This window comes from Bufo gargarizans, chromosome 9, assembly GCF_014858855.1.
Source record: "Bufo gargarizans isolate SCDJY-AF-19 chromosome 9, ASM1485885v1, whole genome shotgun sequence".
NCBI classification, from domain to species: Eukaryota; Metazoa; Chordata; class Amphibia; order Anura; family Bufonidae; genus Bufo; species Bufo gargarizans.
In genome coordinates this window covers 50,127,198-50,199,286 of record NC_058088.1, presented here as the reverse complement: position 1 = coordinate 50,199,286, position 72,089 = coordinate 50,127,198, and positions in this window count along the sequence as shown.

The window sequence follows — 72,089 nt, the reverse complement described above, 5'->3', positions numbered from 1 at the left end:
CTCAGTGATAGAAAACAGGGTGGTTATTAATGGTACACACTCAGATTGGGTCACTGTCACTAGTGGGGTACCTCAGGGGTCAATATTGGGCCCTATTCTCTTCAATATATTTATTAATGATCTTTTGGAAGGCTTGCATAGTAAAATATCACTTTTTGCAGATGACACTAAACTGTGTAAAGTAGTTAACACTGAAGAGGACAGTATACTACTGCAGAGGAATCTGGATAGATTGATGGCTTGGCCAGAGAAGTGACAGAAGAGATTAAACACTGACAAATGTAAGGTTATTCACATGGGAAGGAATAATGCAAGTCACCAGTACCTACTAAATGGTAAAACACTGGGTAACACTGACATGGAAAAGGACCTAGGAATTTTAGTGAACAGCAAACTAAGCTGTAAAAACCAGTGTCAGGCAGCTGCTGCCCAAGCCATTAAGATAATGGGGGCATCAAAAGGGGCAAAGATGCCGGTGATGAGAACATAATCCTACCACTTTATAAATCGCTAGTCAGACCACACATGGAGGACTGTGTACGATTCTGGGCTCCTGTGAACAAGGCAGACATAGCAGAGCTGGTGAGGGTACAGATGAGGGCAACTAAAGTAATAACTGGAATGGGGCAACTACAGTACCCTGATAGATTATCAAAATGTGGGTTATTCACTTTAGAAAAAAGATGACTGAGGGGAGACCTAATTACTATGTATAAATATGTCAGGGGTCAGTACAGAGATCTCTCCCATCATCTATTCATCCCCAGGACTGTGACTGTGATGAGGGGACATCCTCTGCGTCTGGAGGAAAGAAGGTTTGTACACAAACATAGAAAAGGATTCTTTACGGTAAGAGCAGTGAGACTATGGAAATCTCTGCCTGAGGAGGTGGTGATGGTGAATTTACTAAAAGAGTTCAAGAGGGGCCTGATTGGAGTAGGGGAAAATTGCCTTCTACCTCACAGTTTTTTTTTTTTGCCTTCCTCTGGATCAACTTGCAGGATAAAAGGCCGAACTAGATGGACAGATGTCTTTTTTCGGCTTTATAAACTATGTTACTATGTATGTTATTATCATTCTGCAGCATGGGGGCCCCGTGTGGCTTCTAAACACTTTCAAAATAATCCTTCAGCAGGGTGAATAGATGCCGAATGACTGGGACGCTCCATGACCTTCCCAGGAGCTTCTGTCGGGAGCAGCGGTTCATTTCTGAGATGTCCGTATAGTGCAGGGGGAATCCAAAGATCCTCTGCAGCACAGGATGTCCTCCTTCCCATCCATGATGACTGGGAACTTGTGATGTTTTCCCTGATAAAGAGACCAGGGGCTGGTAATTATGGTTTGAATCTTTATGAACTTCGCAACTCTTCCGGCCTCCAAGCAATCTTGAAGCTTTGTCTTCTCATTGTCTGAGGCTACTAGAGGCCTGTTCATGCCAGGCAGGTTCCCCAGAAGTATCTGGCTTGATGAGCAGCCGATACCACACTTGCATCAATCTTGATAGGATTAATTTCCAGATGGAAAGAAATAGTTTTTGGGAATGCTTTCTCCATCGCAACCACGTTCTCGAATAACCAGAAGACTGGCCGATTCTCTCCTGTCTTAGGCAGCACTTTATTGAGTAATCATGGAAACTCGAAAAACTGATGTCCACTGCCCCCATAAAGGCCTTTCCGGTGCGGGTTAACCTCAGATAAGTCATTACAAGGACTGCCGCCAACTATCAGATTGTCCCCATTCTTCAATCTGTTTCCTGGTTATATTTCTGTATGTTGCCCACATATACATTCTGCCCTGGATAACGTACCCGTTCTATCGTGATTGCGTCCTCACACACCTCTGATGCTATATATTTTTTACGATGATTTTAAGATGAATCAACCAGTGGCACGCAGCCGATTTCAGGCAGTCAAGGCTCCACCACGTCAGCCTAAGGGAGCTGTCTGTCTATCCCAACATCTACCGGTACTGATGCTCTTGCTCCTCGTCCTCCTACTCCTCGTCACTCATTCCGTCAGCAATTAATCACTGAAGAAATTGCCAAGAGACAACAGTATGAGTGCACTCCAATGGCGCAGAAGCTGAACGTGCTCCTGACCAAGCTGCTGGTGGTGCAGCCCCTTCCTTTCCAGGTGGTGGACTCTGCATCTTTCAGAGTAATGATGGCTTGTGCAGAGCCAAGGTGGAGATTACCAAGCCGTAATTTCTTGCCAAAAAAGGCAGTACCAGCCCTGCACACACGTATAGACGGTGGGCCAGTCCTTGAGCCTGTCGGTGTCTGCCAAAGTGCATGGCAGCACCGACGTGTAGAGCTGTAACTATGGTCAGGGACAATACATGTCATTTATGGCCCACTGGGTGAATGTGGTACCTTCAGAGCCACACCAGCAACTTGGTCAGGTGGCCCCACTTCTGCCTCCACGTTGTCATGCCGTTGGTCCTGCCTCCTCATCCTCCACCATGTCCTCAGCTTCCACTGCAGGGACAATTCACAGTGCCCCTCCAGCATACCACATGTGCAGGGCACGGTGGTGTCACGCTGTTCTGCACCTCCTTTGATCCACAGACATGATCCGTTTTTTGTGGGTTATTGTTCTGACGGATCAAAGGAAGGGCAAAATGATCAGTGACGTTAACACAAACTTACTTCTGAGACCCTCTCCACTCTGTCAGAGGGGCTCTACTTTATAAGCTTTTAATAGAACAGGTTCTGTAGACATCTATGTGGAATCAGCTGATGATGGTGTAAAAGGAGTGCGCTTCTTCTTGACGCTAACATTGACCTGTAAGGCCTAGTTCACACGAACGTTTTTTTGGGCGAGTGTACGGGCCGTTTTTTTGTGTTCCGTATACGGTCCATATACAGAACCATTCATTTCAATGGTTCCGCAAAAAAAACGGAATGTACTCTGCATGCATTCCATTTCCGCATTTCCGTTTTTCCGTTCCGTTGATAGATAGTACATGTCCTATATTTGGCCGCAAATCACGTTCCGTGGCTTCATTCAAGTGAATGGGTCCGCAAAAAAAACGGAACACATACGGAAATGCATCCGTATGTCTTCCGTATCCGTTCCGTTTTTTCTGAACCATCTATTGAAAATGTTATGCCCAGTCCAATTTTTTCTATATAATTACTGTATACTGTACATGGCATACGGAAAAACGGAACAGAAAAATGGAAAGGAAATGGAAACACAACGGAACTCAAAAACGGAACAACGGATCAGTGAAAAACGGACCGGAAAAAACTATAAAGGCCATACGTTCATGTGAACTAGGCCTAAGGCTGAGTTCACACTTGAGTTATTTGGTCAGTTTTGGCCCCGTCTCTGCCCAAATAAGTGAAGTGTGCAGTGATTCTAAAAGTGATGCATGTCATATGGACTCACAGTATTATTTCACTACCACAGCAGACTCCCTATGCGTGTTACTGCAAGGAACAGTTTTCTAAAACCAGTATAAAAGCTCTCTGGAGCCAGGAAATAGCAGTTTTTTAACGTAATTCGCCACAAATAAATTTGGATCAAACCAATTTTTTTCTAAAAATTTGGGGAACCAGCCGAATCAATTTTTTTTTATTTCATCTCTACTAGTTAGCAGTACTAGTAAGTAGTAGGAATATTATAGTATGTAATGGTAGTAGTAGTAGTAAGTAGTAGTATTAGTAGTAGCAGTAGAAGTAAGTAGCAGTATTAGAAGTAGTAGCAGTAGTATAATAGTAGAAGTGGTAATACTAATGTCCTTTACTACAAACCGGATTCCAAAAAAGTTGGGACACTATACAAATCGTAAATAGATACTGAATGCAATGATGTGGAGGAGCCAACTTCTAATATTTTATTCAGAATAGAACATAAATAACGGAACAAAAGTTTAAACTGAGAAAATGTACCATTTTAAGGGAAAAATATGTTGAATCAGAATTTCATGGTGTCAACAAATCCACAAAAAGTTGGGACAAGGCCATTTTCACCACTGTGTGGCATCTCCCCTTCTTCTTACAACACTCAACAGACGTCTGGGGACCGAGGAGACCAGTTTCTCAGGGTTAGAAATAGGAATGCTCTCCCATTCTTGTCTAATACAGGCCTCTAACTGTTCCATCGTCTTGGGCCTTCTTTGTTGCACCTTCCTCTTTATGATGCGCCAAATGTTCTCTATAGGTGAAAGATCTGGACAGCAGACCGGCCATTTCAGTACCTGGATCCTTCTCCTACGCAGCCATGATGTTGTGATTGATGCAGAATGTGGTCTGGCATTATCTTGTTGAAAAATGCAGGGTCTTCCCTGAAAGAGATGACGTCTGGATGGGAGCAGATGTTGTTCTAGAACCTGAATATATTTTTCTGCATTGATGGTGCCTTTCCAGACATGCAAGCTGCCCATGCCACATGCACTCATGCAACCCCATACCATCAGAGATGCAGGCTTCTGAACTGAGCGTTGATAACAACTTGGGTTGTCCTTGTCCACTTTGGTCCGGATGACATGGCGTCCCAGATTTCCAAAAAGAACTTCGAATCGTGACTCGTCTGACCACAGAACAGTCTTCCATTTTGCCGCACTCCATTGTAAATGATCCCTGGCCCAGTGAAAACGCCTGAGCTTGTGGATCTTGCTTAGAAATGGCTTCTTCTTTGCACTGTAGAGTTTCAGCTGGCAACGGCGGATGGCACGGTGGATTGTGTGCACTGACAATGGTTTCTGGAAGTATTCCTGAGCCCATTCTGGGATCTCCTTTACAGTAGCATTCCTGTTTGTGGCGCAGTGTCGTTTAAGGGCCCGGAGATCACGGGCATCCAGTATGGTTTTACGGCCTTGACCCTTACGCACAGAGATTGTTCCAGATTCTCTGAATCTTCGGATGATGTTATGCACAGTTGATGATGATAGATGCAAAGTCTTTGCAATCTTTCGATGGGTAACACCTTTCTGATATTGCTCCACTATCTTTCTGCGCAACATTGTGGGAATTGGTGATCCTCTACCCATCTTGGCTTCTGAGAGACACTGCCCCTCTGAGAAGCTCTTTTTATACCCAATCATGTTGCCAATTGACCTAATTAGTGTTAATTGGTCTTCCAGCTCTTCGTTATGCTCAAATTTACTTTTTCCAGCCTCTTATTGCTACTTGTCCCAACTTTTTTGGAATTTGTTGACACCGTAAAAAATTTTAATCAACGTATTTTTCCTTTAAAATGATACATTTACTCGGATTAAACATTTGATCCGTCATCTACGTTCTATTACAAATAACATATTGACATTTGCCATCTCCACATAATTGCATTCAGTTTTTATTCACAATTTGTTTAGTGTCCCAACTTTTTTGGAATCCGGTTTGTACTCCCAGTCACCACATGAATCATGCTCCTCTTGGCCGGCATGGTGGTTTTATTCTTCTCATTGTTGTTGTCACACTTTGCACTTGGAGACTTCAAGACAATAATTAAAACCTGTGGAAGGAACTCTATGTCGGACACACCTGATCATTGGCCGCCTGTCAGGCCCTATAGATTAGTGGATTCTTCTATAGATGAAATATGCTCCTTTATTGGAAACTTCATTTATCTGTACATCTATGGACGCGGTAAGATAAACGAAAAGACAGATAAATGGAAAAAGAGCAGAAAATAGATAAATACCATTAATTAAACTGAATCAATTATCTTCTTTCACCTGAAGAAAATCTGTTTTTCATGTTTACCAACTGTACAGAGATTATGGGAGGAGACATGGTGTAAACTATCCTGATGAGTAGTAATCACTGCTACTGTTGAAGTTCAGTCCATGGAGTTATGTCCTAGACAGAGATGACCTCCTCGAGGACCGACCACGTTAAATGAGCTTTAATTTTTTTCTCTTGTTTTTGTGTAGAATGAAATTGTCCAAGTCCTTGTGCAGGTGCCTCTCAAATGTCTTTCTTTTTAGTTAGTTGTTTATTTCTATCAATGGCTTGGCTGGAAAGAACACAGAGGAAAAAGAAAAAGAAATCATTTCAGAGAATTTCTACTGTGCTTCCTAATATTCAGCCACATATCAGTGGCAGTCTATATACAGTTTAGTATATACGGTATGTTAATACAATATATATTTTTTTAAACTAGTTTCAAATGGTTGCAATTTTGGGGAGAAAATTAATTTAACGGGAAATTTTGCTCTATTCCCCTGCAGATTAGGAATGGGAATGAACTGGAGTACCACACACAACCTGTAGACGGTTGTGGAGCTCCTTTTAGAAGAAAGCAGCCATGTTTTTCTTATTCTAGACAGTTCCTTTAATGGAAACATAGACAACTGTGGTCACTTCAGATTCATATTCTTTTTCCTAATTTTCTTTCTGGTTATGAAATGTAAAGACACTTCATTTATTGCCCTTAATTACCCTGACACCGCTAAATACAAAACCTTTCACAATAATAATTCCAAAAGGAGCCCTGGGGCAATTAGAGATGATTCAGTCAGATTAATCGGATGCAATGTTCACCTTTTGAACTTTTAATTAATGTTTAGCAACAGTATCATTAGACAACAATATCATTATCTAGAAACAAAGTAGCACATCCCTCTCATTAATGTTTGATGGTCATTGACGAGCGTGCGGGACGAGCCTTTCACATAGTAGACCAAATTTATTACATAAGAAAGGCAGTGAGGCCATTCCGGAGGATGCAACGGTCAATTGTCCTCTCGATGAACAATGAGCGGACACTAGAATGGGATTAAGAGAGATAAAAGAGGAATATGTTGAATGTTCTCGCAATCGTTGAGATTAATTGAATCAGGCTTCATTCATTGAGAATATACATCCTAGTTGTGCCATCAATTATTTAATTTTTTTGTCACATCACGGTCGACTGGAAACACTTGCATTTGCTAAAATGTACACCGTTGCATAGACAAAAAGATTGATACAAGTAAACGAGTCAAACCCATTATACCATATACAAGAGTGTATAGAGGTAAGTTAAAAGTATAGATGACTGAATTTCTCAAAAAATTCTATTCGGTCGGTTCACAAAATTTTCCAAAAAGATTTGATTAGATCTTAAAAAATTTGTGGCAAATCGCATTAAAAAACAGCCATTTAATGTCTGCAGAGAGTCTTTATGGTGGTGTAGAACACTGTGCCTTGCAGTAACACGCATAATGAGTCTGCTTTGGTAGTGAAATAATACTGCAAGTCAGTATGACATGCACAAGAAAGGCATCGCTCTTAGAACCACTGCACGCTTCACTTATTTGGGCAGTTATGGGGTGAAAACTGACAAAATAACTCAAGTGTGAACTCAACCTTACAGGTCGATGAGTGTGGAGGTGGCAGCAGCAGCAGCATGAGGACGCCATAGAGTGGCAAGATGACATAGTGTTGAGGTAGTAGCAGCACCAGGAGACCACAGAAGTGGCAAGGTGACAAAGTGTGGAGGTGGCAGCACCATTAGGAGACCACAGAGTGGCAATGTGACATAGTGTGGAAGGAGCAGCAGCATGAGGAGGCAACAGAGTGGCACAATGACAGAGTGTGGAAGTGGCAGCACAGCACAAAGAGGCCATAGAGTGGCAAGGTGACATAGTGTTGAGGTAGTACCATCATCATGAGACCACAGAGTGGCAAGGTGACATAGTGTGGAGGTGGCAGCAGCATCAGGAGACCACAAATTGGCAAGGTGACATAGTGTGGAGGTGGCAGCAGCAGCATGAGGAAGCCATAGAGTGAGAGTGGCACATTGACAGAGTGTTGAGGTAGCAGCAGCATCAGGAGACCACATAGTGGCAAGGTGACATAGTGTGGAGGTGGCAGTGGCATCAGTAGACCAGAGGGGCAAGATGACATAGTGTTGAGGTAGCAGCAGCATCAGGAGACCACTGAGTGGCAAGGTGACATAGTGTGGAGATGGAGGTAGCAGCAGCATGAGGATGCCACAGAGTGGCACAATGACAGAGTGTGGAGGTGGCAGAAGGAGTATGAGGAGGCCACAAAGTGGCACAATGACAGAGTGTGAAGGTGGGAGCAGCAGCATGAGGAGGCCATAGAGTGGCAAAGTGACATAGTGTTTAGGTAGTAGAAGCATCAGGAGACCACAAAGTGTCAAAATGACATAGTGTGGAGGTGGCAGCAGCATCAGGAGACCACAGAGTGGCAAGGTGACATAGTGTGGAGGTAGCAGCAGCATAAGGAGGCCACAGAGTGGCACAATCACAGAGTGTGGAGGTGGCAGCAGCATATGAAAGGCCACAGAGTAGTAAGGTGACTTAGTATTGAGGTAGTAGCATCATCACGAAACTACAGAGTGGCAAGGTGACATAGTGTGGAGGTGGCAGCAGCATCAGAAGACCTCTACAGAGTGGCAAGGTGACATAGTGTGGAGGTAGCAGCAGCATCAGGAGACCACAGAGTGGCAATGTGACATACTGTGCAGGTGGCAGCAGTATCAGCAGACCACAGAGTGGCAAGGTGACATAGTGTGGAGGTAGCAGCAGCATAAGGAGGCCACAGAGTGGCACAATCACAGAGTGTGGAGGTGGCAGCAGCATATGGAAGGCCACAGAGTAGTAAGGTGACTTAGTATTGAGGTAGTAGCATCATCACAAAACCACAGAGTGGCAAGGTGACATAGTGTGGAGATGGCAGCAGCATCAGAAGACTACTACAGAGTGGCAAGGTGACATAGTGTGGAGGTAGCAGCAGCATCAGGAGACCACAAAGTGGCAAGGTGACATAGTGTGAAGGTGGCAGCAGCATTAGGAGACCATAGAGGGGCAAGGTGACATAGTGTGGAGGTGGCCGCAGCATCAGGAGACCACAGAGTATCAAGGTGACATAGTGTGTAGGTAACCGCATCAGGAGACCACAGAGTTGCAAGGTAACATACTGTGGAGGTGGCAGCACCATCAGAAGACCACAGAGTGGCAAGGTGACATAGTGTGGAGGTGGCAGCAGCAGCATGAGGAAGCCACAGAGTGGCACATTGACAGAGTGTTGAGGTAGCAGCAGCATCAGGAGACCACATAGTGGCAAGGTGACATAGTGTGGAGCTGGCAGCAGCATCAGGAGACCAGAGGGGCAAGGTGACATAGTGTTGAGGTAGCAGCAGCATCAAGAGACCACTGAGTGGCAAGGTGACATAGTGTTGAGCTGGAGGCAGCAGCAGCAGCATGAGGAGGCCATAGAGTGGCACAATGACAGAGTATGAAGGTGGGAGCAGCAGCATGAGGAGGCCATAGAGTGCCAACGTGACATAATGTTTAGGTAGTAGAAGCATCAGGAGACCACAAAGTGTCAAAATGACAAAGAGTGGAGGTGGCAGCAGCATTAGAGACCACAGAGTGGCAAGGTGACATAGTGTGGAGGTGGCAGCAGCATCAGGAGATCAGAGAGTGGCAAGGTGACATAGTGTGGAGGTAGCAGCAGCATAAGGAGGCCACAAAGTGGCACAATCACAGAATGTGGAGGTGGCAGCAGCATATGGAAGGCCACAGAGTGGTAAGGTGACTTAGTATTGAGGTAGTAGAATTATCACAAAACCACAGAGTGGCAAGGTTACATAGTGTGGAGGTGGCAGCAGCATCAGGAGACCACCACAGAGTGGCAAGGTGACATAGTGCGGAGGTGGCAGCAGCAGCAGGACGAGGAGGCCAAGAGAGTTGCATAATGACAGAATGTGGAGGTGGCAGCAGCACGAGGAGGCCAAGAGAGTTGCAAGGTGACATAGTGTTGAGGTAGCAGCAGCACCAGGAGACCACAGAGTGGCAAGTTGACATAGTGTTAAGGTATCAGCAGTATCAGGAGACCACATAGTAGCAAGGTGACATAGTATGGAGGTGGCAGCAGCATCAGGAGACCATAGAGTGGCAAGTTGACATAGTGATGAATTAGCAGAAACATCAGGAGACCGCAAAGTGGCAAGGTGACATAGTGTGGAGCTGGATGCAGCAGCAGCATGAGGAGGCCACCGAGTGGTACAATGACAGAGTGTGGAGGTGGCAGCATGAGGAGGCCATAGAGTGGTAAGGTGACATAGTGTTGAGGTGGAAGCAGCATCAGGAGACCACATAGTGGCAAGGTGTTATAATGTGGAGGTGGCATCAGTATCAGGAGACCACAGAGTGGCAAGGTGACATCATGTGGAGGTAGCAGCAGCATGAGAAGGCCACAGTATGGCACAATGACAGAGTGTGGAGGTGGCAGCAGCAGCATGAGGAGGCCACATAGTGGCAAGGTGACATAGTGTTGAGGTAGCAGCAGAATCAGGAGACCACAGAGTGGCAAGGTGAAATAGTGTGGAGCTGGAGGCAGAAGCAGCATAAGGAGGCCACAGAGTGGCACAATTACAGAGTAAGGAGGTGGCAGCAGCAGTATGAGGAGGCCACAAAGTGGCACAATGGCAGAGTGTGAAGGTGGCAGCAGCAGCATGAGGAGGCCATAGAGAGGCAAGGTGACATATTGTGGAGGTAGCAGCAGCATAAGTAGGCCACAGGGTGGCACAATGACAGAGTGTGGAGGTGGCAGCAGCAGCATGAGGAGGCCATAGAGTGACAAGGTGACTTAATATTAAGGTAGCAGCATAATCACGAGACCACAGAGTGCCAAGGTGATATAGTGGAAATGTGGTATCAGCATCAGGAGACCACAGAGTGGCAAGATGACATAGTATTGAGGTAGCAGCAGCATCAGGAGGCAACAGAGTAGCAAGGTGACATAGTGTGAATCTGGCAGCAGCAGCACAAGGAGGCCAGCACAGTGGCAATGTGACATAGTGTTGTTGTCACAAGGGGGTCAAGAACCACGCCTGACTCCGTTACACCCGGGGTCAGGAAGTCGCAGCGGGTGGCTGCGCGCTCTATGTAGAAAGATAGGGCTGTTTCTTTATGGTAGCTTTCTGGGTTTGCTTTGCAACCCTTTTTGGCTCACTCAGGGATCCGTAGCTCCTTCTCCTCAGCTGTTCCTTGTCCAGCACTCCCAACCTCCTTATATTCCGCTCTCCCACTTCTCTGGTTGCCAGATATAGAGCTTCCTGCCTGGACTTCTATACTGACCCACTGGAGCTGTGTTGCTGCGTTCCCTGGTTGTTGTTCCAGAACGTTACCCTCCGGATCCCTGTTGGGCCTTTGTGGTCTGCTGTTGTCGCCCACCTGGGATTATATGTTTGTCTGTATTGTCTGTCCTCTCCTTGGTGTTTTCCTCTTAGTTTCAGTGGTGCGGACTAGTGATCCCACATAGTTCACTACATAGGGCTCATCTTAGGGAAAGCCAGGGTTTAGGCACGTGATCGGCGTACGGGTGAGGAACCCGTCTAGGGACGTCAGGGCAGTCAGGTGCCAGCCGCAAGGTGAGTCAGAGGTCACCACCTTTCCCTCTCCCTTGGGCAGGGCCTTCCCTTTTCCCTCCCTTTGCGTGACGCCGATCATTACAGTTGTTGTAGAAGCAGCATCAGGAGACCACATAGTAGCAAGGTGACATAGTGTTGAGGTAGTAGCTGCATAAGGAGACCACAGAGTGGCAAGGTGACATAGTGTTAAGGTAGTAGCTGCATTAGGAGACCACAGAGTGGCAAGGTGATAAAGTGTGGAGGTGGCAGCAGGATCAGGAGATCACAGAGTGGCAAGGTGACATACTGTGGAGGTGGCAGCAGAATCAGGAGACCACAGAGTGGCAAGGTGACATAGCGTGGAGGTAACCACATAACAATTGAGGAAGAAGCTGCTCTCACCTGCTCCTTCTCTGCTGTGAGCACGGAAAAAAACGCACCTGGATGTGGGTAACTTAAAGTCCAAACGAAAAAGCAAAATCCAGCTCAGTCTCTCAGAGGTAAAATTGATACTTTATTGACGCAGTATAAAAATACATCCAAAATATGAGCCCTTACTCTAAGTAGCCCAAAACATGTAGACTAAGATTTTTTTTCCTGGATGTATTTTTTTACCGCGTCAATAAAGTATCGATTTTACTTCTGCGAGACTGAGCTGGATTTTGCTTTTCGTTTTGACAAATAGTGTGGAGGTAGCAGCAGCATGAGGAGGACACAGAGTGGCACAATGACAAAATGTGGAGGTGGCAGCAGCATCATGAGGAGGCCACAAAGTGGAAAGGTGACCTAGTGTTGAGGTAGCAACATTATCATGAGAGCACATAGTGGCAAGGTGACATAGTTTGGAGATGGCAGCAGCATCAGAAGACTACTACAGAGTGGCAAGGTGACATAGTGTGGAGGTAGCAGCAGCATCAGGAGACCACAAAGTGGCAAGGTGACATAGTGTGAAGGTGGCAGCAGCATTAGGAGACCATAGAGGGGCAAGGTGACATAGTGTGGAGGTGGCCGCAGCATCAGGAGACCACAGAGTATCAAGGTAACATAGTGTGTAGGTAACCGCATCAGGAGACCACAGAGTTGCAAGGTAACATACTGTGGAGGTGGCAGCACCATCAGAAGACCACAGAGTGGCAAGGTGACATAGTGTGGAGGTGGCAGCAGCAGCATGAGGAAGCCACAGAGTGGCACATTGACAGAGTGTTGAGGTAGCAGCAGCATCAGGAGACCACATAGTGGCAAGGTGACATAGTGTGGAGCTGGCAGCAGCATCAGGAGACCAGAGGGGCAAGGTGACATAGTGTTGAGGTAGCAGCAGCATCAAGAGACCACTGAGTGGCAAGGTGACATAGTGTTGAGCTGGAGGCAGCAGCAGCAGCATGAGGAGGCCATAGAGTGGCACAATGACAGAGTATGAAGGTGGGAGCAGCAGCATGAGGAGGCCATAGAGTGCCAACGTGACATAATGTTTAGGTAGTAGAAGCATCAGGAGACCACAAAGTGTCAAAATGACAAAGAGTGGAGGTGGCAGCAGCATTAGAGACCACAGAGTGGCAAGGTGACATAGTGTGGAGGTGGCAGCAGCATCAGGAGATCAGAGAGTGGCAAGGTGACATAGTGTGGAGGTAGCAGCAGCATAAGGAGGCCACAAAGTGGCACAATCACAGAATGTGGAGGTGGCAGCAGCATATGGAAGGCCACAGAGTGGTAAGGTGACTTAGTATTGAGGTAGTAGAATTATCACAAAACCACAGAGTGGCAAGGTTACATAGTGTGGAGGTGGCAGCAGCATCAGGAGACCACCACAGAGTGGCAAGGTGACATAGTGCGGAGGTGGCAGCAGCAGCAGGACGAGGAGGCCAAGAGAGTTGCATAATGACAGAATGTGGAGGTGGCAGCAGCACGAGGAGGCCAAGAGAGTTGCAAGGTGACATAGTGTTGAGGTAGCAGCAGCACCAGGAGACCACAGAGTGGCAAGTTGACATAGTGTTAAGGTATCAGCAGTATCAGGAGACCACATAGTAGCAAGGTGACATAGTATGGAGGTGGCAGCAGCATCAGGAGACCATAGAGTGGCAAGTTGACATAGTGATGAATTAGCAGAAACATCAGGAGACCGCAAAGTGGCAAGGTGACATAGTGTGGAGCTGGATGCAGCAGCAGCATGAGGAGGCCACCGAGTGGTACAATGACAGAGTGTGGAGGTGGCAGCATGAGGAGGCCATAGAGTGGTAAGGTGACATAGTGTTGAGGTGGAAGCAGCATCAGGAGACCACATAGTGGCAAGGTGTTATAATGTGGAGGTGGCATCAGTATCAGGAGACCACAGAGTGGCAAGGTGACATCATGTGGAGGTAGCAGCAGCATGAGAAGGCCACAGTATGGCACAATGACAGAGTGTGGAGGTGGCAGCAGCAGCATGAGGAGGCCACATAGTGGCAAGGTGACATAGTGTTGAGGTAGCAGCAGAATCAGGAGACCACAGAGTGGCAAGGTGAAATAGTGTGGAGCTGGAGGCAGAAGCAGCATAAGGAGGCCACAGAGTGGCACAATTACAGAGTAAGGAGGTGGCAGCAGCAGTATGAGGAGGCCACAAAGTGGCACAATGGCAGAGTGTGAAGGTGGCAGCAGCAGCATGAGGAGGCCATAGAGAGGCAAGGTGACATATTGTGGAGGTAGCAGCAGCATAAGTAGGCCACAGGGTGGCACAATGACAGAGTGTGGAGGTGGCAGCAGCAGCATGAGGAGGCCATAGAGTGACAAGGTGACTTAATATTAAGGTAGCAGCATAATCACGAGACCACAGAGTGCCAAGGTGATATAGTGGAAATGTGGTATCAGCATCAGGAGACCACAGAGTGGCAAGATGACATAGTATTGAGGTAGCAGCAGCATCAGGAGGCAACAGAGTAGCAAGGTGACATAGTGTGAATCTGGCAGCAGCAGCACAAGGAGGCCAGCACAGTGGCAATGTGACATAGTGTTGTTGTCACAAGGGGGTCAAGAACCACGCCTGACTCCGTTACACCCGGGGTCAGGAAGTCGCAGCGGGTGGCTGCGCGCTCTATGTAGAAAGATAGGGCTGTTTCTTTATGGTAGCTTTCTGGGTTTGCTTTGCAACCCTTTTTGGCTCACTCAGGGATCCGTAGCTCCTTCTCCTCAGCTGTTCCTTGTCCAGCACTCCCAACCTCCTTATATTCCGCTCTCCCACTTCTCTGGTTGCCAGATATAGAGCTTCCTGCCTGGACTTCTATACTGACCCACTGGAGCTGTGTTGCTGCGTTCCCTGGTTGTTGTTCCAGAACGTTACCCTCCGGATCCCTGTTGGGCCTTTGTGGTCTGCTGTTGTCGCCCACCTGGGATTATATGTTTGTCTGTATTGTCTGTCCTCTCCTTGGTGTTTTCCTCTTAGTTTCAGTGGTGCGGACTAGTGATCCCACATAGTTCACTACATAGGGCTCATCTTAGGGAAAGCCAGGGTTTAGGCACGTGATCGGCGTACGGGTGAGGAACCCGTCTAGGGACGTCAGGGCAGTCAGGTGCCAGCCGCAAGGTGAGTCAGAGGTCACCACCTTTCCCTCTCCCTTGGGCAGGGCCTTCCCTTTTCCCTCCCTTTGCGTGACGCCGATCATTACAGTTGTTGTAGAAGCAGCATCAGGAGACCACATAGTAGCAAGGTGACATAGTGTTGAGGTAGTAGCTGCATAAGGAGACCACAGAGTGGCAAGGTGACATAGTGTTAAGGTAGTAGCTGCATTAGGAGACCACAGAGTGGCAAGGTGATAAAGTGTGGAGGTGGCAGCAGGATCAGGAGATCACAGAGTGGCAAGGTGACATACTGTGGAGGTGGCAGCAGAATCAGGAGACCACAGAGTGGCAAGGTGACATAGCGTGGAGGTAACCACATAACAATTGAGGAAGAAGCTGCTCTCACCTGCTCCTTCTCTGCTGTGAGCACGGAAAAAAACGCACCTGGATGTGGGTAACTTAAAGTCCAAACGAAAAAGCAAAATCCAGCTCAGTCTCTCAGAGGTAAAATTGATACTTTATTGACGCAGTATAAAAATACATCCAAAATATGAGCCCTTACTCTAAGTAGCCCAAAACATGTAGACTAAGATTTTTTTTCCTGGATGTATTTTTTTACCGCGTCAATAAAGTATCGATTTTACTTCTGCGAGACTGAGCTGGATTTTGCTTTTCGTTTTGACAAATAGTGTGGAGGTAGCAGCAGCATGAGGAGGACACAGAGTGGCACAATGACAAAATGTGGAGGTGGCAGCAGCATCATGAGGAGGCCACAAAGTGGAAAGGTGACCTAGTGTTGAGGTAGCAACATTATCATGAGAGCACATAGTGGCAAGGTGACATAGTTTGGAGATGGCAGCAGCATCAGAAGACTACTACAGAGTGGCAAGGTGACATAGTGTGGAGGTAGCAGCAGCATCAGGAGACCACAAAGTGGCAAGGTGACATAGTGTGAAGGTGGCAGCAGCATTAGGAGACCATAGAGGGGCAAGGTGACATAGTGTGGAGGTGGCCGCAGCATCAGGAGACCACAGAGTATCAAGGTAACATAGTGTGTAGGTAACCGCATCAGGAGACCACAGAGTTGCAAGGTAACATACTGTGGAGGTGGCAGCACCATCAGAAGACCACAGAGTGGCAAGGTGACATAGTGTGGAGGTGGCAGCAGCAGCATGAGGAAGCCACAGAGTGGCACATTGACAGAGTGTTGAGGTAGCAGCAGCATCAGGAGACCACATAGTGGCAAGGTGACATAGTGTGGAGCTGGCAGCAGCATCAGGAGACCAGAGGGGCAAGGTGACATAGTGTTGAGGTAGCAGCAGCATCAAGAGACCACTGAGTGGCAAGGTGACATAGTGTTGAGCTGGAGGCAGCAGCAGCAGCATGAGGAGGCCATAGAGTGGCACAATGACAGAGTATGAAGGTGGGAGCAGCAGCATGAGGAGGCCATAGAGTGCCAACGTGACATAATGTTTAGGTAGTAGAAGCATCAGGAGACCACAAAGTGTCAAAATGACAAAGAGTGGAGGTGGCAGCAGCATTAGAGACCACAGAGTGGCAAGGTGACATAGTGTGGAGGTGGCAGCAGCATCAGGAGATCAGAGAGTGGCAAGGTGACATAGTGTGGAGGTAGCAGCAGCATAAGGAGGCCACAAAGTGGCACAATCACAGAATGTGGAGGTGGCAGCAGCATATGGAAGGCCACAGAGTGGTAAGGTGACTTAGTATTGAGGTAGTAGAATTATCACAAAACCACAGAGTGGCAAGGTTACATAGTGTGGAGGTGGCAGCAGCATCAGGAGACCACCACAGAGTGGCAAGGTGACATAGTGCGGAGGTGGCAGCAGCAGCAGGACGAGGAGGCCAAGAGAGTTGCATAATGACAGAATGTGGAGGTGGCAGCAGCACGAGGAGGCCAAGAGAGTTGCAAGGTGACATAGTGTTGAGGTAGCAGCAGCACCAGGAGACCACAGAGTGGCAAGTTGACATAGTGTTAAGGTATCAGCAGTATCAGGAGACCACATAGTAGCAAGGTGACATAGTATGGAGGTGGCAGCAGCATCAGGAGACCATAGAGTGGCAAGTTGACATAGTGATGAATTAGCAGAAACATCAGGAGACCGCAAAGTGGCAAGGTGACATAGTGTGGAGCTGGATGCAGCAGCAGCATGAGGAGGCCACCGAGTGGTACAATGACAGAGTGTGGAGGTGGCAGCATGAGGAGGCCATAGAGTGGTAAGGTGACATAGTGTTGAGGTGGAAGCAGCATCAGGAGACCACATAGTGGCAAGGTGTTATAATGTGGAGGTGGCATCAGTATCAGGAGACCACAGAGTGGCAAGGTGACATCATGTGGAGGTAGCAGCAGCATGAGAAGGCCACAGTATGGCACAATGACAGAGTGTGGAGGTGGCAGCAGCAGCATGAGGAGGCCACATAGTGGCAAGGTGACATAGTGTTGAGGTAGCAGCAGAATCAGGAGACCACAGAGTGGCAAGGTGAAATAGTGTGGAGCTGGAGGCAGAAGCAGCATAAGGAGGCCACAGAGTGGCACAATTACAGAGTAAGGAGGTGGCAGCAGCAGTATGAGGAGGCCACAAAGTGGCACAATGGCAGAGTGTGAAGGTGGCAGCAGCAGCATGAGGAGGCCATAGAGAGGCAAGGTGACATATTGTGGAGGTAGCAGCAGCATAAGTAGGCCACAGGGTGGCACAATGACAGAGTGTGGAGGTGGCAGCAGCAGCATGAGGAGGCCATAGAGTGACAAGGTGACTTAATATTAAGGTAGCAGCATAATCACGAGACCACAGAGTGCCAAGGTGATATAGTGGAAATGTGGTATCAGCATCAGGAGACCACAGAGTGGCAAGATGACATAGTATTGAGGTAGCAGCAGCATCAGGAGGCAACAGAGTAGCAAGGTGACATAGTGTGAATCTGGCAGCAGCAGCACAAGGAGGCCAGCACAGTGGCAATGTGACATAGTGTTGTTGTCACAAGGGGGTCAAGAACCACGCCTGACTCCGTTACACCCGGGGTCAGGAAGTCGCAGCGGGTGGCTGCGCGCTCTATGTAGAAAGATAGGGCTGTTTCTTTATGGTAGCTTTCTGGGTTTGCTTTGCAACCCTTTTTGGCTCACTCAGGGATCCGTAGCTCCTTCTCCTCAGCTGTTCCTTGTCCAGCACTCCCAACCTCCTTATATTCCGCTCTCCCACTTCTCTGGTTGCCAGATATAGAGCTTCCTGCCTGGACTTCTATACTGACCCACTGGAGCTGTGTTGCTGCGTTCCCTGGTTGTTGTTCCAGAACGTTACCCTCCGGATCCCTGTTGGGCCTTTGTGGTCTGCTGTTGTCGCCCACCTGGGATTATATGTTTGTCTGTATTGTCTGTCCTCTCCTTGGTGTTTTCCTCTTAGTTTCAGTGGTGCGGACTAGTGATCCCACATAGTTCACTACATAGGGCTCATCTTAGGGAAAGCCAGGGTTTAGGCACGTGATCGGCGTACGGGTGAGGAACCCGTCTAGGGACGTCAGGGCAGTCAGGTGCCAGCCGCAAGGTGAGTCAGAGGTCACCACCTTTCCCTCTCCCTTGGGCAGGGCCTTCCCTTTTCCCTCCCTTTGCGTGACGCCGATCATTACAGTTGTTGTAGAAGCAGCATCAGGAGACCACATAGTAGCAAGGTGACATAGTGTTGAGGTAGTAGCTGCATAAGGAGACCACAGAGTGGCAAGGTGACATAGTGTTAAGGTAGTAGCTGCATTAGGAGACCACAGAGTGGCAAGGTGATAAAGTGTGGAGGTGGCAGCAGGATCAGGAGATCACAGAGTGGCAAGGTGACATACTGTGGAGGTGGCAGCAGAATCAGGAGACCACAGAGTGGCAAGGTGACATAGCGTGGAGGTAACCACATAACAATTGAGGAAGAAGCTGCTCTCACCTGCTCCTTCTCTGCTGTGAGCACGGAAAAAAACGCACCTGGATGTGGGTAACTTAAAGTCCAAACGAAAAAGCAAAATCCAGCTCAGTCTCTCAGAGGTAAAATTGATACTTTATTGACGCAGTATAAAAATACATCCAAAATATGAGCCCTTACTCTAAGTAGCCCAAAACATGTAGACTAAGATTTTTTTTCCTGGATGTATTTTTTTACCGCGTCAATAAAGTATCGATTTTACTTCTGCGAGACTGAGCTGGATTTTGCTTTTCGTTTTGACAAATAGTGTGGAGGTAGCAGCAGCATGAGGAGGACACAGAGTGGCACAATGACAAAATGTGGAGGTGGCAGCAGCATCATGAGGAGGCCACAAAGTGGAAAGGTGACCTAGTGTTGAGGTAGCAACATTATCATGAGAGCACATAGTGGCAAGGTGACATAGTTTGGACTGGAGGTGGCAGCAGCATCAGAAGAACACAGAGTGGCAAGGTGACATAGTGTGGAGGTGGTAGCAGCATCAATGGACCATATAGTGGCAAGGTGACATAGTGACATTTTGGGTGGACAGGCGAGTTCTTCTTGGGGTAACAATGGCCCCCGCCACACTAAACACCCGCTCTGATGCCACATTACTGGCCAGGCAGGACAGATTTTCCAGGGCAAACTGCAGTTGCCAGTTGCGGCAACAAATCCAGTTTGGCTGTCCAGATCTTCATTATGGGATGACAGGGTGCTGTCCAAGTATACCACCACCTGCTGGTTCAGGTCCTGCTACAGGTCTAGCTGCTGGTGAGTAGTTTCTTCACTATGAGGGTGAGGAAAGCTGCTCATCAGTGACTTTAGACTCAGGCTTCTGCTGATAGAGCTGGTACTACTCCATCTATCCCCCCCACGGCAGCCATGGCTGTAGAACATGAGCGCAGAAGGTTCCCCCGGTCAGACCTGCAAAAGGATTGATGATGGCGCAGATAGGCAGGATGTCTCTATAGTAGCTCAGTTTGTTCTCCCTCTCAGCGGGTGTAAAAAAGGCCCCCATTCTGGACTGGTAGCGAGGGTCTAACATGGTGGAGAGCCAGTAGTCATCCCTCTCTGCCTTCATCTCCACTGCATACTGCCTTGGTGTGTCTGGGACATCAGCCTCGTCTTCCTCATCTCCCTCTTGCTCCTCCGGCTGGTCCTGCTCCTCCTCTAGTGTCACCTGTGTAGAAAAAACACCCATTTCGCTGCACTTTGCTTGTGCTCCAATATCCTCCTCCTCCTCTAGTTCAGCCCCCACAGGGCTTATGTGGCCGTGAGAAGTAGGAGCCATGTCTCTCCAGTCCCCTGACCAGCCAGATTTACCAGTATCTTTTCCAGGATATGAATCAGTGGAATGACGTTGTTCATTCGATAGTCCTGACGACAAATAAAGTGGCCTCCTTAAAAGGCACGTGCAAACGGCAGGTGTCACTGGCTAACATTGAAGTTACACACTGAAGTACCTCTGTCCGCTTGTATCATTAAGAAATTGTTTATGACCTTTCTCTGTTTGTACAGTCAGTCCAACATATGGGGGGGTGGAATTCCAAAGGGTGGAAACGTTGCATAATCGCCTATGTTGGGGGACGCCGTTCTGCCGCTGTAGCTCAAGGAGGGTGTGCTTGGCGGTGTACGAGTAGCCGAAGTGCATGCAAAGTTTCCTGGCCATTTTTAGGATGTCTTGCAGATTGGTGGAAGACTTCAGGAAGCGCTTGACAACAAGATTGAACACGTGCACCATGCAAGGTGCATGGCTCAGCCCTCCTTGATGCAGCACCGCCACCATGTTCTTTAGGTTGTCGGTTACCATGGTTCCGATTATGAGTTGTCAAGGAGAAAGACAGGATTCAATTTCTTGATGAAGGACGCAGAGCAGTTCCTCCCTTGTACCCTGCACATGTGGTATGCTGAAGGGGCACTGTGAATTGTCCCTTCAGTGGAGCTGAGGACAAGGTGGAGGATGAGGAGACAGAGGTGGACATTGTCGCAGGACCAACGGTGTGAGAACGTGGAGGCCGAAGCAACGTCATCTAGCCTAGTTGCTGGATTGGCTGGGCAGGTACCACATTTACAGAGTGGGCCATAAAGGACATATATTTTCCTTGACTGTAGTTACAGTCGCACACGTCGGTGCTGCCGTGCACTTTGGCAGACACGGACAGGCTCAAGGACTTGCCCACCTTCTGTTCTACATATGTGTGCAGGGCTGGTACTGCCTTTTTGGCAAAGAAATGATAGCTTGAGACTCTCCACCTCGGCTCGGCACAAGCCATCAGTTCTCTAAAAGGTGCAGAGTCCACCACTTGGAAAGTGAGGGACTGCAGCACCAGGAGCACGTTCAGCTTCTGCGCCGTTGGATGAGTGCACGCATACTGTTTTGTGTCTTGGCAATCACTTTGGTGATTGATTGCTGATGGAATAACTGACTAAGAGGAGGAGGAGCAGGAGCATCAGGACTAGCAGATGATGGAAAGGACAGACAGGTCCCTTCAGCTGAGGTGGTGGAACCTTGACTGCCTGAAATCGTCTGCGTGCCACTGGGTGATGCAGCAGTTGCTGCGGCAGGCTGCACCACTATATCCGAGCCACTGCTCTTCCAGGCCACTGAATAGTGACGCTGCATATGTTGACGCAGGGCCGTGCTGCCTGCGTCAGAAACATTTAGGCTTGTGCCCATTCTTTGTGCAGGGCCTGGCACTTCTCTGTCTGACATACTGTAAGATCAACTAAGTAAATAAAAAGTAAATTAATACATGTCAAAAAGGGCTAAAATTTTCTCACTTCACCACACAACAGCTAATAAGCCCCTTTTCCCCCTAATAATACACACCAAAAAAAGGCTTTAGAACATATAACTGCAGCCGTGAACGGCAAATAATTTTTTTTTTTGCCACTAATGCACACCAAAAAGGGCTGTAATCTCACTTCAGCACACAACGGCTAATAAGCCCTTTTTCTTTTTCCCTACTAATACACCCCAAAAAAAGACATTAGAACATATATATATTTATTTATTTATATATATAACTGCACCGCACAAGGGTTAATAAGACCCCAATAACAAGAACTGTTTGCTAGAATTACAGAGGTTTCATCTATTGCAAATCTGAAAGCAGGAGCATAATGGCAATTTGGATCCGCAGTCAGTGCAGCAAGGTGTAATAGGATTGTTCCTATTACCCAGGCTGTAACCTCCCCGACTGAACCCTGTTCTGTTACAATACTGTGGCATAATTCCTCCCTATCCTTTCCCTACAAATGCTTTTTCCCTCTAATTCTATTAGTAAAATATAAGTTTTAAAGTCTTTCCTAGCACTGCCCCTAGCGCCTGCTGACGTCTCTCCCTGCACTAAGTACACTGGAAAATTGTGGAATCCAAGATGGCTGAGGCTATTTATAGGGCTGTGACATCACAGGGCTGGCTGCTGATTGGCTGCATGCATGGCATTGAGGGTGATCCCTCCTCCTCAGATTTCCTTGCTAACATGTGCATCGGCTATTTTTGGAAAAAATGCAATTTGTTACCACTAGTGTTGGGAGAGCATGCTCGGACGAGCACCAGTTCGGCTAGAGCATCGTTATGCTCAGCCAAATATTGCGTCATGCTCGAGTCAGTGCATTTAAATCTAATTTAGCCTCTATTTCTGAAAAGTTTCTGGTGGGATTCAAACTCACAACCTTATACATTATAGCCAAGAATGTTAACCACTACATTACAGTGCTGCATGGCCAGTTACCTTTTAAAAAATAATAATAATAATAATAATAATAATAATAATAATAATAATAATAATAATGATAAATGAGACTTCTGCTGTTACTAGTAGTAATTATTCTTATACTTTTTTTTTTTTTTAAAGGAGCTTTCTATACAGCTCTATAGTGTAGTGGTTAACATTCTGGGCTGTAAAGTAAAAGTTTGTGAGTTTGAATCCCTTCAGAAATAGAGGCTAAATAAAATTTATATATTTCATATTTTTTTAGTAATTGTAAAAAAATGTGTAATTACTAATAGATAGATAGATAGATAGATAGATAGATAGAAAATAAGATCATACTTCTGATATACAGTATATGAATGCATAGTATGTGGGAATCTACTACTGATGTTTTAGCCATAATTTATTTACATATATTATAATATCTTATATATTCTAAATATATAATATATGTGAATATATTATGGCTAAAAACTTGTACATATGTTTAAATGAAATTTAGCCTCTATTTCTTAAGGGATTCAAACTCACAACCTTCTACATTGCAGCTCATAATGTTACCACTACACAATAACAGGCCATGCAGCTCTATAGTGTAGTGGTTAACATTCTTTGCTATAATGTAGAAGGTTGTGCGTTTGAATCCCGCATGTTGGAAGAGGTGAGAAGGGCAGAAGTGAGCTCTGCTAAATGGGAAAAACGTACATTATCAGAGTGAACGCACATGAAAAGTAGTCTGGAAATAGACAGCTGTCCTACAGTCAATGTTGAAGGCAACCTGTAGGACAATGGAACTCCAAAAAGAAGGGATTGGGCAGAGTAATATGCATTCACTAAGAAACACAGTTAATTCAACATATGTAGCAGTCAGTTGAAGGCTTTCTTCAGTTCTATCTCTTGTCAACATCAGGATTTCTTGAGACAGAGATGATTAGTAAAACAGTAATTAAAGTGGTTGTGATAAAATATCTGCTCGGGGGTCTGTTCTGATTTCCATTCCCTTTTCTGTGCCTTCCATTATATCATTGTAATTTAAATTACCTCTATTTTATGGCTTAACTGTGACTGACCAGAAGGAAAATAATTTGGATTAATTAAGGAAAACTTCCTTTATTACCCTTGTCTTCTCTTGTCTGACATGGTCTGAAAGGCAGAAGTCTGAGTAATGTGAGATTTTCATGAGACCAATCAAAGAACTATTTTTCCAATTAGGACTTGTGCTGATGGTGTTGGCCCTTTATGACCTTTTAACGTGGGATTAGACAAGTGCACAGCAGAGAGTTGTTTTCAAAGTTGCAAATGTGTAACACTTAAAACTATTGTGTTCCGGCCAGAAAACATCAAACCTTGTGAGATCTGCTACAAGGTGAGCAATTCGCAAAACTAGAAATCTGCAAAAAAAAACTTAAGTAAAAAATTGTAATAATTGTATTTATATTTCAGGTGATACAAGGAAGACAGAAGAGAATAATTTCCATTGACTTCTTCAAGGTATGACAATTATGGTGATATATGTATATATACAAGTGTTTACAACATTTTAGTATAGATCTTAGAGCTTGTGGGGAGATAAATGGAGTTGATGTAGTAACCCCTTCAACTAACAGCTGGAATATGTTTATGAGCAATAGCAAAAAGACTTGTATTGGCACTGTAAAATCATAACAAACCCAAAGTGCAATATGATTTTCTTTTGGTAATACCCTCCCATGATGGGTCAGTAGGACCTGAATCTTGTTTTCCACCAATGCCTTCTCATCCTTTGTGATCTAGCTAGTGTTGATCGAGCATGCTCGGCCGAACACAAGTTCGTCTCGAGCATCTCAATGCTTGGCCGAATATCACGTGTGCTCAAGTTAGTGTATTTAAATCTAATTTAGCCTCTATCTCAGAAAAGTTTCAGGTGGGATTCGAACTCGCAACCTTCTACATTACAGCCAAGAATGTCAGCCAGTACACTATACAGCTGCATGGCCAGTTACTTAAAAAATAATAAAAAAAAATAATATGAGACTTCTGCTGTATAGGAGTACCTACTAGTAGTAAGAATTCCTATATAGCAGAAGTCTTATATTTTATTTTTTTAGCAACTGGTCATGCTTCTCTATAGTGTCTTGGTTAAGGTTTTTGGCTGCAATGTAGAAGGTTGTGAGTTTGAATCCTAGCAGAAACTTTTCAGAAATAGAGGCTAAATTTAATTTATATATTTTATATATTGTTTTGTAATTGTGAAAAATTTATAATTACTAATAAAAAGAAATATATATATACATATATATATATATATATATATATATATATATATATATAATTATACTTCTGTTATATATGAATGCATAATACATAAGAAACTACTACTGATGTTTTAGCCATAATATATTTATATTATACTACATTATACAGTATATTCTAAATATATAATAATATATGTAAATATATTATGAATAAAAACTTATATATATGTTTAAATACATTTTAGCCTATATTTCTGATGGGATTCAAACTCACAACCTTCCACATAACAGCCAATAATCTTAACCACTACACTGTAGAGCTGCATGGCCAGTTACTTAAAAAATAAAAATAAAATTCTGCTGTATAGGAATACTTCCTCTATAGTGTAGTGAATAAGATTCTTAGCTGTAATGTAGAAGGTTGTGAGTTTGAATTCCACCAGAAACTTTTCAGAATTATAGGCTAAATTAGATTTAAATACACTGAGTGTACTTAAGCACTGACTCCATATATGGATATAGCTGTATATGGAGTCCGAGCAGTAACTCCTAAGCTGAACTAGGGTCCTGACACCCTACCCACTAGGGGGTGGCTGGTTTAATGCTCAGGTTCTCCCATTGACTTCCATTTCAGAGCACCTGAGCATTGGAAGTGTTCTACTTGAGCACCAGAGCACACAAGCACTTTGGTGCTCGATCAACACTAGAGCTTCCTTTAAAGGAGTGTGAAGAGTGGCTGTGCTGGGAGGTTTGCCATGCTGACCAGAGAAACCAGGGTCTGTCAACCTATTAGGGAGCCTGGAAACTGAGCTGATTGGTTTTCTGGCTTAGCGTTTAATCCGAGAGCTAGGCGGGGGATGTCAGTCTGCTACTGAGCAATTAGGATCACCTGTGATTGCATAAAATGTCCTCTATGCTTTGTACATGAACTCAAGATCTACTCATTAATCCTATGCGTTACAACCTTGGCTAGAGTTCTGGATTAACCCCTTGTCTGCTGATTTGGCTTCCCTTCATTCTCCTGTTAGCCTAACTGTGGCTCGTTTTCTGGAATAACCCCTGGTCTGTTCCGTTGGCTTATAGTGATTCTTCCGGTAGTTTGACAGTGGTTTATTTATGGATTAAGCTGTAGTCTGGTGTTTTGGTTCTATCTACCTCTCCTTGTTCTCCTGCTTGTCTACTACACTTTGCACCTCAGTCAGCCTGATGGGTCAGCCACCAGCCAGTTTGCACCAGTTTTCTGCTACCTTACTTCGCAGAAATAATCTGGGTTCCAAGGAGCCAAGTCCTCCTAGCCTTGTGGTAGACATAGTCTTATCTTCCTACTAACCCAAGTGGTTAATGAACAGTAATAGCAGTTTCTGAGATTGCTTGCTGTAGTTCTGGACAGTGATGGTATTTCCTTATGAGAAGTTTTCCTGCTTCCATCTCAACACTCAGGAAATGCTTATAAACATCATATCAGCCAATTACTTTCTGCAGTAGTGACATGCCTCAGCCACTGATTGCCTGAACTGACATTCCCAGTGGTTAGGGACTGAAGCAGGAAGTAGAAAGCAGCATGGAACTGGTCGTCATCAGAACGGTAGCAGCAGGGGAACGGTGACGCTGAGTATTGACTCCTTTATGTTTTTAAAACATTATAAGACCACTACCACCTATTTTTGTTGTGCTGTTAAAACCTTTAACCTTTTAAAACTAATTTGGAAAGGTACAAACTACAAATTAGCGTGGTATTAAAAAGCAGGAAGTGCTCAACCCCATATGCAGTGGTGCATCTATACTGGGGGGGAAGATCCTGCACTTGTGGCGCGTTGCTAATGGCAATCCCCAGCAAAAATGCATACAATGGAGGATGCCTGCAGCGGACCACAAGTACCACAATGGACATCCTACACAGGATAGCAATTGTGTGGATGTGATAAGCAGTCAAAATAACATAACAAAAACAAAGACAGGTGCACTATGCGGTCTTACTAACCCTCATACTGGTGTAAAATTGAGAATTAGCCAACATATCCTGCTTGGAGGACATGTCTGAGCCCGAGCACCACGCCAAGGTTTCTCAAGTAGCTCGGGAACCTAACGCTAAACCTACCTGGGCCGTATGGGCAATACCAGGGGCCAGTGGGCAAATTACAGGTGCGCAAGGTCCGACTCAAAGCAATCTCCCAGTAACGTCCAGCATGTGACCATGCATACAATGGGAGGAGGCAGAGAGCTCTGAGCCCCACCCACGACTGGCTGATATAGCCCAGGCCTCACATGTGCACCAGAATGCTGCTTGTGGATGGAAATAAAGGCACATTCAGACTAGGAGTTTCTACACCTCCAAAAATTCAAAATACAAACTACAAATTAGCGTGGTATTAAAAAGCAGGAAGTGCTCAACCCCAAATGCAGTGGTGCATCTATACTGGGGGGGCAGATCCTGCACTTGTGGCCCGTTGCTAATGGCAATCCCCAGCAAAAATGCATACAATGGAGGATGCCTGCAGCGGACCACAAGTACCACAATGGACATCCTACACAGGATAGCAATTGTGTGGATGTGATAAGCAGTCAAAATAACATAACAAAAACAAAGACAGGTGCACTATGCGGTCTTACTAACCCTCATACTGGTGTAAAATTGAGAATTAGCCAACATATCCTGCTTGGAGGACATGTCTGAGCCCGAGCACCACGCCAAGGTTCCTCAAGGTTTCTAACGCTAAACCTACCTGGGCCGTATGGGCAATACCAGGGGCCAGTGGGCAATAATTGGAATTTGGTGTGTAATTTGGAAAGGTGCAGTCATATGCCAATCATGGTTAAAAGTTGTTGAGGTACCATCCGAGCTGCTTTGCTTATTCCAAGTGCCTAAAACCAACCTTTATAGTGTCCATGCATTAATAAAAGAGAAGGTCATCTATTAAGATATCTCTACAGTTACTTAAAAGGATTGCCAGGTTTAGAGAACCTACTATTCTATATTCTATTTAGTGAGTATTAGGGGTGCTGGTCGGTCCTCTATTCAAGTTCCTCATCTCTTGGCCAGACTGGAGAGAGGTTAAAAAGAGTGTCCCTCACTCTGGAGGACCTGTCCTGTCCTTTTTTTACACAGACAACCCATTGATGTGAATAATGCTTCATTTTCCCTGTGGAGACGACTTATTAGACTTCATCAAAAGCCCTGACCAATTTCTACACAGGTTGAGTATATGAAATGCTATTGATCATTGTACCAGTAAGGTATTACTTTTTACTGTATATCCTAAATAAAAATATAATTCTGGCCCTATCCTCAGTGATTCTCTGTGATTGATTTTAATTCTCTTCAGACCTTTCCCACTGATGATAACTTTATTAGAAGATATGTTTGTTCCGGCCACCAATGACCTTGCTTTTCAAAATGAACAAATGTTTCTGAGAAGAACTGGACAACAATCAGCTTCTTAATTGAACCATTTGTGCACAGCAATGACTGCATTCTCCGCCTGACCTGTAATTTTGTGTTGTTGGTGTTTGAACTTTTTCGCAGACATGAAGTCTTCCTACCAGGTCCTTGTATTAGGTCTTGTCCCATTTAATTGCTCTATCTTTTCTTTGCTTCACTCATGACCCGTTTCTGTATTTTTTTCTCTATTCATTTTTTCATCTATATTTAACTCTAGAGTGACCATTTCCTTTAACTTTTATCAAGTAATAAAACTGATTCTCCTCTATATGGCTTGAGCTTATTTGTCCTGTTGGAGTTACATATGAGTTAAGAATCTCAGATGAACTACTGAGCTTCATAGACACTTTCTTCTTTTCTACATTAACTTATAATGAAAATCTCCCCATGTTTTTTTCATATGTTGCAGGGTTTTCAATAGGGTAGATATATTTGGAGTATAGACCATTATGACTGTGTATGTAGAACCACTGTGTTAACCAACAGATTTGACTTTGGGCCACTCCAAAAAATGTTGTCCTGGTAATCCCTGGTGTTCACCCTTTAACCTATGTACAGGGATCTGGACTTCACTGCAAGGAAACCACCAGGTCACTACCTGCCAAAGAAGTCTCTATATGATTGACAGCTGAATGGAAGGGGTCAAGAGACACTGGTGGAGAGCACCGAAGGATCAAGCAAAACTCTAGTCAGGCCGAGGCCAGGACTGAAAGAGTACATGCAGCACGGTAAACAGTATGAGGTCATGGCAGGCCGATAAGGGTTAATGCAAAGGTCAGGCAGCAGAAAGTCGCTGTCCAGGAAACGGGCAAAAGAAGAAATAGTAAACCTTCTCTGGATGCTAGGAAACCTATTGTTCAGGCATCCTCTGATATAGGAAGGGCGCCTAGAGAACCCCAAGGTATCCAGCCATATGCTGGAGCAGGTTAGGGTGCACACACTGGCTCTTTAAGAGCGGGCCTGTGGAAGAGAGGCTTTGCTGGCAGGTGGGAGCCTGCAAGGAGGGACAGAGCAACCCTAGGAAGGAGAGAGACGGAGGTGGGTCAGCGCCCCTTGGACACAGAAACCTTGGTCCAGTGAGTAGAGTATAAACGAAAAAAATCACAGAAAAAACTAAGATAAAAACATCCTGCACTGCATGATATATAAATGTGCAGATATCACTGAACATATTATTGAAGAAAATCACAGAAATAGGATAATAATGCACTTAGCAAAGTACAGTAGATGCAATCATTATATATGGACAAAGTCCTCACTCTGATATGATAAAATCTGAGACACTGAGCCAATATATTTTGATCAAAACACATCTGTGCCCGCCTACCAAGCGCCAAGGTGGTCTATGAGATAGGATTTCTGTGATTTTCTTCAATAATATGGCCAGGGACATCCACACATTTATATTTCATACCGTGCAGGATGTTTTTCTCTTAGTTTTTTCTGTGATTTTTTTATTTATGTAGTATATGCTTGAGGGAGGGGCACCTTCAAGTGTGAATGCGCTCCTATTTTATCTTGGGAGTAGCATTCCTCTGCACTTTTGCCCTTCCTATCCAATAGAGCGCCTTGATTAGGTGGTACATATGGCTGTGCTTGCTCCTCCTCCCATTGGTTGCTTGATGCACATGGAGGTGACTAGAAGCAGCACACCATATGTGCGGCGTCTGCGCTCCTGAACATAGAAGCCCAATGTCTTAGACCACCTTGGCTCTTGGATGTGCTTTGATAAAAATATATTGGCTCAGTGTCTCAGATTTTATCATATCTGAGTGAGGAATTTGTCCATATATAATGCTTGCATCTACTTTACTAAGTGCATTATTATCTTATTTCTGTGATGTTCTTCGGTGAGTAGAGTAGTGGCAGCCATGGGCTGCTCCTGTAACATTCACCTTCTAATCAAACCTTTTTGGCAGAAGGTTATAGGTCAAAACAGTTTGCTCCTGGACCAGAAATAACTGACCTCTCATTAATATAAGGATATTTCTAATATTCACTTTAGAGAGTCATGATTTTACCAACTCTGGTGAACTGTGTTACTGTGTTTCATATCTAAATACTCTACCCATAATGCAGAATTCTGTAATGACCGTAGCTTGATTCCATCTTGTATTGTCTATTCTTGAGAAGGTGAAGTTTTCCTGCTTTTTGCCCTTTGCTGCTTTCATTTTCTATACAATGATGTGTATATTGAATTGAGTCAATGTGTCCCCCATGGATCTAATGGACCATAAATGTCCGTCTGTGGATCCCATTCACTACAGTTACATTTAACCTTGATCCACCATACAACTAGCAATCTCATATTACTATCTTGGCATATAAAAATACTGAACCTTTAAATCTCCAGCCACCTTGGATAAGCAGCTTTAATGTCAGGACAATCTGGCCCCTCATTCCTTGGTTGGATTAACATCTCTATAAAGAAACTGAGGAGTCATTTGATGAACATACCGCACTATTCTTTTGCCAAAGAAGCAATCCAATGCTGAGGTCAGGCTCGTAGGAAGACAATTAACTTACCAGCCTGTGTTTTGACCTTTCATCGGGATGGAATTGAGCAGTTTCTTGTTGACTCTTCCTGCACCGTTCCATTTCTACTGTTCTTTTATTCTATTAGACATATTGTTGCAAAATGTATTTTATATTTTTGTTGACTGTTTACATATCCAGTGTCATTTTTTTTGTAAAGCCTATCAATGGTTCTCCTGAGCTTTGGTCAGATTTACAGATGGTTCAATTTCTATTTAACCCCTTCCTGCCCACCTATCGTAAAGTTATGTCGGTGGGCGGGTAATTAAAGATGGGGCCCACTCGCGAGTGTGGTAGGCACCATATCCACCGGGTGCCTGCTGTTTTAAATGATAACATCAATCTCACACATTTATCCCCCCCAGATGCTGTGTTTAAATATGATGTCATCTGGGAGCTCAAATACTGGAAACGCACACTCCTAGCCATGCACAGGCTTCCCATAGTGAGGCTTGGAGGAACCAGATGGTGTGTGCAGCAGCTTCAGTCCTCCTGAATGATTCATGTCTGCTGCATATTAGTTCCATTAGCTCCATAGGAAACTCCATTGGAGTCAATGAGAGAAGCAATCTAATTTTCATGTTCCAGTTCCCTAAAAAAGTGTAAAAATAAAACTATATATATATATATATATATATATATATATACAGTACAGACCAAAAGTTTGGACGCACCTTCTCATTTAAAGAGTTTTCTTTATTTTCATTAATATGAAAATTGTAGATTCACACTGAAGGCATCAAAACTATGAATTAACACATGTGGAATTATATTCATAACAAAAAAGTGTGAAAAACTGAAAATATGTCATATTCTAGGTTCTTCAAAGTAGACACCTTTTGCTTTGATTACTGCTTTGCACACTCTTGGCATTCTCTTGATGAGCTTCAAGAGGTAGTCCCCTGAAATGGTTTTCACTTCACAGGTGTGCCCCGTCAGGTTTAATAAGTGGGATTTCTTGCCTTATAAATGGGGTTGGGACCATCAGTTGCGTTGTGGAGAAGTCAGGTGGATACACAGCTGATAGTCCTACTGAATAGACTGTTAGAATTTGTATTATGGCAAGAAAAAAGCAGCTAAGTAAAGAAAAACGAGTGGCCATCATTACTTTAAAAAAATGAAGGTAAGTCAGTCCGAAAAATTGGGAAAACTTTGAAAGTAAGGGCTATTTGACCATGAAGGAGAGTGATGGGGTGCTGCGCCAGATGACCTGGCCTCCACAGTCACCGGACCTGAACCCATTCAAGATGGTTTGGGGTGAGCTGGACCGCAGAGTGAAGGCAAGTGCTAAGCATCTCTGGGAACTCCTTCAAGACTGTTGGAAGACCATTTCAGGTGACTACCTCTTGAAGCTCATCAAGAGAATGCCAAGAGTGTGCAAAGCAGTAATCAAAGCAAAAGGTGGCTACTTTGAAGAACCTAGAATATGACATATTTTCAGTTGTTTCACACTTTTTTGTTATGTATATAATTCCATATTTCAAATCACCCTTCTTTCCCCATAATTCAAATAAAAATAAATAAACAATAAAAAATAAACATCATGGGCATTGCTGTGTGCAGAAACGCCCATACTATTAAAATTTAAAAATATTTATCCCATAATTGATGAAACGGAAAAAAGTAAATAAGGATAATTCACCTTTTTTGGTTGCTTCACATCTAACAAAAAAATGTAATAAAAAGTGATCAAAAAGTCACACATACTTCAAGATGGTATCAATAAAACTACATATCATTCTACAAAATTATCTCTCACACAACTCTGTTCACATAGAAATAAAAAAGTTATGGGGGTTTTAATATGGCAATGCAAAGAAAAAATATATATATTTTTTTTGTTTTTTTTCTGTTTTAAAATGCAAGTAAAACTATACATATGTGGTATTGTTGTAATTGTATTGAACCATAGAATGAAAGTAACAGGTCAGTTTTACCGCGTAGGAAATGCTGTAAGAACAAAACCCATAAACTATGGTGAAATATTTTTCCTGCTTCCCACTATATTGTATGCAACTGTAAATGGTGTCCCTAGAAAGTGCAACTTTGTCCCACAAAAAATATGCCCTCATAAGGCTATGTGAATGAAAAAAAAAAGTTATGTTTATGGGAAGACAGGGAGTAAAAACTAAAATGAAAAAAAGAAAAACTGAAAATGGCCAAGTCCTGAAGGGGTTAATGATTAGTACTATGAATGAAACCCTAGTGACTCAGTAATTCTTCACTAGGACATCTGTATGACTCCTGGGGTCAGATAGTGACACAATGGGGCAGATTTACTACTGGTGTCGGACTTTACACTGTCTAAAAATATGAATCAAAATCTTAATCTTGGACAAATTTACCATTCTAGCACACGGACCTTGATCAATTTGGAGTATCATAAATCCTGTGCCAGATTTACACAAAATTCTATCTGCACACCAAAAAATTGTTTGTGCCGCAAAATTATATGCATGCTTCAATAATTTATTGGTGCATCAAAAAAAATTGTGAAAAGTTTTACTCAAAAAATGTGCCCAAATTGTGGTGCACAGAGGTGCATTTAGTTCACAAACCTTTTCATGAAGCCGCGTTCCTTTCCCACAAAGCTTAGAAAATTGTGTAACACAGTTGATAAATGTAATTCTAAGCATGCACCTCGAGTTAAATATGCATAAAAAACTAGTGCATTTCTAATAGTAAAGCTGCCCCATTGTATCATAGAAGAGCGCTGGACAACTGCATCTATGTTCTGGGCAAAATTCAGTTTATTAAAGGAGAGGAGGACAGATTACTATTCCATGTGTCCAGAGAAATGTTTGTCGAATGTGCTCTAATGAGACTAGTTAGACTAATAAACTACAGTAATTCATTTATAAATAGTATACTCCAGGCACGAAGACTGGAGCTTCTCGTACCATTCTTGGAAGATCGTGCAAAATTTGTTAAAGGCAAAATTAGGTACTCTTGGAAATAACAGTCAGAAAATCTAATCTTGAGCTGCTATGAAACATTTTCAGATAGGCTTGTTGGTAAATTTGATAAAAAATTACATCTTGTAGATTAAGCTCACTTTTCTTGTCAATCTGGTCTGCATAATGTCTACCATATCTATATCTTAGTAAATTAGAGATAGGGGTTATTAAATGACGGCACAAATTGAAAGTAAAAAGTACCATTGATATAGCTAGACAAACAGTTTACTCTTTGTGACAGAACAGCTCAATATTTTTAATAGAGACAAATTGCATTATTTTTTTTTGCCCAAAATTAGTGAAAAAAATTGCCTCTGAAGATGTGCATAGACTTTAAGAAAAAAATACATAAAAAAAAACTCCATTATAGGGGCAGAAAGTGCAGGTATTTTGCCATGACAATGTCTACTGACTAACCTTGTCCATTATTTTAGCATCTGTCAGTATGACCAACCTGACTAGGCCAGTCATACTGCCCTCTGTATTTGAAATTAATGGTCCTAATGTAAAGAAATTTGCCCTTTATTTCATATTCTAGTGAAGTTCCTTTAAACACCAGGGGGAAGGCCTACCCCCTCAGAGCACCACCTTACTACCGCATTAGCCACTCCTCTACCTTCCCTGAGTGACAGGGCCAGGCATCCTGACTAGATCGGTAATTCCACTCATGCCCCGGTGAATGTTGAATCAGTGCATGCAGAATTCGGATCTCCGCAGGCTTTCCCTGATGCTGAGATCTGGACTGTCCCTGCGCCAATTCAACATTCACCAGTGCAATCGCAGGCTACACAGTGAGGTATGGCAACATGTGTGTATATATATATATATATAACACAGACAATAATTGCTAAGTAATGTATGACTAAATGCAATGTATTATTTAAGCATACTTTCATTTCTTCATTTTATTGTAATTCTTGCTGAATGTATTTATTTTCTATTTTGTTTTCCTCTTGCTTCCTCCCGCCCCTCCCCAGGAGCTGCAGTATTTTATGGGTAAGTATCTTTAAGGCTGTCACATAATTCCCTGATGCCCTCTTTGTTCAGCATCTGGCACTAACAGGAAGGATGTGAAAAGCTTTTCTTCCCCTTTAGACCAGCCATTGAGCATTAATTCATGGGTCAAAGGACATCTGAACACGTAAATCCTTCAAGGCAAGGATATTTCAAGAAAACCTACTGTTAAAATCTGTGAAGGTCGCAGCCCTAGGGAGTTTTCACAGAAACTTTAAAAAATGCCAAAGGGTCTTGACATTTTTTTTTTCAAGAGGAGAGGAATCATAACAATAAGGCAGAGGTATACAGCAAAGAGGCTACAATGTATCAACGTGTGCATGTCACAATTACTTTGTATAATATGGTATCTTTGCTATATTGGTTCCTCATTTCCACCATTTTGATAAGGCTGCATTTTAGTATCCGCTTTTATTTTCTGCTGTAGGAAGGCACAAGGGTCCGTCATTGACGGAAGGTATGTGTCAACGAGATTCCTGGCCTCGGTGAGGTAAGAGCCGGTAATTTTAAGTGTCAGCGGCAGTTAGTGCTGACTGACACTATTTGTTATTTAGTATGGCTGTAGACCCGATCCGGGCCGGCTCTTACTGGGAGCAGCCAAAGTGCAGGGTGGGTGGCTGCTCCCCACGTTCCAGGCTGGGTTTTGGTTTGGGATATAACAACCCAGCCAGCAGTCTCAGCTGAGTGGATTACCCTCCACTTCACAGTGAAGCTGTGGAGACGCTGTGATTTTGGGATCTGCATGAGGTGTGCCGTGCTAAAGGGCTGCTCTCAGCTGGAAAACAGGCCCCTTAAAGCCTGCAGTGGATGGATGATAAAAACCTGCTAACCAGGTGAACGCTTGTGTTCTGTGGACTTTCCAGGGTGTGAACGTACACCAAGACTGCAAACTGTTATTTTGTTTTGCCTTTTGTGTGAATGAACACTGAACTATTTAAGTGAAAGACTTTGTGATTGCCTCTATACTGCGTCTGCTAAGCTGCCTACCAGAGCGAATCTCCACACTGTCCATTATAAAACTTCTGAATTACTGGGGACCCTGCTCTTTCCATAATGTGCCCGTGATGTCCCATGAGATGAGCACATACTTCTCAGTACTCTGCGCTGCTGTGGATCCTTCTCCAGTCACTATCTACCTCTTGGTCTGAGACCTCCTACAAGACCAGTGCATTCCTCTTCTGAAATACTCTGTGTTGCTATCACTCAGCATAGGCTACAGCCACTATACCCTAGAGTATGTTCTGTCTTCACCCCCTTCAAAGCAATGGTCATATAGGACCAGGAGCAGAAGATTAACTATGTGTCACAGGTGGGAGGAGTTACAATACCCATTTACATATGAAAACTTCCATCCACTGATTTTATTTTCCCATATTTCCATATAATTATTTTTATATATTGTACATGTTGTTTAATTGTTTAATGGATTTTATGCAAATATATCTGGACAATAAGATTTTTTTCTCACTAATTTCATGGAGACATTGTTTGCTCTAAGGAGGAAAGGCAAAAGATCCACAATAAATTTTTATAAATGGAACTCAGTGGTTCTTATCAGCAAGTGCTGCCTGCCGCCATGCAATCTGCTGCACTACATCACAGCAATTAAATTTAATTAGTAAGTAATTGAAGAAAACAATTCGGCATGACAAGACGGGAGCAGCGTGTAACTCGTAATGGACACTGGATGTTGTGATGGATGTATGGCTGAGGCTCTGGATGACTACACATAGCCAAGAGAGGCTTGACTAATCTAGATTTTCAGTAGGACATAAAAAGCCAGACTGGTTTGAAAATAATGTAATCTAATGGTTTGTAATTGTTCCCATGGCTCTTGTTTGTTGAGTTCATTATAATGTCTTTTTAAGTCGAATTAATATATTATAAGCTGAGCCCCCATGTGGTGCCCACCCATGACCATAGGGGATCATATTGCAGTGCTGTGACTAATGCAGACTGCAGCGAACACTGACCATGCCCTGGGCTGGGACTAGTGCTGCATCCGATGTATTGATTTAACGATGGTGGACTCCACTATTGGGAGTCTTTTGTTTTTCTTGAGGTAGAAAGGCGACCATGAACTTCCACAGCTTCTGAGTTCAGACTCTCCATATTTAAGATTCACATTCTCTTTATGAACTACAAAATAATAAAACACATAAGAAATAAAGACAAATTAAAGGGTTTGTGCAACCATTAAAGGGGATTTCTGGGATTTTAATATTGATGACCCATCCTCAGGATAGGTCATCAATATCAGATCGAAGGGGGTTCAATACCCGGCACCCCCACTGATCAGCTAGTTGAAGAGAAGGCTCCGCTCGTGTGAGCACTGCTTTTTCTTCTCTGTTTCCCTGCTCGCCATCGACATCACATCGGGCGGGTGTAATTACAAGAAGCCGCCCCTTTCACTTCTCTGGGAAGGCTCTTTCCAATTTAAGTGCATAGTAAATATCCATCCCGTAGAAGTTAATTGAATAAATTATTGTAATTGCACTGATCACAGCTGCAATGCTGACGGTGAGCAGGTATACATTGATGGGAAGGCTGCCCTTGCAGCGAAGGTGCCAGGTTTCAGAACCCATCGGAATCCATCTATCTGATATTGATGACTTACCCTGAGGATAGGTCATTGTGAGGAATGTGGAGTTATGATCTAATTCCAGCCATTTGCTGTCAGATAGCAGAGGGAGCAAACTACACAGGGGGCCTGGCTTCAAAGCAGACCACATGTTTGCAGTTCACACCTCACTCATCCACAATGGCAACTAAAAACTTCTCTGGCAGGATGAATGCAGGTGAGCTGAGTTGGTCATCAGAACAAAATAATCCATCCGATATCATGGAATTGGGTGTTCATAAAGAATTATGAATTGCCTGTCCATCACAGGCATAAATCAGATACATATCTGCAACCCTAGGGCCAAGACGGACAGGCCCCTGGTCACAGTTTGGGGGTAGGATGCTAGGAAGGGAAGATACTGAGATCACCAAGCAGAAATCTAATAACGGTGCTATGTTTGGTTTCCACCTGTAGCTGGAACCCAGGCGGATCCGTTAGTCCCAAAACCATCTCCCTGTGACCTTCCAGTATGGAACTATGGGCCATAATGGATTTTGTGGGTACCAGGAAAAGGAAGGGAGGGTAGGTTCCTCCACTGGTAAGGGAGGGGAGTGACCAACTACAGGTGAAGAGGCCCATGCAAGCCAGAGGCCAGGGGCAAAGGGGCCGCATTGTTTAATGTGTTTGAAGGAACTGTGGAAAAACTGCTGACATCACTGCCATCATGTGACTACAGTCAAGGATTACAGCAACCCAGAATAAATCATAACCAAAATGACTACTACTACACCTGGTAACTGACTTTGCTATGGTATCATACCACCTGTATTTGCACTTCCGACCACTGTATATATTCTCTGTGTATATCGTGTATTGTCTAGTGCACCCTTAAGGCAATCAAATATATAATTTAACCTTGTGCTGTCCTTGTATCTCAGTCCACAAAGTCCCACATCTGTATTTCAGCATAGTTATATGCTACTGCGGGTTGGTTTTTCACCCTATATAATCCCATTAGCAGACCAGGCTTATATCAAATGAGGAACTGGTGGCAGTCTACCGGGCTGGCAGAGCTCTGTTTTACTTGGGCAGTGAAAAGGCTCTCCCAGCTTGTCAGGGTTGTGAGCGAGTGTGGAGTCACACCGGAGGTCCCTCTCTTACTCCCTATGCCTCCCTGTGTCTGCTTGGACAGGAGGTGTCTGTGTAAACTGTACCAAGCTGACCTTACGTACTCTCAGGGAGGGACAAACATCATGGAAACCAGTGACGAAACCATATCTCGTGAGCTTGACGTAGTTGACATAAGGCGGGGCCACAAGGTGCGGGATTCGTCACAGTCATCAATATAAAAATCCTGAAAAACCCCATTAAATGTTTTTTTTTCTGCCGAATTTTTTGTTTGGCTCAGACCCAAATTGATTCTACCCAAACCAAAGTTGCTCCAATTGTTCTGAAAAGGGTATATAACACTCTGCAATGCCAGTACTATAGTACCAGTAAATATGCGGCTTTTCATTATGTTTTGATGAATTTTTGCATCCCCTACCCCCCCAAGCTGTGGAACGCAATGACAACAATAGTAAATGATGTCTGAGACACACTGACATACATAGCTGTGGGGAAACACACATTTGACAGCAATTAAATGTTCTTCCTCTTCTACAAACACACTGAACACTGCTTTTCACAATTAACTGTGGGAATAATGTAGTATGGCACTGGTAAGATTTGTATACTATGTTATTTGCATGTCACCCTACTCATCAAAATAGAGATTTTCTATACTATAAAACATATTACAAACTAGTATTGTAATTAATCTCCTGCCCCTAGCACCAATGTATAACAATGCAGGATAAGCGGTAAAATGTATGTGTCTACAATGTAGTTTGTGTCTAAGTTCCATTATATAACAATGCCATTACTGCAGCAAAATGTTTGTGCTGTATGCAACACATTTGGCAATTTGTATTGAAACTTAGGGTTTTGAACAAAAAAAAACTGCTATGTTCAAATGAGAAAAAAATATTTTTATTTTCTTGCAGGTTATGTAATGCAAAACTGATATAAGGTTCTGCAACAGCTGAAACCTTGCAATGCGTTTACTCTCCTTCCAAAAACACCAATGTATTCAGGACAGGCGGTAACATTTTTGCCTCTACTGTACAGTATAATTTGTATCTAAATTCACTTGCATAACAATGCTATTACTGGCGTAAAATGCTTGTGCTATAATACAACACGTTTAATAACACCAGACAGATTTTTTGCACCGAATTATAAGCGTGTAATTGCTCAACACAGCAAAATTCTTTTGGGGCGGTGTTCTGTCAACAATAATATGTACTAGAAACTTGAGGTTTTAAAGAAACAAAAACAGCAGTTTCTGTTCAAATGAGAAAAAATTCATTTTTTTCCTGTAGGTGGTTGTAAAGCAGAATGGCTAGGCTGAGGTTCAGCAGCAGCTGTATTATGACCCACTGACCGTGCCCGTCAGTGCCTGATACTTCTTTATTTAAACAGCACTTAGTCTCTTATATATATAAAAATGAGTTTCTGTCTGTCTGTCTAGACGTCTGTCTGTCTGGACGTTCTTTATGCACGACCAAATGACTGGGCCGCTCTTCACCAAATTTGGCACAAAGGTACATCAGGTCTCCGGGAAGGTTTTAGACCGGGTCTCAGCTCTCTAGGACGTACCGTTCCTGAGATATTCCCCAGCCTGCAAGTCTTTCTCTTCAAATCCCAACTGCCATAAATACAGTTTTACTCCAGGTTTCCATAACAACCCAGCATTTATCTTTACTGCTTAAAGGGGCGGGCACTGTGGAGTTCACTGTTTTTAAAGGTGCAGGCACAGTGGAGGTCACTGTTATTAAAGGGGCGGGCACTGTGGAGGTCTCTGTTATTAAATGGGAGTGCACTGTGGAGATAACTGTTATCAAAGGGGTGGGCGCTATGAAGGTCCCTGTTAAAGGGGCGGACACTGTGAAATTTACTGTTAAAGGGGTGGTCACTGTGAAATTTACTGTTAAAGGGGCGGGTACTGTAAATGGGGCAGTCACTGTAAAAGTCACTGCTAAAGGGGCAGTCATTGTAAAGGTCAATGTTAAAGGGGTGGTCACTGTTAAAGGGGCGGCCACTGTGAAAGTCACTTTTAAAGGGGAAGACACTGTGGAGGTCTTTGTTAAAGGGGCAGGCACTGTGGAAGTCACTGCGTTTTTGAGAGACCACGCGTTTCCTATCCGGAAGGTTAAACCTCTTCAATCTTGAAGCATCTAAGATTTCTGACACAGTCAAATAAATCAGGTTCCCAATGCCAACACTTTGAGGCACCTGTGGGATATCAGAAAGTTTGCATATAGTGAAGCACTGCAGGTCACCAAACAATTACTTGTGTGATTGTACTCACAAGCGCAGCTTGTCATATAGGCATATGGTGTATCTCCACGACTCTCCTTTATCCACGTCTCTTCACCACCACTATAACAAGGATTACTCCAATAGTGTAGCACCGCTAGCAGTCGTATAAAATATTTATTATACTCACAAGCATGAGATAAAACAATGCAGTCAAAGCTGTCTTTTTCAAATCTGGGGCAAAACGCATGGTCTGAACTGTGATCTGTACAGACTTCACAATTGGGAACCGCTGCGATAATATTGTCATACGTATTGGGACTTCTTTATAATTTCCACTGTGGAAGTCACTGTTAAAGGGGCGGGCACTAGGTAGGTCACTATTAAATGGGTGGTCAATGCTAAAGGAGCGGTCACTTTTAAAGGTGTGGGCACTGTGAAGGTCATAGTTAAAGGGGTGGGCACTGTGGAGGTCAATGCTAAAAGGGCAGCCACTGTGGAGGTCAATGTTAAAGGGGCGGGCACGGTGGAGGTCATTGTTAAAGGGGCGGGTACTGTAGAGGGCACTGTTATAGGGGAAACTGTTGATATCTTTTTACAACACACGGAAACATAAAATGAAATAGATGAAATATCCCCGTGCGAAGTTGGGTCCTTCTGCTAGCAATCTATAATTATTTCTTTCTATTACGTCCCCATTACATGGAAGAGATGCTTGGTTGTCCCTCTGCATACTGGGTAAGATCACTGCATACACCCATCCACTTGCTTCAACAGCTTAGCACAGAATGATGTCTGCCCGTTCTGCACAGACATTGCCCTGCCCGCTGCCCCACTGATTGGCTGATTAGGCTGTCTGTCAGCCTGTGAGCCAATTAGAGGGAGTACTCCCCCCACTTCCTCCAAGGGTCATGTGAGCATGCATCTTTTCCTCCCTCATGGTTTTTCCTGCTGACAAGCCATTTTTCCAAATTTGTCTAAAGCAAACCTGACAATTTTCAGGATTTGTTAGGTGGCTAATTTTAGGGAAATTCATAATAAACCTGCATTTTTAAGGAATCAGTTTACTCTCATCCTTGAATGTTACATACCTATTTACCTTGGAATTGCTACAGCCATGCTGAAAATGTTAATCACGTTACTTTTCCACCCTTTAGTACAATGTCATATTAAGCCCATTAACCTATCCATATGTTGTGGATATGGAGGACATTAGAATACCTGGTGGGAAAAAAAAGTAGCCTGACAAGAAAATTTTATGCAAATCTAATCTATAATATTCATCGTAGTTATAACATTCTTATTTCCAAAACAAAGAACAGAAGACAAACAAAAAAATAAAATAAAATACAAAAGCAAAGCAAAGATTCTATAACATTGTGCCGTGAAGGGATGTCTGAGGCATGGAAATGTGTAAGTCTTCTGCTGTGAGGCATCTGTAACCAGGGGCAAGGGCAGCCAAGCATCAGGCGGTAAATTAAAGCTGTCCAATTAACACAGAGACTGGCTGCTCAATTGCTGGAGAGATCTGCATTAATTGTTCCATAAAGGGACTCTGCCCATCGCTCCTTTGTTTCCCCTGCCGCCTGCAGAACGTGGGCATTGCACAAGTACACGTGGCGGACGGCTCTCGTTTCCTCGTGTTACATTAAGGAATCTTTTTTTTTTCCCTTTTTTCATATGAACTGCTAGTATAAAGCCTTGCCTAATAACTTTTCGCCCCATAAGGTCTCTCTGCTGGTGTCTAATGCATCTGAAGCCAAAACAATTCATGAGCCAGCTGAATTTCTTCAGCCCTAGTAAGCAGGATAGAGAAATCTGGTTGACTCATTTCTGCCTTTTATGTGGAGAATCTTATTTTTCTGCCTGCCGGTTGAATACAGTCTGCATAATGCCAACACAAAAAATAAAAAAAAATTACCAAGAGCAATGAATCTAACAAAACATTCGCTGATATGAAATATGACTAAATGAAGTTTGATTGTATCTAGATTTTTACTTTACTTTCAGGTCCTTTTTACTCGCTTTAGATGTCTGAAGTAGATTGTTTTTTTCAAAATCCATTTTCTTGATAGAAGCCAATTCAATTACGAAAAGCATTAACAAACAAGACTCAAAATGCATTATGCAAAACATAGCGGAACGCACAGAAAGAAACGTGGGTTTAGTCATCAGCTTTTTGACTGTACAAATGGTGGAAGTTTCATGACTTATTCCATGGTCATGTATAATGAGTTGCATATGCTGGATACTGTATTGCTAGACACAACTGTGTTCAAGTAATTATTAGCCCTTGGGCAACATATTTTTAAAGCCCTTGACTTGCAATGCTTAGAGCATATTTACCCAGAGATCCATGACTCTCTCAAACCTGCAGGTCTCGGGCATCAGTCCAAATCATTGTTTGAGGCCTGGAATATGGTGCCAGGGGAACTGATATTGGGGTGGTAGAAGTCTCACCAAAGTCGAAGTCAATTGGGATTTGAACTTTTGAGCACTAAAATGGCTGTAAAAAATCATGGAAAGGGCTAGAGGGCTGCAAATGGCATCAAAATGTGGTTAAGAGCATGGCAGGTGCTCTGCAAACAAATGTGGATAGGGAAATGACTTTAAATAACATAAAATATGTAAAAAAAAAATCTTAATCTAGGAGGGTGAGGTCCATATGGAGTAGGAGGTTGAGGAGGCGATGGATGTGGCGGTGTAGGTGGAAGCGGCGGTGGAGGAGGAGAAGGTAGCCTACACTGCTTTTTGGTTTTAAATTTATTTTAATTTTTTTAAATTAGGGTACACCCCAAAACATTGGGAAATATAACCTGTGATAACCCCCTCCAGTCAGGCTAAACACATGTTCAGACAATACACTGGCTGGAGGGCAGGCCAGCACCTCCAAGGGGTACAGGGCAAGCTCAGGCCATGTGCCCAATTTGGAGACCCAGAAGTTGCAGGGGCTGACCCCTGTCAGTCAGTTCGTGTAAGCGTGTGCACACTTACTGCCCCACCATGTCGCACGTCCCGTGATGTTCACGATCCAATTGGATATCTTCTCTATCAACTTTCGATGTTCTTTTCTGCGCCTATCATGTTGATCACGGTTATCGGCTAATCAGGGTTCCACGCCGGAGAGGGAGCATGAGTAAGGGAGACCACATCCAAGGGAGGTCAATGGCTGCAATGGGATGAAGCGTAAATGTGGGACAAATTATTAAAGCAAAAGGATCGAGGGCCAATTAAAGATGAATTTTAGAAATTTAAGTCCCTGTCACCTATGCAGAGTATGTGTTTTTCATCGCCAGAAATGGGTTAATGTCACCCACCAATGGAAAAGATTATTGTAAAAAATTTCGGTCCCTGTCACCTATGCAGAGCAGGGGTTTATTCACATTCAAAAATTGTAAAATGTAAACCCAAGAATGTAACAGAAAAATTAGTGACATGTATTAACCTGTCTACTACGTAGAGTAGGGGTCTATCACAGCCAAAAATTGTTGAATGTAACCCGAAATTGTAAAATAAATATTAGCGAAATTGATTAACCTGTAAACTAGGTAGAGCAGGGGTATATCACAGCCAAAAATTTGTTAATTTCACCCGAAAATGTAACAGACAAATTAGTGATTTTTTTTTTTTATGTGTCTACTAGCTATAGCAGCGGTACAGCACACCCAAAAATTTGTAGATTTCAACCGAAAATGTAACAGACCAATTAGTGAAATGACATAAAATATGTACAAATAAAATTTTGATTTATGAGGTGGAGGTCCATATGGAGTAGGATTTTGAGGAGGCTGTGGACGTATTTTTTTTATTAGGGTACACCCTAAAAGAGTGTGAAAAATCCAAAATACAAGAATGAGCAATTGCGCTGCAGTATAACAATAGCTGCTTAGTGCCGGTATACATGTCTATTCTGTACAAGGTACGGACAAGTCCTGAGGGATCCATGCCTGGTTCATTTTAATGAACGTGAGCTTGTCCACATTGGCTGTGGACAGGCGGATGCGCTTGTGTGTGATGACGCCCCCTGCCGTGCTAAACACACGTTCAGACAAAACGCTGGCCGCCAGGCAGGCCAGCACCTCCAAGGCGTAAGGGCAAGCTCAGGCCATGTGCCCAATTTTGAGACCCAGAAGTTGAAGGGGGCAGACCCGTCATTCAGTACGTGTAGGCGTGTGCACACATACTGCTCCACCATGTTGGTGAAATGCTGCCTCCTGCTAAGACGTTTCGTATCAGCTGGTGGTGCTGGTTGTTATAGCGTGCTGACAAAGCTTTTCCACATTTCGGCCATGTTAACCCTGTCTTCTGAGGTGCTAGCGATGCCCCAGCTGTGTTGGCGACCTCTTCCTCTGCCTTCGCCTTGTGCTTCCAATGTGCCCCCGCTGTCAGGTGGGAATGCCACCAGCAGCGCGTCTACCAGCATGTGCTTGTACTCGCGCATCTTACGATCATGGTCCAGTGATGGAATTAAGGACGGTACGTTGTCCTTGTAATGGGGATCCAGCAGCGTGGCCACCCAGTAATCAGCACACGTTAGAATGTGGGCAACTCGGTGGTCGTTGCGGACACACTGCAGCATGTAATCGCTCATGTGTGTCTTCCTGTGGGAGGTGTATCGTCTGTGTCCTCTGTATTCCCCCATCATGCACCAGTGATGGCTATGAGCTGGTCTGGGTTGACACCCTGCTGTGAACATGGTTCCTCCTCCTCCATCTCCTCCTCCTCATCCTCCACCTCGTCATCTTCCAGAACTGTGCCCTGGCTGGACAATTGTGTACCTGGCGTTTGTGGGTGCAGGAACCCACCCTCGGAGCCACTTGACTGGCCGGAAACCCTACAAAATGATCCCCCTTCCTCCTCCTCCTGTGCCACATGCTCTTCCATCATCGCCAGGAGCGTTTTTTCAAGGAGGCATAGAAGTGGGATAGTAACGCTGAGAAGGGCGTTATCGTCACTGGCCATGTTGGTGGAGTACTCTAAACAGCGCAACAAGGAACACAGGTCTCGCATGGAGGCCCAGTCATTGGTGGTGAAGTGGTGCTGTTCCGCCGAGCGACTGACCCGTGCGTGCTGCAGCTGAAACTCCACTATGGCCTGCTGCTGCTCGCACAGTCTGGCCAGCATGTGCAAGGTGGAGTTCCACCTTGTGGGCACGTCACATATGAGGCGGTGAGCGGGAAGGCCGAAGTTACGCTGAAGCGCTGACAGGCGAGCAGCAGGGTGAGAACGCCGAAAGCGCGCACAGACGGTCCGCACTTCATTAAGCAGCTCTGACATGTCGGGGTAATTTTTAAGGAACCTCTGCACCACCAAATTCAGCACATGCGCCAGGCAAGGGATGTGCGTCAAACCAGCTAGTCCCAGAGCTGCTATGAGATTTTGCCCATTATCGCACACGACCAGACCGGGCTTGAGGCTCACTGGCACCAACCACTCATTAGTCTGTTGTTCAAGGCCCGTCCACAGCTCCTGCGCAGTGTGGGGTTTGTCCCCCAAACAGATAGGTTTTAAAACTGACTGCTGTCATTTACCCCTGGCTGTGCTAAAGTTGGTGGTGAAGGTGTTACGCTGACCGGATGAGGAGCTGCTAGAGGATGAGGAAGCAGAGTAGGAGGAGGAAGCAACAGGAGGCAAACTGAAGCGCCCTGCAATCCTCAGTGGTGGGAGGACATGCGCCAAACTGCTATCTGCCTCAGGCCCAGCCGCCACTGCATTTACCCAGTGTGCTGTTATGGAGATATAACGGCCCTGACCGTGCTTACTGGATGAAGAGGCCGAGACTGCAGCAGAAGAGGAAGCAGGAGGAGCCAGAGACCTTTCTTGGTTTTTGAGGTGTCTACTCCACTGCAGCTCATGCTTAGCTCTTAGATACCTGGTCATGCAGGTTGTGCTCAGGTTGAGAACGTTTATGCCTGGCTTTAGGCTCTGATTGCACAGTGTGCAACTCCTTGGAGCTGGCTTTGGTGTGCTTGGTCCCTTGCTGCGGTGGGCAGTAGCAGGCGTACTGTCTAGGGGCCGGCCGCTCCGCTCCTGCACCCTGCTCCCTCTTCTACTGTATCTAAAGTGTGTATCTCACACGCACAGATGCAGGCTAGGCCGCAATTAAAGATTCTTGCCCAAAATGGGTGTTTTTCTAATAGCAGAATAGAAACACAGTTTCTAAAGGGTGTATCTCACACGTACAGATGTAGACTAGGCCGCAATTAAAGATTTTTGCCTAAGATGGGTATTTTATTAAGAGCAGAATAGAACCACAGTATCTAAAGGGTGTATCTCACAATGACATATGCAGCAAAGGCTGCAATATTAAGTATTTTGCCCAAAATTGGTGTTTAGAATATGACAGCTGTATATAAGGCTTGAATTTCACATGTGCAGATGGAGCAAGGGCTATAAAATTGTGTATTTTCCCCAAAAAGAGTGTTTTTCAAAACCCAGAAAATTATGGCTGTATTTCTAGCTTGGATTTCAATGTCACAAAAGCACAGATGCAGGGCTGGTGCACTGAGCTTGCATAAAATGTCCGCCGCCGCCGCCCATCTAACTAACAGACGGATAAAAGTTATTTTTCTGGGTCACTGGGCTCAGGGCAGGATATAAAGATTGTGCACTGCACCCACACAACTAAATCTAGGTAGATCGCTGAGTTAACAAGCACTTCTGATAACAGATTCTGAACACTTCTACAGGGACGAAACAAAATCCATGTCTTCTATAAGCCATTTCCTTGTAATCCACAAAATAAATGTGGCCTAAACTACCTATTTTGTTCTTGTTAGAAATGTTACCTTTGGAATGTTTCAAGTCATCACTTTCTACACTTTCTACATTTTAGGTCAGTTAATGCCAAAACCTGGTGTAATCTACCCAGAAAAGATTTATACATTGAAATATTGAGAGCAGTATTTTTCAATTGTGACAAGTAGAGATAAGTGAAGTTTTGTGAAATTCGATTCAGTAACTTTGCAGAAGTTTGCCAAGATTTTTTTTTTGTTCCGAATGAATTTTTTACACAAATCGCTATAAATGAGGTATAGCCAGGACACTCTGCCTTTGATTTAATATTGAAGACCGCACTGCATAGTCCTTCTTCATTGTTAATGGCCACTACATCTTTAATGCATCTTTAAACAGGGACTGTTGCTGGTATGGGGTTTGGCTGGTTAGTTGGGGGGACAATATGCTGACATACCCAATTTTCCAACCCAAGCGCTCTCCTGCTCTACAGATGGGAGCCCTTTCTTCTGCCATCTGCTTTTCCTCCTTTTACACATCATATAATATCGATGAGAATATGTCATCAGGAACAACCTGCTACTACTCTCTCTGCATCTTGCTGACTTTTCTAGAACACAGAGACTTTGAAGGATGATTTGGAAGAAGTAAAGTCAGAAAAAGATAAGGATGGCAGATCATCATTATGATCTGATCCCCCTAAGGGGTGCAGACTGGATGGCATTAGCCAGCACTGGAATAATAAAAGCTCTATTTTATTTGTATTGAATTAAATTTATGGCTGATGTAGGAATAAAGTAAAGTAAGTAAACTTTTCTAGGGCACGAAGATTATTTAGAAAAAGTAAAGCCAGCAAAAAATGAGGATGGTCAACATTAAGACCTAGCCCACCCAAGGGGTACAGACTGGATGTTATTGGGTGGCACTTTGGCACCAGAATAATAAAGACTTCCATCTTATTAGTATTGAATTACATTTCTTAGTTTACGGCTGATGTAGAAATAAGTAAATGTAGGAATAAATAAAAATGATGCAGAATAAGTCTCCCTACACTCTCCCTGCACTGTCCCTGCACTGTCCCTGCAGTCTCCCTGCACTGTCCCTGCAGTCTCCCTGTACTATCCAATATTCTTGCATTAATCATTTTCAGCAACATTTTCCCTAGCACGTGAGCACATCTCTCTCTATGTTCAGCTCACAGGACAATGGCAGAGACTGTGTGAGTCAGGGTTTTATAGGGCTGTGACATCACAGGGGATGTGCGATCCATGTTTTTCTCTTTTTCAGATGCATTACACAGGATTGGCTGGCTGCACGGCGTTATGCGCGATCTTGCTTTCCCAGGCTTCTCTGCTCTTATTTTCACTTTGTACCACATGCAGTCACCATTTTAGGAAAAATGATTTGTTACAACGAAGCGTAAGGAACTTCAAATTTGTTGCGAAAACTTCTGCATGAATTCCACTTCGAATGCTTTAACAATGTAACACACATAATTCTCCACATATATTTCAACTCCTACAACTTCCATTTACTCCTGCAGTCAGGGAATATTTATTAATTATCCTGATGACATTTGACCGGCGTACACTGCCTTTTCTCAGAGCGCGGATGTTGCAACAGTTTTCTGGTTTCTATGGAAAGTTCTGCTGACCTTTCATAGATAAACATTATCTGTAATATTAGGATAAAACCTACATATATGCCTTTTGTTTCCATAGTAATCTTATTGCTTAGACATGTAGCCACATAATTCATATAAATTCATATTTTGTTGCTGTTTTTGGAGTCATTCATAATGTATGGACAACATTAAAGGCCAAGTAAGTTGGAAGAAAAGAATAATTCAAAGCTGAGTATATGGACAGTGCATTCATTATTATCCTTTATTATATTATGGATGTACAGAGTGAAGTTATTAGTAGGACAGATAGATGATAGTTACCCTGTGATTCATCAAGGCTTAATGTAATTTGTTGCCAGCAAATTATAGACTTCAATACGATGGGGCCGGAGACCCAAAGGGGTTGAATATACATAATACATAGTCCCAGAAGTAAAAATAGACATAGTTTTACCTAGAACAACCAGTGTAGGAAACAAAGACAAAAAATAATAAAGAAAAAAATAATATATATATATATATATATATATATATATATATATATATATACTGGCAGTAACTATCTTAACTGCACTATTGGTGCATACTGTATCTATTTATCTACAGGGTGAGTGAAAAGTCCCAGGACACCATATTGTTTCAGAAACAAAACGGAAAATGAAATATCTGAATACCCCAGCAGGTATTGGGTAAAGGGACCTATCTTTTAGGCTATGTCCGAAACATGGTAGCCATTTGAATGACCCCTAAGTAATCTAGAGAAATGTTAATACTGCACCTAAAAACCTATAGAAAATGACTTAATGTGTAGGCGTAAATCAAATCTCGAAACTACAAGAAGATGTTCTCTGAATGACATTTACCAACAACATGAGTGACCCTCAGAAGCGTGTGCTGCGCCATAGGAAGCCATTCACTGCGCACTATAGAGCAGCCTTGACTGACTCCATCTGTAAGTCACATTATATTCACTTTACAATGCAAGGTTTTTTATGTTTTATTGTAACATTATAATGTATGATTATTGTTATGGTTATTAAAGGTCTAAAATCAGTGTAACTATTATTTATCAGCCTTTGATTATGTCTAGTAACTGTATGAGCCATTATAGCATTTTATTAGTTTTATAATATATCTTTATCTGTTATCTTCATTAATAGTACATTACGTTAATACATTACTTGAAAAAGAAAAAAGAACAGCGGGAAAACTGAATGTGAAGTATAAACTGCTCATGTAGCCATCACAGGTCTATGGTATCAAATTACTCCGCAGTGGTCCATAATAGTAAACTACTCCAGAGCTGTCCACAGGACTGAACTACTACATCACTGTGTATAGTTATAATACTATTACATCACTGTCCATGGTTCTGATAATACTACATCACTGTCTATGGTGCTGAACTACTATATCACTGTCCATGGTTCTAATAATACTACATCACTGTCCATGGTGCTGGACTACTATATCACTGTCCCTGGTTCTGATACTACATCACTGTCCATAGTGCTGGACTACTATATCACTGTTCATGGTTCTGATAATACTACATCACTGTCTATGGTGCTGGACTACTATATCACTGTCCCTGGTTCTGATACTACATCACTGTCCATAGTGCTGGACTACTATATCACTGTCCCTGGTTCTGATACTACATCACTGTCCATAGTGCTGGACTACTATATCACTGTCCATAGTGCTGGACTACTATATCACTGTCCATGGTTCTGATAATACTACATCACTGTCTATGGTGCTGAACTACTATATCACTGTCCATGGTTCTAATAATACTACATCACTGTCCATGGTCCTAAACTACTATATCACTGTCCATGGTTCTGATAATACTACATCACTGTCTATGGTGCTGAACTACTATATCACTGTCCATGGTTCTAATAATACTACATCACTGTCCATAGTGCTGGACTACTATATCACTGTCCATGGTTCTGATACTACAACATCATTGTCCATGGTGCTGAACTACTATATCACTGACCCTGGTTCTGATACTACATCACTGTCCATAGTGCTGGACTACTATATCACTGTCCATGGTTCTGATACTACATCACTGTCCATGGTGCTGAACTACTATATCACTGTCCGTAGTTCTGATAATACTACATCACTGTCCATGGTGCTGAACCCCTGATACTACAACATCACTGTCCATGGTGCTGAACTACCATATCACTGTCCATGGTTCTGATAATACTACATCACTGTCCATGGTGCTGAACCTCTGATACTACAACATCACTGTCCATGGTGCTGAACTACCATATCACTGTCCATGGTTCTGATAATACTACATCACTGTCCATGGTGCTGGACTACTATATCACTGTCCATGGTTCTGATAAAATAACACTGTCCATGGTGCTGAACTACTATATCTTGGTCCATGAGGCGAACTACTCCATTGTTATCAATTGTTCTGATACTACTACATAACTGTCCATGGTTCGGATACTACATAACTGTCCATGGTGCTGAACTACGATATCACTGTCCATGAGGCTGAACTACTATATCACTGTCCATGAGGCTGAACTACTATATTGCTATCCATGGTTCTGATACTACTACGTCACAGTTCATGGTGCTGAACTACTACATAACTATCTGTGATTCTGAACTATTCCAGATCTCTTCATGTACTGAACTGGAATATCTGTGAAGAGACAAAAGGAAATAAACTGAATAAATGATCTGTGCTGCATTAGAACTAAGAGTTGCTGCAGGAGTGAGAACCTTGAGGACCTTCTCTTTATTACTTTCCTAGATTATTATTGTCGGGTGATATTGGTGCTGTTCGTATGGCGGAAACAAAAGAAGACTAATAATGTAGAGCGCACTTTTTTAATATTGGAGTAAAATTGTAATGATGTAACACCCGAGGTAAACAGCAAGTCAATAAATTCAATGTGTTCTCCTTACCTCCATATGTAAAGACAGAACAACTTCCAGATTCTCCAAGTTACATGATAAACACCTCTTCTCTTAGCAATATTTTTATATTTTTTTGCAATAACTTAGGTATCATTTAATAGGTTTTACTATCAACATTGTGTGTGACCACAGCTTTCAAAACCCTGGAGGACAGATTTAGATTATTCCAACAGTTTCTATCGCCAGTCATTTAAAGCCATTTAAAAGTGCAAAGACATAGAATGTAAGATAGAGTCCTGTTTGCCCCGAGCTGCCAGGACACGTTATCTATACATAGTATGCAGTGGAAAAAATTATTATAATTAACTCGTAGCATACTGAGTATCAACACTTCCCACACCAGGTAATAATGGCCATTCTTATCCAGTAATGGGAGTTAGATACCACTTTTGCACTAAATATTAAAATCATGATCAGATTTTAATACATTTTGGCAGTATGGAAATGAAAGGCTATGGACATGTCTGCAATGAGTATTTGCTTTATTGCCCATTTGTTTCCTAAATCCAAAATAATCAGCTTTCTAAACAGTCTTCAGTATAAATTTCCTACCATTTTGCTTCTGTAGAGTGTGTGTAAGTCCTTCACCTAGTTTGTAGTGCTGTTGAAACTGGCGCAAACACATCTGACCTCTGCTGTTGTTTCTAATGCCTTTCTCTCTGCTCTTCCCCCTCCCTTCTCTCAGTGTTAGAGCTAGCAGCAGGGAAGGGGAGGAAGATGTACTTGGCAGCAAATGTGGAGAGTGGAGAAGAGACTCCCAGGAGGGCATCACATGCAAGTTGTAGATGGGGGGGCATACAGAAGGCTGTCTGCATGGGAAAGATAGCAACATTCTTACACACAGATCCAGCACATAATACTGGGTGGAAGACATCCACATCGAAAACGCATGAAACTAGAAGTAGGTTACACACTGAATATTGTAGGTCTAAAAATAGATGAAATATTGAAGATGTAGACTGGCAACATTTTGAACTCATGGTAACCACTAGCACAAAGATAAGTAAAAATGCTTATTTCCACGTCAATGTTATCTATTAACGCTACTGTTGGTTTCTAAAGTAACCCTGTATGTTATAGTGCACACAGTCTACATAACGATGGGACTGCATACAAGTGCTCTTCCTTTCATTGCTGCTCCTTTAGACCTTCTAGGCAGATACTTTGGTCACATGTTGTGCACCATTTCTATAAAGCGAGGATCAAGGTAAACTAAAAAATATAAACATTGCAGTGCTGAGTCTCTTTATGGAATAAACCATAAATGACTTCCATTTATTGGTCATCACATTAGTAGAGACATTGTTGTGTTCGCCAAGTGCTTTTATTACATGTGTTGACCTCTCACTAGAGGTGACAAACAACAGCTATGTACAAATTGCTTTCCTTGTCAGCAACTGACAATTTCAGCATTGCACAAAATTCTTTCTATTATTGTATTGTAAAGATGGTTGTGTGAGACAGAACGGTTGTGGGAGGGAGGCTAACCTAGCAACCATCGGCTCCTAATGGAATGCATAGCCTGCTGTTCCGCAGATGTTGATGGCGCTGGTCACAGGCGGTGAATTAAAGCTTTGATTTATAAGTGTGCCTCATGGATTCTTTCTCTTAATTCTTCTTTTGTGTTGTATTATTTCCCCGCCCCAGATCTGCAGATATTATAGCAATGTACAGATCTCATCACTGCTTTTTCTTGAAACCATTGCAATCTGTTCTTCATGCCACATATTCAGCTTTTCTGGAGAGCACATTGTCTATGAAGATAATAAATTACTTGGGAGGAGAAATGGAATCAAGAGTTTCATGTAGTTCCTTCATTCCTCAATAATTTTTGACCACCTGCTTCCACTTCTCGAAACAAAGCTAGTTGATAGTTTTCATGGAAATGAAGCTATAATGAGAAGATACAAAATAACACCTATTTATCTATTTGCCTATCTATTTATCTATATATTTATCTTTCTATTATCTGTCTATTTATCTTTCTATCTATTATCTATCTATTAATCTTTCTATTATCTATTTATTTATCTTTCTATCTACTATCTATCTATGTATCTCATATCTATCAATTCAATTTAAATCAGCTTTATTGGCAGGACTAAATACATTTCAGCATTGCCAAAGAAAGAGGGAAATAATAAGGTAGGGTTAGGGGATGAGGGGTAAGCCCCCTTTACTTTTCTTTACCTGCCGCCATGGAGGAGACCCGCCCTCAAACGGGGCTCTGACCACCACCCAACAAGAACATGACCTGTTCTACCCCATCTTGGAGACCAGAAAGGAAAATGTCCAAGCCGATATTGGACATGTGGATACTGTCTGGCCTCATTAATGAATGGTTGTCGTCCTCTAGCTGCCGATCACGAACAACCATGCCTCCACGGGACCTAACAAAGCGGGATATCCGCGCATTCACTGTGCGCCTGCATTTTTCGACCGCCTCACCGTCCCTGCCCCCTTGCCATACCACCCTTGGAACAATCTCAGACCATGCCAACACCACTTCTCTAAAAAAGGACAGAAACCGCTCTAGATTGGACGGCATCAGGGTCAAGAGCTTTATCAATGGCATGGAACCAATATCGTTACCCCCGGCATGGACGACCAGAATCACTGGACTACTTGCTTGCATCCCGATCTTGACCACTTGTGAAAGGAGCTGAGACCATTTAAGGCCATGAATCCCTCTCCACGACACCCCTACTTCGCGGAAGCCAAGGGATCTCCCGCCAGGTCTGCATTCAGCTCGCTGTGCGGCCCGCTGTGCTTATAACCCCTTAACAACTGAGTGAAATGCATCAAATAATGAATGACCCTGTGATTTATTTCTTATTTTTTTTAAATAAAAGGTCCGGTCTAATATAGGTCTATATTTCCATCTGCAAATTCTCATAACCTCTGACTCTGGCAAACCCGCCCTAGCGGCCTCCGTCGCAGCCCCGATTCAGAATGAGTGGGTTCTTTGGGATTCATCCCCGCCAGCTCTAAACAAACCCTAAAAACCATGGTGAACTGGAATTTGGTCAGAGGGGAGCCAGCCGCATGCGCAAAGAAATTTAGGTAAGAGCCCCTATATAGGGCTCTTACCTTGTTCTGTGGCTTGGTTTCACTAAAAAATCAATCTTTTAAAATATGCAAATGACTTCACTACCAGCAAGTAGGACGTCTACTTGCTGGTAGCCGCCGCATCCTCCTTTCAAAAAAACGCCCCCTCCTCCTGCTGATTGACAGGGCCAGCGAACGCTCTCCTCCTCTGGCTGGCCCTGTCTGCAATTCAAATCCCACGCCTGCACCTAATTCGGCGCAGGTGCTCTGACAGAAGGACGCTCGCTTCCTCAGCACTCCCTTAGTGCGCCTGCGCCGATGACGTCACCTCCAAACCTAAAAGAGAAGGCGTCATTAGCGCAGGCGCATTGAGGAAGTGCTGAAGAAGCGAGCGTCCTTCTCTCAGAGCACCTGCGCCTGCGGGATTTGAATTGCAGACAGGGCCAGCCGGAGGAGGAGAGCGTTCCCTGGCCCTGTCAATCAGCAGGAGGAGGGGGCGTTTTTTTTAAAGGAGGATGCGGCGGCTACCAGCAAATAGACGTCCTACTTGCTAGTAGTGAAGTCATTTGCATATTTTAAAAGATAGATTTTTAGCGAAACAAAGCCACAGAACAAGGTAAGAGCCCTATATAGGGAATAGTTGTCCAATAAGGATTTTAATATGCCCAAAAATAAAAAATGAGTTTTGGGGGGGTGACAGAAGCCCTTTAATGAAATAATAAATATGAGTAGTATTTCTACAGGAACACTAGAGAACGAAGACAATGATCTCGGTTCAGTGATTCCGTGAGTCACTTTGCCTCAGGCAACATCAGAACCTGACAACATTTACCTGTTAGCAAACTGAAGTGAATGAGACTTGTAAGCATTTAGACGCTGCCAAATACTGTCTCCACCAATATTAGTGATGCTCCCTGCTATGCGGTAACTAAACTGCTGGAATATTTTGTGATACTGTATGTAGAGTTTTATGTAAACTGAGAAAATAAACATCACTCCCTATATAAATATACAGCAAAAGTCATACGGGCCACCCTTGCCCTGGTGGCTTGCAGCGCTCCAACCAAGGACGCCATATGCATGGAGTTTGTACGTTCTCCCCGTGTTTGCGGGGGTTTCCTCCGGGTTCTCCGGTTTCCTCCCACACTCCAAGGACAGACTGATCGGGACCTTAGATTTTGAGCCCTATTGGGGACAGTTGGATGCTAATGTCTGCAAAACGCTGCGGAATATAGTAGCGCTATATAAGTGTGTATAATAAATAAACATGGCAGCCACAATATCCAAAAGCCAGAGGGAATGGTACATCACTGCTATAGTCTTTGTATGAACTCATTCCCTGTGAGCAGAGGTATAGACCTTATAGGGAAATTTCCCGGCAGGCCGATACCAGGGGGGCCGCCTGGGCCCCCCTCAAAGCCTCGCAGTGGAAGTTTTTGGGGATGTATTTTGTGCTGCTGGCAGTATTTTGTGATGGACTGATATAATGTGCCACAATATGGTATTGCTGGCCCTGCCTTCCATCAATTTGGACTCAACTACAAAACGGGACCACTTTTAGTATTTTTTTCAGGGCTACTTTGAATTCCCAGTCCGCCCCTGCCTGTGAGCTCCTGTCTGTTGCAGTAAGGTTTCAGCATTGTAGCAACTTGTGGTCTTTATCTCCATGAGACAGATTTCCCCACGACAGAAACTGGTGTCAAGCTTCACCCCACCTTTATGGTATTTGCTTTTTTTTTTCAGCTCAAGAATCAGTTGTTGGATGTGGTCATGAGACAGATGAGGCTACTTTCACACTCGCGTTTTGTGCAGATCCGTTCAAATAATACAAGCGTCTGCATCCGTTTAGAACGGATCAGTTTTTATTATCTTTAAAATAGCCAAAACTGATTCGTCTTGAACCCCATTGAAAGTCAATGGAGGACAGATCCGTTTTTTATTGTGCCAGATTGTGGCACTGAAAATGGATCCGTCCCCATTGCCTTACGTTTGCTTAGTTTTGGTGTCCTTCTCCAGAGCGGATTTGAGACTGAACTGATGCAAACTGATGCATTCTGAGCGGATCCTTTTCCATTTAGAATTCATTAGAATGCACAATGATCCGTTTTGGACCGCTTGTGAGAACCCTGAATGGATTTCACAAACGGAACACCAAAATGCTAGTGTGAAAGTAGACTAAGCTGGGCCCAGAGAGGGAATGATGCCGGACATAATTATGAATCATTGTTGCTACAGATCTTCTAAATGGAGGCTTTGGGGCAATTATAAATCATAATATAAGACAGCATTAGATCCTTACGGCTATCTTTCCAAGTGTGGCATGCAGACCAACGTAGCGTTAGAATCCATACAGTGGGTTTCCTCCGCCTCTTCTCTATTATGTATGACTTGTGATGTGTACAGGGAGCTGTCTATTGTATGTGAGCAATGTGACCCTACACAGACATGGTGTCTTTATCCTGGCTCTGCTCTTGGATGATTCGCTCATTGCCCCCCACCCCTGTGGTTTATAATCTACAGCCGCAGGTTACTCCAGGGGGCCTTACTGCATTTTCTTATAAATATAGGTATTTTTTTTTATCTTTCTTGTGCACCTGAGAAGCCTGCAGACTACAATTTTGTAGAGCTATAAAGAAAAGGATTTCACATAAATAAAACCAGCCGCTGGCATCAACCATAATCACTATATAGAATCCTTATCCGCTGTACTAATAGACACCACTCTCTGCAACTTTGTTACTGTATCTTGTAAAGTATCTAACAGGAACATTTACATATTTCGCTACTGTATCTCTTTTCTTGTGTGCGGAATCAGAATGTTGACCGGAGAATCAGTGGGAGACTAAATACAGAATTTAATCAGATTGTGATACAATCAGTCATATTGGATTAGAGGGAAACTGGCTTCCCACAGAGTCTGCAATTCAGGTGTATGGCCACACTGATGGGAGGGTTTGGGGGGGTCTTGATTTTTTACAAAATAATTTAGCAAAAAATAATAAAGACAGAAGAAAAAAAAAAGAAAGAAAGAAGGAAGGAAAGAAAGGAAGGAAGAAAGAATGAAAGAATCAAATAATACTCACAAAACATGTTATAATTAAAAATGTGACAATATTAATAGTAACATAGTTTGTAAGGCTGAAAAAAGCCCTCCGTCCATCAGTTCAGCCTGTTATCCTGCAAGGTGATCAAGAGGAAGGCATACCCCCCCTCCCCCAGCCCCCAAGATAAAAGCCAGTTTTCCTCATTTGTTGGGGAAAAAAATCCTTCCCGACTCCAATCAGGCAATCAGAATTCTCTCCAGAAATCTAGTAACTATAACCTGTAATAATATTACACTCCAGAAATACATCCAGGCTCATCTTGGACTCTTTTAGTGAATTCATCATCACCACCTCCTCAGGCAGAGAGTTCCATAGTCTCACTGCTCCTACAGTAAAGAGTCCATAGTCTCACCGCTCTTACAGTATAGAGTCCATAGTCTCACTGCTCTTACCGTATAGAGTCCATAGTCTCACTGCTCTTACAGTATAGAGTCCATAGTCTCACTGCTCTTACAGTAAAGAGTCCATAGTCTCACTGCTCCTACAGTAAAGAGTCCATAGTCTCACCGCTCTTACAGTAAAGAGTCCACAGTCTCACTGCTCTTACAGTAAGGAGTCCATAGTCTCACCGCTCTTACAGTAAAGAGTCCATAGTCTCACTGCTCTTACAGTAAAGAGTCCATAGTCTCACTGCTCTTACAGTAAAGAGTCCATAGTCTCCCTGCTCTTACAGTACAGAGTCCATAGTCTCACTGCTCTTACAGTAAAGAGTCCATAGTCTCACTGCTCTTACAGTAAAGAGTCCATAGTCTCCCTGCTCTTACAGTATAGAGTCCATAGTCTCACTGCTCTTACAGTAAAGAGTCCACAGTCTCACTGCTCTTACAGTAAAGAGTCCATAGTCTCACTGCTCTTACAGTACAGAGTCCATAGTCTCACCGCTCTTACAGTAAAGAGTCCATAGTCTCACCGCTTATACAGTACAGAGTCCATAGTCTCACTGATCTTACAGTACAAAGTCCATAGTCTCACTGCTCTTACAGTAAAGAGTTCATAGTCTCACTGCTCTTACAGTATAGAGTCCATAGTCTCACTGCTCTTACAGTAAAGAGTCCATAGTCTCACTGCTCTTACAGTAGAGTCCTTAGTCTCACTGCTCTTACAGTAAAGAGTCCATAGTCTCACTGCTCTTACAGTAGAGTCCATAGTCTCACTGCTCTTACAGTAAAGAGTCCATAGTCTCACTGCCCTTACAGTAAAGAGTCCATAGTCACACTGCTCTTACAGTAAATAGTCCATAGTCTCACTGCTCTTACAGTAAAGAGTCCATAGTCTCACTGCTCTTACAGTATAGAGTCCATAGTCTCACTGCTCTTACATTAAGTTAATAGTCTCACTGCTCTTACAGTAAAGAGTCCATAGTCTCACTGCTCTTACAGTAAAGAGTCCATAGTCTCACTGTTCTTACAGTAAAAAGTCCATAGTCTCACTGCTATTACAGTATAGGGTCCATAGTCTCACTGCTCTTACAGTAAAGAGTCCATAGTCTCACTGCTCTTACAATAAATAGTCCATAGTCTCACTGCTCTTACAGTAGAGTCCTTAGTCTCACTGCACTTACAGTAAAGAGTCCTTAGTTTCACTGCTCTTACAGTACAGAGTCCATAGTCTCACTGCTCTTACAGTAGAGTCCTTAGTCTCACTGCTCTTACAGTATAGGGTCCATAGTCTCACTGCTCTTACAGTATAGGGTCCATAGTCTCACTGCTCTTACATTAAAGAGTTCATAGTCTCACTGCTGTTACAGTACAGAGTCCATAGTCTCACTGCTCTTACAGTAAAGAGTCCATAGTCTCACTGCTCTTACAGTAAAGAGTCCATAGTCTCACTGCTCTTACAGTAAAGAGTCCATAGTCTCATTGCACTTACAGTAAATAGTCCATAGTCTCACTGCTCTTACAGTAAAGAGTCCATAGTCTGACTGCTCTTACAGTACAGAGTCCATAGTCTCACTGCTCTTACAGTACAGAGTCCATAGTCTCATTGCTCTTACCGTAAGGAGTCCGTAGTCTCACTTCTCTGTCTTTAAAGAGTCGATAGTCTCACTGCTCTTACCGTAAAGAATCCTCTTCAATGTTTGTGAAGAAAATGTATTTCCTCTGAAGCAGATGATATCCCCTTGTCACATTCACAGTCTTGGGGATAAATATCACCTATGACCCCCCTCCCCCACCACCACACTCCTTCACTCCTGTGTGGTGATGATAAATGCTATGGCATCCACAGACCTATAAATGGCCCCTGCCAAAACTTTTTGTTACTTGCACAAGATAGACTTAAAAACAATTTATACATTTGATATTGACATAAGTGTATTAACCCAGAGAATAAAATCATCATGTTATCTCATACACACAGTGACCACCAATAAAAAGCCTAAAACAAAATATGCCAGGATAACTGTTTTTGTTCATTCTGCCTCTCCAATAAAGGTCACTGTTTATACAAACATTATATTTATGTGCTGCCTGCATCTGTTTATATACAGTCGTGGCCAAAAGTTTTGAGAATTACATAAATATTGGAAATTGGAAAAGTTGCTGCTTAAGTTTTTATAATAGCAATTTGCATATCCTCCAGAATGTTATGAAGAGTGATCAGATGAATTGCATAGTCCTTTTTTGCCATGAAAATTAACTTAATCCCCCAAAAACTTTCCACTGCATTTCATTGCTGTCATTAAAGTACCTGCTGAGATCATTTCAGTAATCGTCTTGTTAACTCAGGTGAAAATGTTGACGAGCACAAGGCTGGAGATCATTATGTCAGGCTGATTGGGTTAAAATGGCAGACTTGACCTGTTAAAAGGAAGGTGATGCTTGAAATCATTGTTCTTCCATTGTTAACCATGGTGACCTGCAAATAAACGCGTGCAGCCATCATTGCGTTGCATAAAAATGGCTTCACAGGCAAGGATATTGTGGCTACTAAGATTGCACCTCAATCAACAATTTATAGGATCATCAAGAACTTCAAGGAAAGAGGTTCAGTTCTTGTTAAGAAGGTTTCAGAGAATTCAAGAAAGTCCAGCAAGCGCCAGGATCGTCTCCTAAAGAGGATTCAGCTGCGGGATCGGAGTGCCACCAGTGCAGAGCTTGCTCAGGAATGGCAGCAGGCAGGTGTGAGCGCATCTGCACGCACAGTGAGGCGAAGACTTTTGGAAGATGGCCTGGTGTCAAGAAGGGCAGCAAAGAAGCCACTTCTCTCCAAAAAAAGCATCAAGGACAGATTGATTTTCTGCAGAAAATATGGTGAATGGACTGCTGAGGACTGGGGAAAGTCATATTCTCCAATGAAGCCTCTTTCCGATTGTTTGGGGCATCAGGAAAAAGGCTTGTCCGGAGAAGAAAAGGTGAGCGCTACCATCAGTCCTGTGTCATGCCAACAGTAAAGCATCCTGAGACCATTCATGTGTGGGGTTGCTTCTGATCCAAGGGAGTGGGCTCACTCACAATTTTGCCCAAAAACACAGCCATGAATAAAACACCCTCCCTGGTACCAAAACACCCTCCAACAGCAACTTCTTCCAACAATCCAACAGCAGTTTGGTGAAGAACAATGCATTTACCAGCACGATGGAGCACCGTGCCATAAGGCAAAAGTGATAACTAAGTGGCTCGGGGACCAAAACGTTGACATTTTGGGTCCATGGTCTGGAAACTCCCCAGATCTTAATCCCATTGAGAACTTGTGGTCAATCCTCAAGAGGCGGGTGGACAAACAAAAACCCACTAATTCTGACAAAATCCAAGAAGTGATTGAAAGAGGTGAAAGAATAGGTTGCTATCAGTCAGGAATTGGCCCAGAAGCTGATTGAGAGCATGCCCAGTCGGATTGCAGAGGTCCTGAAAAAGAAGGGCCAACACTGCAAATACTGACTCTTTGCATAAATGTCATGTAAATGTTGATAAAAGCCTTTGAAACGTATGAAGTGCGTGTAATTATATTTCACAAAATCACAGAAACAACTGAAACAAAGATCAAAAGCAGTTTAGCAGCAAACTTTGTGAAAACTAATATTTGTGTATAGAGTTGAGCGAACACCTGGATGTTCGGGTTCGAGAAGTTCGGCCGAACATCCCGGAAATGTTCGGGTTCCGAACCCGATCCGAACTTCGTCCCGAACCCGAACCCTATTGAAGTCAATGGGGACCCGAACTTTTCGGCACTAAAAAGGCTGTAAAACAGCCCAGGAAAGAGCTAGAGGGCTGCAAAAGGCAGCAACATGTAGGTAAATCCCCTGCAAACAAATGTGGATAGGGAAATGAATTAAAATAAAAATTAAATAAATAAAAATTAACCAAAATCAATTGGAGAGAGGTTCCATAGCAGAGAATCTGGCTTCCCGTCACCCACCACTGGAACAGTCCATTCTCAGATATTTAGGCCCCGGCACCCAGGCAGAGGAGAGAGGTCCCGTAACAGAGAATCTGTCTTCATGTCAGCAGAGAATTAGTCTGCATGTCATAGCAGAGAATGAGGCTTCACGTCAGCCACCACTGCAACAGTCCATTGGCATATATTTAGGCCCAGCACACACACAGGCAGAGGAGAGAGGTCCCGTAACAGAGAATCTGGCTTCATGTCAGCAGAGAATCAGTCTGCATGTCATAGCAGAGAATGAGGCTTCACGTCAGCCACCACTGCAACAGTCCATTGGCATATATTTCGGCCCAGCACCCAGGCAGAGGAGGGAGGTCCCGTAACAGAGAATCTGTCTTCATGTCAGCAGAGAATTAGTCTGCATGTCATAGCAGAGAATGAGGCTTCACGTCAGCCACCACTGCAACAGTCCATTGTCAGATATTTAGGCCCAGCACACAGGCAGAGGAGGGAGGTCCCATAACAGAGAATCTGGCTTCATGTCAGCAGAGAATCAGTCTGCATGTCATAGCAGAGAATGAGGCTTCACGTCAGCCACTACTGCAACAGTCCATTGGCATATATTTAGGCCCAGCACCCAGGCAGAGGAGGGAGGTCCCGTAACAGAGAATCTGGCTTCATGTCAGCAGAGAATTAGTCTGCATGTCATAGCAGAGAATGAGGCTTCACGTCAGCCACCACTGCAACAGTCCATTGGCATATATTTAGGCCCAGCACCCAGGCAGAGGAGAGAGGTCCCGTAACAGAGAATCTGTCTTCATGTCAGCAGAGAATCAGTCTGCATGTCATAGCAGAGAATGAGGCTTCACGTCAGCCACCACTGCAACAGTCCATTGGCATATATTTAGGCCCAGCACCCAGGCAGAGGAGAGAGGTCCCGTAACAGACAATCTGGCTTCATGTCAGCAGAGAATCATTCTGCATGTCAAAGCAGAGAATCAGGCTTCACGTCACCCAACATTGGAACAGTCCATTGGCATATATTTAGGCCCCGGCACCCAGACAGAGGAGAGGTTCATTCAACTTTGGGTAGCCTCGCAATATAATGGTAAAATGAAAATAAAAATAGGATTGAATGAGGAAGTGCCCTTGAGTACAATAATATATGGTTAAGGGGAGGTAGTTAATGTCTAATCTGCACAAGGGATGGACAGGTCCTTTGGGATCCATGCCTGGTTCATTTTTATGAACGTCAGCTTGTCCACATTGGCTGTAGACAGGCGGCTGCGTTTGTCTGTAATGACGCCCCCTGCCGTGCTGAATACACGTTCAGACAAAACGCTGGCCGCCGGGCAGGCCAGCACCTCCAAGGCATAAAAGGCTAGCTCTGGCCACGTGGACAATTTAGAGACCCAGAAGTTGAATGGGGCCGAACCATCAGTCAGTACGTGGAGGGGTGTGCACACGTACTGTTCCACCATGTTAGTGAAATGTTGCCTCCTGCTAACACGTTGCGTATCAGGTGGTGGTGCAGTTAGCTGTGGCGTGTTGACAAAAGTTTTCCACATCTCTGCCATGCTAACCCTGCCCTCAAAGGAGCTGGCATTGACACAGCTGCCTTGGCGACCTCTTGCTCCTCCTCTGCCTTGGCCTTGGGCTTCCACTTGTTCCCCTGTGACATTTGGGAATGCTCTCAGTAGCGCGTCTACCAACGTGCGCTTGTACTCGCGCATCTTCCTATCACGCTCCAGTGCAGGAAGTAAGGTGGGCACATTGTCTGGCCACATTTGTACCTGGCCTCTGCTGTTGCCAAAAACCTCCCTCTGAGTCACTTCGAAGAGACTGGCCTGAAAGTGCTAAAAATGACCCCTCTTCCTCCTCCTCCTCCTCCTCCTCCTCCTCCTGGGCCACCTCCTCTTGCATCATCGCCCTAAGTGTTTTTTCAAGGAGACATAGAAGTGGTATTGTAACGCTGATAACGGCGTCATCGCCACTGGCCATGTTGGTGGAGTACTCGAAACAGCGCAACAGGGCACACAGGTCTCGCATGGAGGCCCAGTCATTGGTGGTGAAGTGGTGCTGTTCTGTAGTGCGACTGACCCGTGCGTGCTGCAGCTGAAACTCCACTATGGCCTGCTGCTGCTCGCACAGTCTGTCCAGCATGTGCAAGGTGGAGTTCCACCTGGTGGGCACGTCGCATATGAGGCGGTGAGCGTGAAGGCCGAAGTTACGCTGTAGCGCAGACAGGCGAGCAGCAGCAGGATGTGAACGCCGGAAGCGCGAACAGACGGCCCGCACTTTATGCAGCAGCTCTGACATGTCGGGGTAGTTGTGAATGAACTTCTGCACCACCAAATTCAGCACATGCGCCAAGCAAGGGATGTGCGTCAAATTGGCTAGTCCCAGAGCTGCAACGAGATTTCGCCCATTATCGCACACCACCAGGCCGGGCTTGAGGCTCACCGGCTGCAACCACTCGTCGGTCTGTTGTTCTATACCCCGCCACAACTCCTGTGCGGTGTGGGGCCTGTCCCCCAAACATATGAGTTTCAGAATGGCCTGCTGACGTTTACCCCGGGCTGTGCTGAAGTTGGTGGTGAAGGTGTGTGGCTGACTGGATGAGCAGGTGGAAGAAGAGGAGGAGGAAGCCGAGAAGGAGGAGGTGGCAACAGGAGGCAAAGAATGTTGCCCTGCGATCCTTGGCGGCGGAAGGACGTGCGCCAAACAGCTCTCCGCCTGGGGCCCAGCTGCCACTACATTTACCCAGTGTGCAGTTAGGGAGATATAGCATCCCTGGCCGTGCTTAATGGTCCACATATCTGTGGTTAGGTGGACCTTGCTACAGATGGCGTTGCGCAGTGCACACTTGATTTTATCGGATACTTGGTTGTGCAGGGAAGGCACGGCTCTCTTGGAGAAGTAGTGGCGGCTGGGAACAACATACTGTGGGACAGCAAGCGACATGAGCTGTTTGAAGCTGTCTGTGTCCACCAGCCTAAATGACAGCATTTCATAGGCCAGTAGTTTAGAAATGCTGGCATTCAGGGCCAGGGATCGAGGGTGGCTAGGTGGGAATTTACGCTTTCTCTCAAATGTTTGTGAGATGGAGAGCTGAACGCTGGCGTGTGACATGGTTGAGACGCTTGGTGACGGAGGTGGTGGTGGTGGTGTTGGTGGTACATCCCCTGTTTGCTGGGCGGCAGGTGCCAACGTTCCTCCAGAGGCGGAGGAAGAGGCCGAGGCGGCGGCAGCAGAAGAGGCCGAGGCGGCAGCAGCAGAAGAGGTAGCAGGGGGAGCCTGAGTGACTTCCTTGGTTTTAAGGTGTTTACTCCACTGCAGTTCATGCTTTGCATGCAGGTGCCTGGTCATGCAGGTTGTGCTCAGGTTCAGAACGTTAATGCCTCGCTTCAGGCTCTGATGGCACAGCGTGCAAACCACTCGGGTCTTGTCGTCAGCACATTGTTTGAAGAAGTGCCATGCCAGGGAACTCCTTGAAGCTGCCTTTGGGGTGCTCGGTCCCAGATGGCAGCGGTCAGTAGCAGGCGGAGTCTCTTGGCGGCGGGTGTTCTGCTTTTGCCCACTGCTCCCTCTTTTGCTATGCTGTTGGCTCGGTCTCACCACTGCCTCTTCCTCCGAACTGTGAAAGTCAGTGGCACGACCTTCATTCCATGTGGGGTCTAGGACCTCATCGTCCCCTGCATCGTCTTCCACCCAGTCTTGATCCCTGACCTCCTGTTCGTTCTGCACACTGCAGAAAGACGCAGCAGTTGGCACCTGTGTTTCGTCATCATCAGAGACATGCTGAGGTGGTATTCCCATGTCCTCATCATCAGGAAACATAAGTGGTTGTGCGTCAGTGCATTCTATGTCTTTCACCGCTGGGGAAGGGCTAGGTGGATGCCCTTGGGAAGCCCTGCCAGCGGAGTCTTCAAACAGCATAAGAGACTGCTGCATAACTTGAGGCTGAGACAGTTTCCCTGGTATGCATGGGGGTGATGTGACAGACTGATGGGGTTGGTTTTCAGGCGCCATCTGTGCGCTTTCTGCAGAAGACTGGGTGGGAGATAATGTGAAGTGCTGGATCCACTGTCGGCCACCCAATTGACTAATGCCTGTACCTGCTCAGGCCTTACCATCCTTAGAACGGCATTGGGCCCCACCATATATCGCTGTAAATTCTGGCGGCTACTGGGACCTGATGTAGTTGGTACACTAGGACGTGTGGATGTGGCAGAACGGCCACGTCCTCTCCCAGCACCAGAGGGTCCACTAACACCACCACGACCATGTCCACGTCCGCGTCCCTTACTAGATGTTTTCCTCATTGTTATCGTTCACCACAACAACAAAAATATTATTTGGCCCAATGTATTGTATTCAAATTCAGCTGGATATAAATTTGAGGCCTAGTATTTAGGCGCTGGGTGACAGGTATGGGTTTAGTGACAGAATTAGACTTGGAAATACACAGTAGCGGGTGTGTGTGAAGTTATTCTGAATGACCCTATGTCCACCTTCAATATTATATACCCTTTTAGGGATAGATTTCAAATAGCTCTGATACAGCAGAAACCACTACATTTTTAAATTGCTAAATTGGGAATTGTATTTCAACCCAGAACAAAAAATGTGCTTTGACGGACACTAAATAACTTGCCCAGCAACAACAGTACAGCGGTAACGAGAGATTTAGCGGGATATAAATTTGAGGCCTAGTATTTAGGCGCTGGGTGACCGGTATGGATTTAGTGACAGAATTAGACTGGGATATGCACAGTAGCGTGTGTGTGAAGTTATTCTGAATGACCCTATGTGCACCTTGAATATTATATACCCTTTTAGGGATAGATTTCAAATAGCTCTGATATAGCAGAAACCACTAAATTTTTAAATTGCTAAATTGGGAATTGTATTTAGACCCAGAACAAAAAATGTGCTTTGACGGACACTAAATAACTTGCCCAGCAACAACAGTACAGCGGTAACGAGAGATTTAGCGGGATATAAATTTGAGGCCTAGTATTTAGGCGCTGGGTGACCGGTATGGATTTAGTGACAGAATTAGACTGGGATATGGCCAAAAAATAACCACACTATTGCTGGTTAAATGCACTTGGTGACGGGCGCAGCTTGCCCCTGATGTAGTATATGGCCAAAAAATGAACAGACTATTGCTGGTTAAATGCACTTGGTGTCACAGCTTGACCAACCACACTACTGAGGGTTAAATGAACTTGGTGACGGGCGCAGCTTGCCCCTGTTTTAGTATATGGCCAAAAAATGAACAGACTATTGCTGGTTAAATGCACTTGGTGTGACAGCTTCACCCTGATGTAGGCTTTAGCCAAAAAACAAACGCACCATTGAGGGTTAAATGCACTTGGTGACAGGCGCAGCTTGCCCCTGATGTAGTATATGCCCAAAAAATAAACAGACTATTGCTGGTTAAATGCACTTGGTGTGACAGCTTCACCCTGATGTAGGCTTTAGCCAAAAAACAACCACACCATTGAGGGTTAAATGCACTTGGTCGCAGCTTGTGCTGGCGCACCACAAGACACAAAATGGCCGCCGATCACCCCAGAAAAATGAGACTGACAAACGGTCTGGGCAGCCTAAAAACAGTGAGCAATTGAGGATCAGCAGCTCAATGACCCACAGCTGCAGATCGATCAGTTAATCAAGTGCTTTGGAGGAGTTAATCTGCCTAATCTCGCCCTACTGTCGCAGCCGCAACCTCTCCCTACGCTAATCAGAGCAGAGTGACGGGCGGCGCTATGTGACTCCAGCTTAAATAGAGGCTGGGTCACATGGTGCTCTGGCCAATCACAGCCATGCCAATAGTAGGCATGGCTGTGATGGCCTCTTGGGGCAAGTAGTATGACGCTTGTTGATTGGCTGCTTTGCAGCCTTTCAAAAAGCGCCAAGAAAGCGTTACAAAAGCGCCAAGAAAGCGACGAACACCGAACCCGAACCCGGACTTTTACGAAAATGTCCGGGTTCGGGTCCGTGTCACGGACACCCCAAAATTCGGTACGAACCCGAACTATACAGTTCGAGTTCGCTCATCCCTATTTGTGTAATTCTCAAAACTTTTGACCACGACTGTACACATGGTGGAAACATAAGAAGTGATGAAAAATGTTATGAAGAAAAAACAGGACAGGATCAGGTATAATTGCTACATATGCTCGTGGAGAGAATTGTTGATATCTTAAAGAAATGAACACAATTGTCACAGAAATAACTGAAAACTGACAAAAGTAATAAAATGTAAAAATTTACTGAAGATCAACTAAATTGTGGTTCAACAGAATATATATATAAAAAGAAGGACGTATCTACTGTATGTATGTGTGTGTGTGTGTATGCTGAACATACCTACTTAACCTCAGGTGTTGGTCCACGTCACTAGGTTATGATTAAGAATTTTTCAGTTTGAAACATGTTAACCTGTGGTGGAGGGTAGTGAAGAGTGCAGTATGTACTTTTATACCAATCTACAATAAAGACGACCAATACTGACGGATGCTGGAGAATTTGCTTTTATTGGGTGTGTGTGTATGTATGTGTGTATGTATGTGTGTATGTATGTGTGTATGTATGTGTGTATGTATATATGTATGTTCTGCGATCACTAAAAAACGCAACCATCGATTTCAACAAAACTTGGTATACATATCCATTGCTACCTGGAAAGAAATCTTGTGGGGTCTCAGCTCTCTAGTATGTACCGTTTCTGAGATATTCCCAAAAAATGACCTCCATTAGCCAATACAAGCCTGCTAGCCTTTCTATTCATATCCCAACTGCCATACACACCGTCACATGTCCCTTATAAGCCAATAGAAGCTTGCAGGCTCTTAGTCTTCACATACACACAGTTTTCCAGGTTTCCATAACAACCAACCATAACCAAGCAATTTTCCTTCACTGCTGCAGGTCAGCTTTGGAGTTTACTGTTAAAGGGGCAGGCACTGTGGAGGTCACTGTTAAAGGGGAGTTCACTGTGGAGGTCACTGTTAAACGGGGGCACTATGGAGGACACTGTTAAGTTGGCAGGGGCCGCAATTAAAGGTGCAGCTGCTGTGGAGGTCACTGTTAAAGGGGCAGGCACTGTGATGTCACTGTTAAAGGGGAGTTTACTGTGCTGGTCATTGTTAAAAGGGCAGGCACTGTGGAGGTCACTGTTAAGGGGGTGGGCACTGTGGAGGTCACTGCTAAAGGGGTGGGCATTGTGGAGGTCACTGTTAAAGGGGCGGACACTGTGGAGGTCACTGTTAAAGGGGCAGGGACTATGAAGATCACTGTTAAAGGGGCAGGCATTGTGGAGGTCACTATTAAAGGGGCTTTCACTGTGTAGGTCACTGTTAAAGGGACGGGCACTGTGGGGGTCACTGTTAAAGGGGTGGGGTACTGTGGCGGGGTCAGTGTTAAGGGGTAAGGGGCTGTGGAGTTAACTGTTAATGGGACGGCGTGCTGTAGAGGTCAATGTTATGGGGGATACTGTCGATATCTTTTAACGACACACAAACATTAAAGAGGACCTTTCACCTGGAAAAACATTGTGAACTAAGTATCCTGACATATACAGCGGCACCCAGGGATCTCACTGCACTTACTATTATCCCTGGGCGCCGCTCCGTTCTCCCGTTATGTCCTCCGGTATGTTTGGGGACTTGGTTATAGTAGGAGGAGTCTGCCCTTGTTCTGCTGGGCGTCTCCTCCTCCTAGGCTGTAGCGCTGGCCAATCGCAGCGCAGAGCTCACAGCCTGGGAGAAAAAACCTCCCAGGCTGTGAGCTCTGCGCTGCGATTGGCCAGCGCTACAGCCTAGGAGGAGGAGACGCCCAGCAGAACAAGGGCAGACTCCGCCTACTATAAACAAGTCCCCTAAATCTCTGCCTACTATAACCAAGTGAGCGAAGATACCGGAGGACATCGCGGCCGAAGGGAGAGGCGCCCAGGGATAATAGTAAGTGCAGTGAGATCCCTGGGCGCCGCTGTATATGTAATGATACTTAATTTGCAATGTTTTTCGAGGTGAAAGGTCCTCTTTAAGTGAAATAGATGAAATATACCCGTGCGAAGCCGGGTCGTTCTGCTAGTAATTTATAAAACAGACTAAAGACATTGGCCTGGACAGAAATGATGGCTCCTTAAAGGGAACCTGTCATGTGAATATTTGATTATAATCGAACTAATTATATACAATCATTAACTACTAAAAAGTGCCTTAGCTGTATTCACTTACTGGTGTGACAGATGGTTACCTCATAATATACACACAAAGATGCCGCATGCTAATGATCTGATTTGAGTCCAGCGTGATGCCATTGAGTCCAGCGTATATTTAATTCAAAGCTATAGCCACTTCCCTGCCCACCTGCTGCTTATTCATATGGAAAAAAAAACTGTCATTTAACAGCAGGTGGGCGGGGAGATTCAGGAGCTCATGAATATTCAGGACTCATCATTATGAGATGGAGCTTTTCAATACAAGATGTTGGCAGATTGACTGGGTCAATTAAAGAAAGTGACCCAGCATTTTGCTAAGCGAATCAGTCACTTATTTATGTTGCCCTTAGTTAGGACACCATAAAACTGGTGACAGGTTCCCTTTAACTTAATATTTTGTTGCAAGACCTTTTGAGGCAAACGCTGCAATCAAGTGATTCCTGTAACTCTCAATGAGACTTCTTCACCAGTCTGCCGGTATTTTGGCCACTCCTCGTGAGTACACACCATAGTTTAACATGTTCCTATGGTGAAATTACTTTTAATCTTTTTAGTGGTCCCATCATTTTTGTCCGGGGCAGTTTTATTAGTTTGTTTTTCAAAATTATTCTGTTGAACCACAATTCAAAAACAATGTCTGATTTATATTAGTTGAATGTTAGTACATTTTTATTTATTAATACTAGAGATAAAGGAAGTTTAAAAAAATTTGATTTGCTGGTTTGCCAATTTTTTTGTTGAAAAATTCAGTTTAATACAAATTTATTTGCGGCGAATTACGCTAAAAAACTGCTATTTCCTGGCTGCAGAGAGCCTGTATATCGGTATAGAACACTGTGCCTTGCAGTAACACGCATAGGGAGTGTGCTGGGGTGTGCTCTGATACTGCCCAGATTGTGAGACAATTTTGAGTGACATTCTTTTTCCAGGTGCTTTATGTATTATTACTTTATATGTATACTTTTGTTAATCTTATTCCACAATATATATACATGCTGCTGGCACCGCACCACTATGTCACTGGGCCACTCTGTGGTCTCCTCATGCTGCTGCCACCTCAACACTCTGTTGTCTCCTCATGCTGCTGCCACATCACCACTCTGTGGTCTCCTCATGCTGATTCCACCGCAACAGTATGTCACTGGGTCACTCTTTGGTCTCCTCATGCTGCTGCCACCTCACCACTATGTTACTGGGTCACTATGTGATCTTCTCATGCTCCTGACACCTCACTACTGTGTCATTGGGCCACTCTGTGGTCTCCTCATGTTGCTGCCACCTCACCACTATGTTACTGGGCCACTAAGTGATCTTCTCATGCTGCTGACACTTCACTACTATGTCACTGGGCCACTCTGTGGTCTCCTCATGTTGCTGCCAACCCCCGACTTTGTCACTGGGCCACTCTGTGGTTTCTTAATGCTGCTGCCACATCACC